Source organism: Thermobia domestica, chromosome 6, assembly GCF_964235325.1.
Source record: "Thermobia domestica chromosome 6, izTheDome1.hap1.1, whole genome shotgun sequence".
Lineage (NCBI taxonomy): Eukaryota > Metazoa > Arthropoda > Insecta > Zygentoma > Lepismatidae > Thermobia > Thermobia domestica.
This window is the reverse complement of record NC_137459.1, coordinates 91,103,410-91,175,498: the sequence shown is the minus strand read 5'-3', so window position 1 is coordinate 91,175,498 and position 72,089 is coordinate 91,103,410. Positions and strand designations below refer to the sequence as shown.

Below are 72,089 nucleotides of genomic sequence, written 5' to 3'. Positions count from 1 at the left end.
TGGTCCAGGCCCCAGATCAAGACGAAGCGTTTATTTTTAAATTTCGAACCAGGGGGGTCTCGGAGGGGACGTTTACTGGGACCGACCTGAGGACCAGACATGTTGACCGAGAGTTACCAAATTTTGGTCACGGATACCTTGGTCCAGGTCCCAGTCTAAGGCAAAGCGTTTTTGTCAAAATTGTAACCAGGGGGTCTCAGGGGCGCGTTTACCGAGACATGTAGTAAAAGTAATCCAAATTGATCGACATTAGTGTCAAATCCATAGTTTTCACGGTCGCTGAGATCAATGGTGACACTTCCATCAGCGATGACTTGCAAATTGAGCTACCACTGTACGTGGGCCGGGTGTCAGCGGGTGAGGAATACCGAGACATGTATAAATAGCCCATATTAATTGATACTAGTGTCAAATCCATAGTTTTCGCGGTCGGTGAAATGAATGGTGATACTTCCACAGGTGTTGACTTCCAAATACAGCCCCATGCTAAGAATGGGTATATTAAGCTAGTATTACAGTAAATGGACTGCTTGGATGCCAAGAACTAGTACAGATAAGTACCTTTCACTTCTGTGAATAGGTATTTTTTTAAAGGATTTTTGTAAACACTAAATTATAAAACAATGAACTACATACAGTAGTTATGGTTTTGGTTCCCAACATAAAAGAAATATGAATTGTTCATGAGATATTGAACTTTAACTTTCACTCCTGGAAAATTTCAATTTTGGAGTTAGGCCACTTGGCATCGAAGCAGTTCACTGTAAGATAAATACATTCCGCACATTAGTAACATAGTTGTTCAGGAGCCTTCGATTTCCATCCTCTCAAATGAAAGCTGAACGATTGCTTGGTACATGCTGACTATATAGGAGAAATAGTGTATTAAGTTTTCGAGCTTTGGTGCGTATCCGTATTTACACTCTGATATAACTTTAAGTTCACACTCAAATCGAGCTAATTGTTTAATACATTTCGAAAGCTTTTGTTTATTGCAGCTCATTAAGGAAAATCTATTTCGTAATCGTAACATTTATGTACTAAGAAACTATGAACGTAAAGTGGACTCGACCTAGCCTCGTGGCTGCTGTGACTCAGTGGCACAGCTTTTACCCTTGGTGTGTGAGGACTCTGATTCTGTGTGTGTGTGTGTGAACTCCGTGGCTAGTGTACGCGTCTTTGTCGTGGAAGACTCGGGTTCAATTCCCGGCGCGAGCTCATGTAGTTCGGATTCCACGTTAATCAGTAGATCTACACTTCATATATCCTCGCTGCTGAAAGAGACGGTAAAGTCAAAATCAACTCAACAATATATATGTGTGTGTGCTTATGTGAATTTCCTCGTGGCTGTATGGTTAATACATACACCTTGATCGCGGGAGACTCTGGTTCGATTTACGGTGGAAGCTCATGAAGTTGTTACCGGTATTCCACTTTAAACTGTAGATCCATGCCTCATATAACCATACATATAATATATATGCCTTTGATACACTTATTTTCCGACTTGAAAGCCATCGAAAATTTCCGAACACAGGGTCCCGTAGACCGAAAATGAGAAACATGGCTACAGAGTAAAACTGCCATAGAAATTTAAGCTTTTTAGGCTAACTTAATCCTTATATATAATGCAACTAGCTTGCCCAAGCTATAATGAAGGAAATGCTATCATTTGCAACACTCTGAGAATAGAAAATGTTCGCCAGGTATTACTATCCTCCCCTCTCCTGCAGAATGAAAACCCTGAAAAAAAGTCAATATTATATATATATACACAGTGGCGGATCTAAGGGGGGGCTATAGGGGCTATAGCCCCCCCTTGACGTTTGGGTATACACTGGATAAAATGGACTTCAATCCTGCTTTACACACTGGATAAAACGGAAAAATATGGTTTAGCCCCTCCCTTGATCATATCCTGGATCCGCCCCTGTATATATATAACTATTTTGTGTAATGTAACAAACAGTGGCGGATAGTATTCATGTTTTCTTGCAGAGGTCCTTACGAGGGTTCGCTTCCATCTTCCTCTCCCCAAGAACTAATAAATTAAAAAATTGCGATTACTTGTTAATCTTGTAAAATTGCGATTACTTGTCAATCTTGTACAAAGGACGCAATTAAAGTCCCAGTGTAACACCCCTTCACATTTAGATTTTTGCCCTGGAAGAAAACCAGTTATTATTGTTTCTTGATTTCTCAGTCTCACCTACATAAACATACGAATAGAATTAAAGGATAGGACATGTTTAGAGTGCTTGCACGTGACATCTAACTATATTTCTCATCAAATGTGTCACAGATGAAAATGTCCGTTTGTACTGCCTCTATTTTCTGGTACACATGTTTCATTTATGTTATGTTGCTAAAATTCGTTAGGAAACAAGTACAGACTGCGCCTGTGTGCCTGACAAAACGTAAATGTACTGGATAATTATTTCTTCACTTTCTTAAAAAAAAAAGTAACACATCTAATGTCGGCTAACAAAAGGAGGTAGCGGACCAAAGATAGCCGTTGTTTACCTAAGGTCGTTACACAGCAGGGGTTTCACTCAGTCAGAGAGAGAAAAAAATAATTTAAAGTTTCTACATTTGTTTTGAACTGCAATATACTTCTTCCTTTTATTTTAAGAACCATTTCCTTGTCATTTGTCTGCATCAGAAAAAAATGCAAAAAAATCACTAGAATGTGCCTATTTACCCAAAGTACGTACTAGATCACTAGTTCAATAGTAAAATCACTAAATCTAGTATTATACGAGATCATAAATGTGGCATCCCTGGGTTGGAGCGAAAGTAATGGTTGAAGTAAAAACTAGTCCGTATTTCTACTGCGTTCTGTTGTTGAATTCACAGAAATGTTCAAAAATAAATTCAAGAAGTAAAACACGATCCTACAAAAGACTGTCTACTTGCTCACTGGTTTTAGTATTGTGAACTGAAACTCAAGTCGCAGTCATGTTGAATACTTCTGTCCCTTTCTAGTAGTTTCTACTTTACAACTTGAGGTAGGATGAGGGTCGAGTCGGAAGCGGTATGTATTGTTTATACTACTTACAATGTTACCCCCCCCATAAAATATAAATTCACCCTTTCTCCCTTCCCTTTTTCGAATACAATGAACCGACTCTTTTGCTGAAGAAAGATGCTAAGAGAAAATTGAAACATCTGTGTCTAAACTTTCTTTGAAGCGCATTCTTTTGTATTTGTAGGGTTTTGCGAGTGTTTTCACGTCAATATGAAGAGATAGTTAGCCAAATCTTTTACCATGGACTCCTGCTGCGAACTGACCGTGGGTAAACATAAACACCCGATCTCGCTGTGCTCAATTTCTCTCGCACACGTGAAATGGGTGTTGTTGTTTCCAAAACAAATAGGAAGTTATCTTGTGCTTTTGCATTTCTGCACGCACACAGGTACCATTGCTATATTTTAATGATCAGAAGAAATATCAAAACCATCCAATATATATGATACGAAACAGCTAACAGAGGGAAGCAAAGATTATAGTATACCAAGTTTTCCGCGTGGTACCATTATGGAGAATAAATATTTGATAAAGTCACGTAGATGCGCTTAAACCTATTCCATCTGTCCTTATAATTTTTCTGGTCTCATCAATTTCTCAGGAAAATACGTACAACATATGTCCAAATTCCATATATACTATTTCTAAACTAATGAGTAAACTCATTAAGAACACCAACTGATATCAATAAACAGGAAAGAAAACAATACTTTATACTTCTATCATTTGGTACACATCTCTATGAAGCACATCTTGTTTCTTTTCGAAATAGCTCCTTCGTGTCACAGCTGTGGTTAGTTTTGTTTTGTGTTAGGATGAAAGAGAGAAATGCAACATTTGCTTCGCGGTGAAGTTATATATATATTATTAAGATGAGCGGTGATAAGCGAGGTTTAACAAAGAGTGCCTTTCGGATGCACAATTTAACGGGTAGTTGCAGTCCGTGTTGAGAATTGAACCAAAGCTATGTAAGACATGTCAATATTGAGCTCTTTTGTGGTAAAAGTGAACTTCAGAAACACACAAAAGACTTGAAACATCAAACTAATGTAAAGCAATTGAAAAATAGCCTACCTATCGCTGCATCTTTTCTGTGGCTAGGAACATGCAGTGTGTAGCAACAAGAATCGTGTTAAGGACTTTTTTTTTCGAACATAACATTCCCTTCCACACCATAAAAGACAATATAATGTTTGTTAAAAGAAAGTGCACATAATATTTTTAAATTTTGTTTGTGATCCTATCATGCATAATTATAAATAATGCCTTTCATACTACGAGAATGAGTTCAACTATACGTCATGGCCCCTCTAAAGCGGGGCCGCGGTGGCTCAGTGGTAGATCGTTCACCTCTGGTGCTTGGGGACCCTGGTTCGATCCCAGCTCGCACCAAGTGAACTTTGTGGTGGACAAACACCGTGTGCGTGGGTTTCCTCGGGGTTCTTCCGTTCCTCCCACTTTCTTCATTCCATGATTTCACTAATTTCTCATCATCACCCCTCTCCTTTAGCCTAACCGGCATAACCGTGGGACGTAAAACTCAAAGATTTCACTTCATTTTTTCCCTCGAAAGCGATATCTTTCAAAATTATTTATTGTTAGATATTGTAAATTTACGGTATCTATTTTAGTGGACGGGAAATTTTGCATCTAATCGGATAATTTCATGGCTTCTAACAGGAATTCGCAGTTGCGAAATTTGCATCACTGTCTTTTGAAAGGATGCCTAGAAAAAATACTACTAGAAAATAACTGAAAACACAAAATGGATTTGATAGCCAAATTCACGTCATCTTGGTTCGTCATCATTTTTCTTTAAATATTTGTATTTAGTATTAGATTAGAGTTTAGTGTCCCTTTCAGCATCAAGGCTATATGAGACGTGAACTTACAAATTAACGTGGGTTCAGAACCATAGGAGTTCCCATCGGAAATCGAACCTAGGTCTCCCGCACCAAAGACGCGTACGCTAATCATATGGACAAGGGTGTTCGATATTTAGTAATGTGTACATAAAGTTGTGAAATTGCGCTTGTATAATGGAATGCAATTCCTTCTACTGACATAAACCTTCAGAATACTTAGCTGGACAAAGTATCTTTAAAAAGAAAATGTCACTCTTTATGTTTCAGTTCCTGGTTCGACTGAAGGATGGAACAAATTGCAATGAGCGTTTTTGGATCCTACGTTGTGTAGTTGATTCATCATAAACTTGGTATTTGATACGGATATGAACTATTACACTTATTTGTTGTTTATTTCTAAATAAGTCCTAATACAATTTCATAAAGTTGTAATTCTTCTTTAGTTTATATCACTTTACACAATGACAAATCCAAAAGGTGCAGTACCAGTTTTTCACGTTTTTCAAAATGTTCCAAAACCCAAAGAATAATCTTTAATTTCTGATATTTTAGTCGTCACAAATTACAATTTTATAATGTAGTCAATGTAACGTCCCGTTCAGCAGCGAGGCTATGTGAGACGTGGACCTACTGATTAACGTGGAATCCGAACCACATGAACTCCCACCGGGAATCAAGCCCAGGTTTCCCACGCCAAAGGCAAGTATACTAACCATTAGCCACGAAGGAGCTCCACCATAATTTTAGTGGGCGATAAGAAATATTTCGCCAGTGCTTTTACAATAAATAAAATTTTATAAGTATTAAAGAATAGTGGTAAGAGATTTTATAATAGCTCTTTTATTTATGAGATATGAGTATTTAAAAAAAAACAACTAAAGAATAGGTTGGCGGAACCACAAAAGACTCGTAAAATAAACTTTCTTATAAATACATACGCACCTTACTCACCTTTTATAATTGCTATGCTTACGTTCTCCATAAAAACAGAAATTCTCTTTTAATGATACTTTACTCAAGATCATGAAGTGGGTTCAAATTTAATTAAAGGCAAAATACAATACAATAATCCACAAATATTGCCTCAAGTGAGTTTAAAGATTTCTAAACATTAGTGCGAAACCGGGCTCTGCCGTTGCGATCGATTTACAGGTCTTGAGACGAAAGTAAGAAGGGACTTACGCACACAGTAAGTAAAAACAATTAATATGCCTGTAACTTTCCCCCAAATGGGTGTATCTTAAAACTAACCTCACCATTATTTTTCTAATTAAATTCTAGCCCGAAATTATGTATCATATTACCCTATTCCTATTTTGAAAACTTGACCTTAATTCAAAATGGCAGATTTCAAGATGGCTGCCATCAAGGTCATATCTACCATACGACTTCCCCCAGGACTTATATGTATCCACATGGTTTTTCTTCACTTTTCTTCATTAACGCTCCGTTTACAAAGGGTAGTAAGGGACTTCTGTAGTAATCTCTAATAACCACATCACAACTCTTAAAAGGTATTTAAAAAAATAGAAAACATGCACCATGGCAAAAATTTGTCATCACAAGTAATGATGCATACATGCCTTCTATCAGCAAAAAAAGTTTCATTGAAATTGGAGCCGTACATTTGAGTGATGTCCCTTGTGGGATGTGATTGAACGTGACGTCAGAACACATCGCCCCCCTTCCCGGAATTTACGGGAATTAGGTGACCTGAGTGAGCACATGTGGTGCCAGCTCTCTCCAGCGACCTATCAAGGATCATTGCGTGTATGCCAAGACGTGTCGCCGTTTTTATCCATGCCAAAAGTCGACATACTGACAATTAGGTAGGTAGTCATGATGGTCTGGCTGATGTGTGCGTATATTTTAACTCGTACATTTTGTCTCGACTCGAATTTCGAGACGTCTCGACTCGAATTCGAGTCGAGTCGAGACAGAGACTGTCGAGTCGAGACACGAGTCGAGACAGAAACATATTTTCGAGTCGAGACACGAGTCGAGACAACATTTTCTCGAGACGAGTCGAGACAGGCTTAAATCTCGACTCGACTCGACTCGAATGCATCCCTAATCGCAATACTTTAAGCAATACCAAATATACAAAAAATAAAAACAAAAAATAAAAAAAATCATTTACAAGACTGGCGAGTAGCACCAAACATGTTTAAGTCATTTCAATACATCGAGTTGCGTCTAACTTTGTTGGTTTGGTCACAGTGTTCCAAGAAATAACATATTTATATACAAACTCAGTTTTCACGCTGGCAGCCACATTTGATTACAGATTATACTCCTTGATATTTTGTGGATATCTACTATTAACCATAAATGTTCGCTTCTCCAACACCATTGGTATGAGCTGGATATGCGTTCGATACATAGTGCGGCATTTTGAATTCAATATGTCGCGTTTTTGAACATTTTGCATATTTTAGTCATTTACTAATCAACATTAATTCCAAATTTGTTTTCCTAGCTTCAGCACTTTGGTATGCTTATCCTTTCGATATAGGATTTAAGCGGCCATCTTGGATTCAAGGTGACCATAGATTTTCAATTAAGCTTTTGTTTACATTTTGATCCACCGCAATTTTGGACAGGGCTGTCGTAGAAAGTTGAGACTTGTTCCATCTTTTTTCACTTAACAAGACCTTTCAAACGACGTCCTACCTCTCTTGCCATTTGGAACTTTTCAGTTGGACCCCACCTGTTACCGTATGAGGGCCCTGGTACAATACGTTTTCACTTAAATCGTTGTACTTTGAAAATAACGCCACACTTCCGTTCCTGTTTTCACATTTGTCTCACCGTTTCCGATTTATAGAGGTGACCATGGACTTTTGTTTACACTTTGACCCGTTTCCATTTTGCACAGGGCTGTTGTAGAGAGTCGAAACTTGCTGTATTTTCTTTCATTTTATGACAGCTTTCAAATTATGTGCCACTTAACCCCCCTTGCCATTTGAAAATTTTGACTTGGACCCCGTCTGGGACCCTGCGGGAGACCCTGGGACAAAGTGTTTTACCCCAAAAAGTTTATCGTTGAAAATGATGAGATACGTGTTGGCCGAGTTTTCCACTTACCCAACCGTTTCCGAACAAATGACTCGGTTCATACTATTATGCCAGATTTTTTTTTTTTTAGTTCTTCCATTACAAAATATGTTGTAACTCACGATAGCCCGCCGGTAGCACGTATAACTTTGGGATTCATCTAGTTAAGACATATCAAATGCAAACACAATTGTCTCGTTCGGATCTCAGTGGAGCCACTGCGTGACCCTTCCTTGTAAGTAAACTTATGTGTGCATACTTAGAAGACTATTTCGTGTGAGGTAATAGAAAAGAAAAGGCTGAAATTCTAAAGTAACAACATAAGTAACACACAATGAATTTCTGTCAATATTCCTCTTGTTCAGGTTCCAAAAACCCTGGACGCCAGGTAGTCAAGGCGATTGGAAATAGGAGTCTGGATCATAAATAAGTTAAATCAAAAATAAAATTATGAAGGCCCATGTATGAAATTGTATTATTTTGTTGCCTAAGTTTGAGAACCGGCGCCTAGGTCACAGAAAAAAATCTCGAGCACTTATCTTGTTTATGATGGCCTTTCGGTAGCCTAACCATATGTCTGCCTCTATTCGCTACAGCTTTATTCATCTTCAAACCACCGCAGGTGACCACAAAAGCATTTCCGTTGTAGATCTATAGTAAGAAAATAAAGCGCTATATAATACGATTCTTGTAGCATTAAGATAAAACTAGTTGTAGCAATGGTATGGGGTGACCAATTACTAGTATGCAGAATAATTGTAGAAAAAAAATGAAAGGTTGTAATAGGATATGAATATTTTTAAAGGAATTAAGAGCTTTTTGGTGCAGAAAGTGCTTATTTGTAGCCGTAGTATAATAACATGGAGATTCACGATAAATCTTCAAAATAAAGAAAAGCTGTATAATGGCCTAGATATTTTCACTCTGCGCATTAACTGATATAATGCTAGACTCGAATGTTTTTGGGATAATACAATAGTAAAGCAATACTGCTTAAGTATATAAATGTTAAAATATTTGTAACGATAGAACATTACAAATGGTCAATAATGTATTTCAAGCCAGCAAAATAGGTCTTATTAACACGTTACGTTTATATACAGTAAGTATATTACTTATTTTGCCATTTTTCCTTTCACTATTCTACAAAATTTATTTGTAGTTTGCAATAAGAATCTACAATATGAAAATATTCCCTGAAGCTTCCAATGTAACTCACAAAGTGCTACGGATCTGTGACGTCACGCCAAAACCGTTGTCCGTGTTTGCCGTGACGTAAGCAGCTCATTTTTCCATTGTTTGAAGCGTTGTATCTCCGTAACGAAGAAATATTTTTGCTAAGATTTTTGGTATGTGGTATATTGAAGACTAGTTCTACACGATGGTGCCTCTATATTACAACCTTTGATCAAAAATTAAATGTTCATTAACAAACTTTTGAACATTTAATTTACAAACATAATTTACAGGTGTAAAAATAATGTAACAGTATTGCACAAACCATGTACAACTCGATATTTATGTGCATTGTATAGTGCATACTTGAGCGGTTCTGGAAAACATATCAGTATGTCACATATTCTATCATTCGAGTCAACATTCCCATGCAATTAATTCAATGCAATGGCACACACCAAGGTAGCTGTTCCTCCCTTCTGCAGGTACATTCTCAAAATTAAAGTACCTACATACTCTTATGTGGTTCGACATCAACCCATTCCACCTAATAACTCGATTTCACCCGTAATGGTGCTTACCATTACATTTTCCCGAGCCTCTCAATTGTGTTTCTATTATTCGTTTTCCATTTTCTAATAGTATAATATATTAAAACAATTTAATTTAGTGTCCCAATAACATAAATTTTCGCTTGGATTTTTTTTACATAAATTATTATATTTGGTTTGCTTTTAGTAGAATTATGGTAAAAAAAAAAAAATTCAGATTAAACAGATGGTAGATAAAGTTGTCGAAACCGACGAATTATATAACACACTTCAATGAATATTTGAAACATTTCAATGTAAGTTTGGATATTTAATTGTAAACTTTATAACTGAAAAGGTAGATACCTTCCTCCACGCCAAAGAGAGTGTTTTGTAGATATGTCTTGTCTTTGTGAAAATTCTTATAAAACAAAAGGAAGATTTTGGATCGAACAACCCTGACAAAGGGATTTTTATTTTACATTGTATTATAACATTACCTACAATCATTATGTTGTAAGACTTTATTATGATACACCTTACTGCAATTCCCAAGGTGGTCCGAAGGCCAATAGAGTCCCTTAATTTGGTAGTAAGTAATTAGGGATGTCCCAGGGTCAAATCGAAACCAAGGGATAGGCTCGGGAGAATCTCAGGGTCCAGTCCCAGCCAAGACATCGGTGTGTGGTTTATCTCAGGGCCCAGCTGCAACCAAAAGAGGGTAAGGTAGTTCAAAGGTCCAGTGTAGGCAAGGGAACGTAGGTGAGATGACCAGTCCCAATGCAGACCAGGTTTTTTTTTTTTTTTTTTTTTTACAAAATGTTTAAAACAAATGATTACAACTTGTTTTAAACAATTGATTTGTTTAAAACAAATTTTTTATATGTTTTAAACATTTTGTTTTAAACATGTATTTTTAAGACTTGTTTTGAACATATGTTTATTTATTTATTTCATTTCTTTTTAAAGAAAAAAATAAACTGCCAGAGAAAGAAAATGGTCAAAAAGTGATCCAAATTCAGAAGACAATTTTCTTCTCATGTGAATGTTTTGGATTCTTGTGGCTACAACAGGTCAATATGGTGATCTACAATGTATGTTTTTCTCTTTTTCTCCCTTATTTTAAACGTTCATTGTATTGTTTAAATTCTTCTCAGTTAACTTGCGAGAAAGTGTCGTAGTCAAAGATTGTACTACTTGTAGAACAGATATTTAAATAAAATAAAATAAAATAATTATCATGGAAACAAATTTTTGGGTTGTATTTAGAAAACAAACAAAAGGGTATTTGCTAAATTGCGGTTCTGTAATTAAATAAATCGCAGGAATTCGTTTATACAGCACATGTTGGTTGTTAGTCTCCGTTCAACTTGGAATCGTTTAACATGAGTTTTACGAAAAAAAAAAGACATCATTTCGACCAAATTTATTAAAGTATCTCAAACTCCATCAGATAAGAAAACGACCATACGAGCTCGTTGCAAAACGTGTAAGAAAGTAATAATAGTTGGTTTAGGTCAAAGAGTGAAGACTTGTGAAAAATGCAATACTGTGAGAAAACTGAAAACCCAAACAAATGGTAAAAGTGTTGATCCGAAAATTGCTTCTGATTCTAACGTCAGTAATGTGGTTGAGATGAAAGTGGAAATTTTGTATCAACAATATATCTTTCATTATATTATGAAAATGTTATTTCGTCCCTCTTTCGCCCTCCGTTCTAAATTGTCTTAGAAACTTTACACCTTGGCATAGTATATATGTATTAATGGACTAGGCGATAAAGCGTAAGGTATGGCAGTCGCCCGCGTAACTAACCATTAAAGCGTGATGGTTGTTGTAATATCAGTGCCGAACGTCAAAGTCTGGGACAATTTGATCTCCATTTGTTTGTCAGTCTGTCTGTGTGCATCAGTGGCAGATCCAGGGGGGATCGGGGGATATATATAAATGAAACCCATCCCAGGGTTTGAACCTTTTAAATGTAGCTTTAAGTATCATTATTCCAACCCACCGCCCCCCTCAGAAGTCCGTCTGGATCCGCCCCTGGTATGTACCACGCTACAGGGCGAAATTTTCGGATTTTTAACATTAAATTGTGAGAATAGAGGCACGAGACATTGGAATTTGCTGTATAGATTTTGACTGCGATCCAACGTAAAATTTCAAAATTTGCGGTTCAGATCCCACTTTAAATAGAAACCCCTGTCTCATGTAGCCTTGCTACTGATGCAAGACTGTAATCAATCAAACTAAACAAACTAATTTTATGCGTTTCGAATAAACTTGGATTTCAGGATAAATTTGGCTCCAACTCAGGTTTTATAAAACATTTTTAGATATGGGACGGTCAGAGCACAAGGGATCCAAGCCAATTTTCAGAAAGGTTCACTTTTGCTCAGCAAACGTAATATCTTCGTAACCAAGGGTACGAAATAAATGAAACAGAAACTACGTGAGAGAGTGTGAGCTAGAGTTTCTTAGGACAACGGCTAGACAAGGGCGTTGATGAAATGGGGGAGGAGTGCTAACTTCCCCCTCCTTGCTCAAAAATTAAAGATATCAACATTCTGTACACTGCAGCATGGGAATGATTAGCAAGTCAAGCTCTGAATGTCATAGTCAATGATGCATAATTACGCTAAATAAATGCAGGGTGTGTCCAAAAGAATACAACAACGAATATATTCACAACCACGAATCCAAGATGAAAGAAAGAAAAACTACATGACAAGATGCAATCCAGAATTTTATTTGACTGCCGCTAGAGAGGGGCGTTCATTTAGAGGTCATCCGCCTCCTACCCTGAATTTTAAACTTTGGGGGCAGTAATGCAGATTTAGAAAACTTTTGCTGACCAAAGTCCAAGATAAAAAAAAATGAGATCCTTACACCGAATACATACGGATTTTGATAAGTTACAATCCGTTTCCACTGGCCGTAGGGAGCTATAGGTCTTTATTTCTCTCTTGTATATTTTTTTTTGGCTTTAGGATTCCAAAGGTGACTCTACTCTCGAGTTTCGGGCCTGCTTAAAATTCTGGAAATTGGGTCTAAGCAACTTCTCAGTATTAATCATGTGCATGTTCTCCGTATTTATTCGGTGAAATGACCTCAAACTTGTTCTGTTGGACTTTGCTTATCAAATATATATATATATATATATATATATATATATATATATATATATATATATATATATATAAATTGCCTTACTGTCCTCAAAATGTAAAATCAAGGGTGGGGATGGGAGTGATTGACCTCCTGTCACACTGACGCCCCTCTCTACCGGCTGTCATATGAAACTATTCCACGCCCTTTCGCATGGTTTTAGTTATATTTGTTTTGGACTCTTTATTGCGAAGAAATATTACATTTTGAAATAGAATTCATTTGCAGAGCAAAACTGAACCTTGTTGCAAATGGATTTGGATCCATTGTGCTCTGAACGCCTCGAATAATACCTTTCTTCAATAAATTATTGACCCAAGAAACAACCAATTGCATAGGCTTGCAGAAAATATTCTCAAGTTAGCACAACATGAGGTGTGCTTCAAACATTACTTTTCGAAAATTTATTATTTTAAAATTATTTTATTAGCATCAGTGTTCTGAAATAGTAATCAAATTTTGCAACTGAAATCTCACCCGCCTCCACGAAACGCGAGTTTAGCCCCTACAGGCATAACTAGAAAACTTTCAGAAGCAGAAACTCCGAAATGACTTGCCTTAGAAACTAAAATAATCGCACAACTGTATTTCTGGTAAAATTCTAGCCTTAAAGCATGTAACATGACTCCCTTTGCATTTGAAATTTCGAATACCAAGCAAAGGTGTTTTCCATGATCCTTGATAGCACCAGCTGATATGTCAGACCACTTTCAAGTTTCATAATTCTCCCTCAACCCGTTCTCAACACACAAGGATTGTGAGGACTTTTGTTTTGCCATGTGTATTGATGAATTGTGTAAAATCTCTAGTGTACGAATTAGATAATTTATATTAGGGGGGGTAAAATTAAGCCAACAGCACGTAGCGTCTGATGGTGCAAAATTCAAAATGAGTCTTACACACACACATGTACTTAAATATGACATGACATATGTAATAAATAAAAGATTTATTAATTCAATAAACCTACCGACAATAACTATGTATATATTGTCTGAGATGCACACACAATACCTAACCTTTCTGAACCTTTTTATATGTAGTACCCACTCGTGTGCCCATAGCTCTGTAAGGTTTATTTCCTTAATAATTCGGCCTATTTACTTCCCTAGTCGTTTGCGTCGAGCATTTGCATTTTAGTTTGCGGTAATCGGCATAGCACTTATATACATATATATATATATATATAATGTTGAATTTTTAGCCTTGCTTTGTTGTACGCAAAGTTTGTGGAAATATGGATCGAAATGTACATCTATATATAGCTATTCACTGAATTCTTTAAACAAAGAAAAACATTGGCACAGGCATATCGCTTCGAATCGAAGTACCTGAATAAGATGATTGTGATATACGAGCTCATTTCATATGGGTGTCCTAAAAATTTGTGTATTACAATGCAAAAAAATGCAGATACCCATTACAAATACTATGCCAATTACCACAAATTAAATGAAACTTTTGAGTTACGCAGACGCAAACTAAGGTATAAGGGCCATGAGCTACCAAAGAATACACTGGAAAATTAAATATAAGAAAAAAAAAATAATAAAACAAGATGATAATCGATACAAATGAACATGGTTGAATATGACATGTCAGGTCTTCGCCAAGTTGTTCTTGGACAAACGCTAAGAGTATTTATAAATCCATATATGACTGTAATGTGCATTCAAATTCAGGAACGACGACGGTCTGGAGGATACGAGGATACAGTTGGAAGTGACAACTGTAGTCATAATAACTCCAAGCTATAAACGTCACCAATACCTAGTGGCCCACTTGCCGGTAAATGTTGATTGTCGATGTAGCGACGCTTAAAAGGATTGCCGCTAGTGTGCCACTGGCGGCAGGGTTTCATCGAGTCGAAACAGATATCTAGAGTTGGGGTATTAAAGTTACTACCGCGTAGCAGCGATAACTTCATTTTGGTCTGCGCTCCTCCGATTCGACGTTTTGAATAGCGAAGGGGCCAACACGAACTATCGTCCGTCATGTGCATGCGGTTATTATTATCTAGTATATATATATATATATATATATATATATATATTCCTGATGAATTGTTCCTAAAGTGAGCTCCGGGGGTCAAGAGTAGAGTCTGCCTTTACACTATGAAGTGAAAAATCTTGAGATGAGTGCGTATAATTATATGAATTTAGGCAGCAAATGTCGCCGATCATTAGAAAGTGAATATGGGTAAACTATGAAATAAAGTAAATAGACGCGTATCATTTTGTTATAAAATCACATGGCGAAAACGTTTTATTTCATCTCAAACGGCTATCGTCGAATATAAACGGTTAAAGAAGCACTCTGATTGACTAAATTAAAAAAAAAAAAAATCTCAATGAATTATCCCTCTGCAAGCGAGGTTTTCTTCATCACCTCCGTGGCGAAGTCTGAATAATACGTGCCTAGTAATCGTAAGTTTGGTGATCAGCGCCCACTTCGGGGTCCTTTTTCTTAGCACTTTTTTTGAGTGCTTTATAGACTCACTTTAATGTAAACAAATCACACATATAGACGATTTAACACATTTTGGGAGAGTAATTTTGTGGTTCTTTGGAGTTACCTCGTATCTCTGCCACTGGTGGGTCACTGGTTGTATAATTGTCAACACGGAAGTGGAGCCACCGCAGATCGTCGCTGCAGGGCCACCAATTTTTGGCGAGAGGTCGCTAGTTGCCCTTCGGTGGTCCACTGACGCTAGCAACATGGGGGATATAGTTCAACTAAACAACAATGAAAATAGTGGGGAAATTAGAAATGACCAAACTGAATAGTTTGTAAAAATAGAAATGAAATTAAAAAATAAAAATTATTTGCTTGGGGTTTTGGGTTCGTTTTCCGGGTGTCACCATTGCTATCATGTGAACCACCGTTAAAGTCTCTCTCTTCTCTGAATTAACTGGTTTATGACTGATTTCACGGTTTGGAAAATCCTATCTCCCCGCGGTGTCCCAGGGCTTTAGGGAAATAAGATCCCCTAACCCGAGAGTAAACGAAAATGAATTTTATTCGCACCTGTATCCATGTATCCTATCCACATGCTGCAATGCTGAAAAAAAGAATATTGCTCTAATTTCTAGTTTGTAGGGACGAACTAGACTGATTTTCACTTCCCATGAAAATTGAATAATAATAATAATAATAATAATAATAATAATAATAATAATAATAATAATAATACAAGAAATAAACAAACATCTTGAATTTAAAATTTTGATTGAAAGATCATGAAAATCAGTTCAATTCAGTCCATGGTAGATAGAATTAGAAAATTGCCTATGTTGCCTTAATAGTTTGACCAGAAAAAAAAGTGCTACCGTTGAGGTTAGGGATGCAATTTGTTTCTGAAAGAAAAAGTTCACGAATTTTAGGTTAACAAAACAATAAAAGCTTTAATGAATAAAAACAAACAACAATGTTTAGATAAAAAAAAATCGAGTATGATCAAAATTAACGCTGCATTTGGAATATTGTGATAACAAGTGTGAAAAATAAGGCAGAAGGCCTTAGCACCAAAATTAATTTAAGTGAATTACATCTATTTTCTTTCTTGACCTCCAGCTTGAATGACTTATTACCAGTAACCTGACATACATAAACAAACTAGTGAGATCGATATACATAAACAGTCATATCTGAAATTTACGATTGATTATCCTTTCATAACGAGTACAATACAAGCTGGCTAATTTATGACCTTACATTTGAAAATACCTATTTACGTAACATTGGATAATAAAAGATTAGCGTTGATCAGCTGATACTTTATGACCAATTATATTCCTAAAATTATGAATTTAAGATTGGTAAAATGTGATGGAACCTGAATTTAATTACCTACGATATAAGTTAAGTAAAATTAATATATATTCCCGAATAAGTAGGAATATATTGAAATAGCAATAAATCGAAATAAGTTGAAATAGGTCGAAATAAGTTGGACTAAGTCATGACTTTGATTTAGAATTTAGTGAGAAATTTGAGAGAAAAGTAGAATGAGCTAAATAAAATGAATAAGCCTAAGCCTGACTTCTAATTGTTCTTAGTTATCACTGAGAATTGGAGATAATTACACCTGATATTAAAATTGATATCATCATAAGCAACAAGAATACCTCATACATAATATCAATGTGATTAATATAGTGATTTAACCATGCATAACACACATATATATACACATGTTAGCGAATATGGCAAAATATAAAGACACAAATATACACAGATAAATCATAGATATAAGCATGCATAAATACACAAAATACAATTTATACTAGAATATTCATAATAAATGCAAAGACGTCTTTGAAAGAAATTTGTAGACAAATGTACATATTTTTCATGATTTCTCTTATGTTGCAACAGTAACATACGCATGTATCCGTAGGTTGTCGTAATTAGTGTGGTCTATGCGCATAGACTTCTGATCGCTCTATTATTTTGAGGATCAGAATAACTCATCCAATGCAGCTTTGCTTAGCCTACTTCATGGTTATTACCAATACATACTTTTCATGATTGAATCTAACAGCTGTTTTCGTTCTTAATAACGGATTCCGGATCTCTAACAAAAATGACTAATCGTGAGATTATTCACGTTTTTCTGATTAGTAATTAACATTTAAGCTCTCTACGTCGAATACTTTCATTGAGACATGATACAGATTTTTATAAAGCTCCTATGACCATATTGATTGAAATGAATTTACTCAGTTACCAACTCCTTTGTAAATGACTCTACAGACATAATGCTTCCATACAATTTAAACAATACACTGATTACACTTTTAAAAAATATCAAGCTTGGTTTTTAATTATCTCACATTAAAAAGAGTGCCTGTCAATAGCTTAGACGCATTTTCACTGCATACAAATTTAAACATTCTAATTTGAATACTTACTAGTCATATATTATCAAGAATTGCACAATTCGAGCCACTAAAAAGTCTACATATATTTTGTTTACATCTAGTTTATCTCTTTTTATCCTTAATTATGTTTCATGAGTGACAAAAACAAAAAATGTAGGGATTAATATATCTTGAATGAGAATGATGCGGTCACTAATATCACATACTACATAAGTAAAATTGGCAAAGTGTCTCTACAGTTCAATGTAGGCTGACTTTAAGGTAAAAAAATATATATATATATATATATATAATCGTTGATAGCTCAAGTTCGAATTATAATGTCTATTCTCAATGCGATGGAATTATGTTTGGAAGTCTAAACTATTTCCGCTCTTTAATTTTCGTAGAGAGAACGTCTTGCATTCTTACTTAATGCTGAGAATTTTTCCGTTTTCTACCAATAAATAATTTAGATGGATCCTACCTTTCGTCGTCACCACTGCCTTGACCACACTCGTTGTTGCCACTGCGCTGACCACTTTTGTTGTTTCCACGTCGCTGACCACATATCACAGAGGTCGTGACGTCTCCTCTTTCCATGCCTGCGCGACGGATGTCTTGGGTCCTGAGTTCTGACTCCTGCTGAGCCTTCCTCCTAAACTGCCAGGGGCGACGCGCTTTGGTCTGTCCACGTCCATCGAAATAAGCACTACTCCGCTGATTCATCTCTCCAACAATGCACCTTTCTGCACTAAAAATTCCAATTATTACACTGCACCATCACTCTTTGTGTCGTGAGTGTTGTGTCTCACGGACTAATTATATTAAATGTTTTTATGAAGTGTTCATGACAATTCAAACTAATTTCGTATTGTTAGGGCTAGTCTAACTGCTGTTGGAAGGTGTGTAGGCAACGTTCAAGCTTGTTTTCACGTCTAGTTGGTAATCGTAGCGTCTTAGTGAAATCAGTTTATCAACGCGTGCCTTGCAAGATTTTTCATAAATGTATGTGTAAAAATTAGATCACTCACACAAAATGTCTGTAAACTTTTACTTAGTTGCGGAATGTTTAAAGTATTAGTTTGTTGCAGAAGATTTAAGTATAAATGCCTATACTTTAGTGTTGTTGAATAATCGCCCACCGGGCTACTTGTTAACCTAGCCTCGCATACTGTTTCTTAATTGACGTTTGACTTAGTGTAGTGTGTGTGTGTGTGTGTGTGTTCCGGGTAAAAGTTTTTGAACGCACTGCTTCTTGACTACGACTCACTGACTGACTGACTGACTGACTGACTTGGAATTTTTGAATTCTCAACTTCTCGATTGTTTAAGACACGCCTCTAACTGCGTTTTTGCTCCCCCTAATTTTTTTCATTGCTCAGATTATTTTGGTGTCCTCAATTTTTATTTTCTTGGTCTCCGCCTATTTACGGTGTTCGAGCGTACTTGATTTTTTTTTTTTTTAATTTCACATGTTATATAGAAAATTTTTATAGGGGTTGATTCGGCGCCTCGTAGTCTCGTGCGTGCTTTTGAACCAAGTTACAGACCTGTGTCAAAATTTTACCTAGGTTCTACGCGGCGTCATTCGGTCTAGGATGCGATTTTTACAAATTCATAGAGATTATTTTCCACTTTGATTTCTTTCAACTTGTGCAAACTTTACTGTGTTTCTTCCGTTTCGCAAAAAGATGCTAAAAACTGTTTTGTTTTCCTTCTTTTGAGCTCACGGAGGTCCTCTGTACGTGTGGTCTTTTTTTCTACGCGTGTGGCTTAGGCAGCGTGAGTATTAAGAGACAATAAAAGGGTCTTTCAAATGTCCTCGCCGCAACGACAGTTATACAAAATAAAATAAGAAAACATCTTACTCTCGGACAGTGAAGAAAATAAAGAATGTCCTTTGCTTTTTTAAACACACAAAAATAAAATGAAAATGATATTCACTAACGTTGTTCATAATTATATGGAAAATTGAATTAAAAGATTTATTTAATAATTGAATAAAAATGGTGATGATTCAACTGTCACAAGTTTACGTCGCTCATTTCGAAATACAGCTAGCAAATTAAACTTACAAGGAATGACAAAAATTAGTAAAATTTGGCATTATACTAAGCATAGTTTTGGAGGGACCGAGCATCCCCGGTAGGAATACTTCAGTTGATATTTTTGGGGTAAACAAAATGTGATTGAGGAGGAAAATCCTCCACATTTCCCCGGTAATTCGCACCCTGAAAATCTCTATAGTAGGTAGATTTTAAAACCTACCTTAAAAAGTTTATTACAACCAAGAAAGTACTTATGGGAGTCACTGGCAAGAGGGTGTAATAAAAGGGGGTCGTGATATGAAATAAGTTGAGAATTACTAATCTACACTAAAATATTCCGTACCCAACACAATGTAGTTTCAACGAGAATAAAATAAATAAAAAGATCGGTTGCAAGACAAAAAAAGTCTTAATAAGTACGTTATTACACGATTTTGAAATATGTTTAAAATCATGTTTTAAACTGTTTACAATGTTTAAAACATGTTTTTGTGTGTGTGTGTTTTAAAATATGTTTGAAACATTTTGAACACCTTTTTTCATGATTTAAACATATTTTTTTTCTCTTTTTTCTTAAAGAAAACTACTTTTTCCAACTCTGATGCAGACTGATGCCTTCGAAGGTGCTGCGTCGTCTTATATACCATATACCTCGTAGATCCTCGTGTTGATGATGACGTTTGTCCTTTTTCGAACTACATGTTGATTGATGACATCCGTCGTCGGCTGGGTGTTATTGTTTTGTTAATCACATGGAACGTAGTCATATGCAGAGGATATTGTAATATTTATTGATGAAACTCTGGAACTGACTAAAGGAATCATAAAGTAACAATGTCTATGCTCTAAAGATATCTCTTTCAATTAGTGTCTGATGAAGACAACGTTAAGTTGCCGAAACCGTTATATTGTAATTTAGTTTTTAGTAAATAAGTGTGTATAGTCTGGTCAGAAGTGTTTATTATTCCTTCATTTATGGAAAATAAATATTAAAGAAACTTGCATGGCTTCTGACCATACGAATATATACTCAATCATGCTTAACATAAAATCCGTCATTTTATCTGCTCTGAGTTGCTACAACTATTATTCACATAATAAATATATTGATACATAATCTCATCAACACAGTCGAAAAAAAAATAATGCACTTACTTCCAAACAATATGAGGAAAACATCCAAACGGGAACAATTTAATTAGGATAATTAAAAAGTTCCATAAATCAACTTCAATTTCCTCATAAGTGCAATTATATTGTGTTCAATCTTATATTCTTAGAAATAACATGAAAATAGAGAGCACTGAACAAAATAGCGGATTAAACTAAAACTGCTAATAATGTACACTATACAAAATACAAGCAAATTTCACTTAAGAGCTTTTTAGTAATATGATTCAGTTCCTCTTCTCAACTTGAAAACCACTTCCAACATCCCTAGTTGTTCTCCCTTGTTAGAACTTAGGAAACATCTCACACAGCATGAATCATTTACGCCTTGCTCTTTGTCTATCACAGTAGCACTCTGCTCCAATCAGCTGTTTTATTCCTCACCTAATGAAGTCGAGGTTGTTTCAAAGCTTACTTGCTGGGTCCTTCTATCAAATGTTCGAACTTTCAAAGATGTTTTTCTTTTCCTTTCTTTTTCACTCGATGCCTAATGAGAGAAAACGATTGTTTATTTATGAGAAATAATTATTAATGAAATTTCCGTGGCTTCTGATTCTAATTAATATGTAATTAATGCGTCTTTTTTTTTAAAAAAAAAAAACGTACCTTTTTCCTCTGTGTTGTTTTTCATCGTTATTCACAGAATACTGGGGCAGTAAGTGAGATCGATATACACTTCATCAACGCAAAATGACAAGAATCTATAGACTTAATCTCGTAGTAAAGTTGATGGTACTAACGTTTTAAAGCACTTTTGGTCTTATTTAATTAGCTTTTGATATTTTATAAGATGTAGTGCACACGCACTCAATATTCAGTTTTTAAATGAGTTTGAAAGAAGAAACGTATTTCCTTAGCCACGAAAAATATTACTTAATTTCCTAGTATTCCGCTTGACCATGCACATCTCTTTAAAATTCCATATAATATTACCCTTATTAGGAAATAAATCAAACGAATGGAAGTTTTCATTCAAATTATTAAATGTTCTAACATCCGGTTCTGAGATTCTAAAAAAATCATGTATCCTTTTTTGGAACTACATATGGAAAATTCAATAGATGTCAGGACACGCAAATCCAAAAGTATTTCCTAATATATGATTACTGAGTTTTTTAAGACTAAAACGTGTTTGAAAATTTCGAAAGGTACAAAAAAAAAAACGTCCTATATCACGTGAAAAAATTTCCCAGTCGTTTTCCTTTCCTTCCCATCCGTTATTATTGAACACACAAATACAGCTACTATTGCTACTTCTACTACTACTACTACTACTACTACTACTACTACTACTACTACTACTACTAGTAATAATAATAATAATAATAATAATAATAATAATAATAATAATAATAAAGTTGAAATGCATAAATCAAACAAAAATTATTGAAATATAATACATTCATATCATAAACTAGGTGAAGCAACTCAACAGAGTTTTCTGCACAATGGTGAACTAAAAGCAGTGGGAGATTTTCGGCAGGTATGGGCCTGTAAGACAAAAAACAAAAAAAAAGAAAGAAAAAAGAAAGAAAATACGCGTTTACATTTGAGAAGAGACCTTTGGCTATGAGCCTTTGAAAATTGATCTATATATCTGTCTAATATATATATATATATATATATATATATATATATATATAGATAGATAGATAGATAGATAGATAGATAGAGGGATGCATGTAGGGTAAGTATGCCTAATTTCGCAGTACCACGTAAACGTGAAGAATTACGAACTTGGGGAAGGTTGTGAAACTAGTTCTCCGTATGTATGAACAATTGACGGCGGGTACTCCTTTGGAATAATAATGTTGTCCTGCTCTGTCACATGCAGGGTCTCTCAGAAACTAGATGCAAGAGAAAGAAAAACAGTCGAATTTTTCGTACTCGTTGGTACTTGAAGTACAGATGCTTATTCACCAGATATTCGTAGTATAGATATTGGAGCATAGTATATCATGTATGTGTAAATGTGTAGGAGAAATCACAAGGAATGTAGTGGTATATGCAAAATGTCCCTAGGCACCTTATAAAGCTCAGCACAGTTCGGTACGGCTTTTTGTAGCCCCGGTACACGAGAAACAAATACAAAGAGACTTGGCTGTAACAAGTTCTCTAGGAGGCAACGTTGTCAAACGTAATGCATAGCGTGGATACCTTACTGCTCTATACGCTCGCTGTCATTTAGAATGATTATTACATTTAAGAGTTTTACTGGGGAAAAATAGAACTGTTAAGGAGGGGTAGGAGTGTACATTCAGGAATATGAATGTAGGGAATCTCTAAACTGAATAAATTGTAGTCGTAAATTGAATAGAACATTTCAAAAATGACAAAGAATATGTGAAATAGATCCACTGTCACCATAGATTGGATTGGTTCCATGAACTCTGCCAATGTTTAACCCGCAATGTGCCTGATTTCATGTGCTTTAGTTGCAGGAAGAAAGATGATTGGCTTTACTGTGCTTTGAACATTCGATTATCTTTCATTTGATTTGGCATGTTTACCAAAGCCAAGTTTATTTATAGCCTTACTGAAACACTCAATCTTCTTGGTGTTCTATTGTTTTATATTGTAGCAATTTCATCAAATTTAATGTTTTAGAATTGATTTCAGCAATAGCTTTTGTTTAGTTAAGATAATTTCATTTCTTGTGTTTTTACCATTTGATTTTCTAGCACTTGCTCTGCCATGCGGGTTAGATAATGTTTATCTACATAAGCCTGTTTTGTGTTTAGCCTTGCTAAAGCACTCAATTCTCTTAGTGTTGTATCATTTAGTATCACAGTTAGGCCCATCGTGTGTAATGTTTCTGAATTGGTTTCAGTAGTAGTTTTTTGTGGTTGTTGTTGTTTAGCTTGGCTAATTTACATGAAATGATTAACGTTGAGTTTACTTAATAATAATAAAATGTAGCTATGATAAAAAAATGGTGTGTTCACATGTGAAATTCAGATTCTATCAGTTTGTAACACTTATGCCAAATAGGCCTACAGAATAGTGAAATTAGTAACAAACAGGCACTACTGCGAAATTAAGCACCCTTAATTGCAAAATTAGGACACATAACTGCGAAATTGGGACCAATTGTATTTTGTACTTCAACGGAACATTACTAAATCTCTAAACGCAGCAAGAGAACAACAACATATGCATGTAGTCAGGTTAATATGCACCTCCAAAACATTGAAGTCAGCTGTTATTTGGTAATCATATATTTGGTAATGTATATGGAAATACACAATTTATAACGAACTTGGGCATACCTGCAATATATTAGAATCATGATGTGCACAACTATGAAACTGTAATGTGACTTAAGTTATGCATATATTTCTTATTTCACAGTTAAACTATTCGATGTCACTTCCTGACAGTATTACTCAACTTTCGAAGTATAACATGAGAGGTAGAGTAAGGGCGAAGAATAAAATATAGATACTTTTAAACTTTGAAATATTATCATGCGCGTACGGATACAATGATATTGTACTTCATATGTTAATGCAACAAATCGCATTACTTTTGATCTCCCCTTTTCTATATAGTTAAATAACCTTCGCGGAGCATACAGCAAATGGTGCTTCCGAAGATAACACCGTTTGGGGCAAAATAAGATTATAGGGGGAGCTTAAAAGGAACACTAAATGCATAGCAAAGTCCTCAAATAAATTTCATAGTGCATTAAGCTACATGATTTACTACTATGCTTCAAGCTGAGCACATATACATAAATTACTTATTCAATCAAAAAGTCACTTTTCTTAAAACCAGAACGCCTTTTCTCTGTTCTCTTAAACATTAGTAAGAACCAGTTATATACTTTCCGGTACTACTGTTTTCGACCCTCTTTAATGACCATCGTCTCGTAAAATATATTTTCTTAATGTTCTCTGCATCTTGGTAGTAGCAAGTTGTCCGTATTCAACAGGTAGACGAGATCATTAGCGTCAAATTCATTTCCCGTTTCTTTTATATGAAATTCGAAACTTTTTATTTTATTTTATTTTAAATATTCGATACCAGGCTAATTTGTATTGGATATCAAATGGGATATTGGATTCAGATTTTGAGGATATCAGAGGTAAACAAACTTACAACTGGATAAATATATGTGTGTGTGTGCATATGCGATTCAATGTTTCACGAACACAGTAACGTTAATAAATAATGTATATATATATATATATATATATATATAACATGCATGATCAACAAACCACAGAAATGCATAAAATACATACACCACATAGGTAGTGTTATATTTAGATCGATACATTTTTTGTTGTTACTATCATGATTTCTCTAATATTGCACTAGGCATCTTGTTAAAACAAATATTCATAATGGAGTTACTTATTGTCAGTGAGCACACAAAGTACAAATGAACTGCTTTAATTATTGCATAAGACAGGGTGGCGTGGAGAGCTGACTGACAGATTTCAAAGTAGAATATTGCGCAGTGGGTTTCCGGTAGGAAATTGAGAGAGCATAGGATGCAATTTTAAAATAACTCTGAAATAGTTACCAGAACATCGTTAGAGCGTTAAACGACTTTTTCTTTATTTTCACATTTATTAAGAAATGAAGTCAGTTGTTAAAATGCAACAATTGTTCAGACAATATTTCACTGTTAGTTGACATTAACCCAAAGGTCAATTATAATTGTTACCGTGTTCTCATAAAATTGCATCCTATCCAATTCCCATCTTTCACCCCAACCACTCCAATCTATCATGCTTACAACTTCAAAATGTGTCAAACGGCACTGTGCCACGCGGGAGGTTGCTTTCGTCGCACAAGCTCATATCGAAAGCCCAAACAATGATGCTTGAAAACTGAACAAAAAGGACTAACTGAATGCGCAGGAAACAAACGAACAATTGGGATCTAAGAAGGTAGGAGATGATATTGGATTATTAAAAATAGTCAGTAATGTCTCATAGAAAAAAAGAAAGAAAGTAAATATGTATAGCGCTTATTGATTTAGAGAAAAAAAAACATAATGAACTAGTAAGTTAGAAAGATTTGATGGTCATTCTAAAGAAGGTTGAGTTGGAATGGGATGATCGAAAGGGAAGTTTGATAGAAATTACACCTCTCACCGATGTTATTTAATATGTATCTAGAAGGGATAGTGATCAAGGATCTATGTAGGGGATAAAACAAATATTTGAGTAGAAAGCTAGATGACTAGGTGTATGCGAATTGAATTTGACATGGCTCTTGTTGGATGTCTGAATATGAAATTAACATACTAAATGTTTACCAGAAAACTTGAGAAAATCTTTAAGGAACATGTAGTACCACTAGATCACACATGAAACAACAATGTAAAACAAAATCAGGGGTAGGAATTCGGAAATACCTTTTTATGACAAAGAATATTGTATTTTCTGCTTTTTTTTATTAGAAGCATATATATATATATATATATCTTGTATGTGTGAAGTATTATAGTATGCAGTGCACGAACATTGATTTCATGCAAAGGGTAAGAAAAACAAATAGGTGTTTTCCAGTGTGGATATGGACGATAATTAAAAGAAAAAAATAACCAAGTCAATTAGGGAGTACTAGGGTGGTAGATTATAAAACAATTTTATTAGATAAAATTAATATTAATAAGAGGCATTAATTGGAAATAAGCTATGTTTTGGCGAACATCACTGAAAGAATGATTGAAGAAAGAAAAAAAAAAGGTCTGGGAAAAATATTAAAAAGAAAAGAGTCTGGAATTGAATGAGGGAATTAAAATTGATAATTGGTATGTCGGAACAAGGGACTAATGACTGGGAGGTGCAACTCAATTCGCGACAAGTGATCTAGCGTTAATACTTATGGCGATTATTTCTTACTTTATCTTTTTTGCTTCCTTATGTTTCGTTTCTTTTACTCGTTTCCATAATTTCCTACGCTATCCTCTGACATACTATTATGATATCTTTTGTTGGGTATATTTAAACTAAAAGATAAGCTGTACCGTTATTCAGTGGTAGAATGCTTACCTCGTACGCAAGAGCTACATGGTTCAATTCCAGACCAGGAGAATTTGTGGTGGACAACATGTGTTTGTTGGCTTTCTTAGTTTTCTCATGTTCCCTCCTGCATTGTCATTCCACAAATTTATTCACAATTATTCACATTGATTAACCATACATCTCCTTTAGCCTAAGATGTATAACCGTTAACAGTTAAATGGAATATTTAAACTTGGTTTTAAACTAAACTTTTTTTATATATATATATTACAACCTACAAAAAAAAAAAAAAAACTATAACAGGCTTGATGTGTCATACTCAACTGAATAGTCCTAACTTATGTATTTCTAGATTGTTGTTTTCTACATCTTAATGCAAATGGTTCCCCAATCGCTTTGCAATGTTTCTTTCTTTAACTTCTCTTACTTACTCATTCTTTTTACATTTCACCTTCCTTGTTGATTTCTGTCCTATTCTTATATTGTTTTCTTTTCATTTTAGTTCCCTTAATTGCTCTATCATGGATAGAAAGGCAAATTAGTGAAGACGTAATAAAGGAAGCTAATGAAGAACGATAGATCACGAAGACAATAGGAGAAAGAAGAAACATCATGCTTAACCATGTTATTCTGCACTCCGGTTGGATCACCGTGTTGATAGAGGGAAAGGCAGAAGGAAAGACCAAGAAGTGGCAGAGCAAGGATATAATATCTACATACAGTTACGAAGAAGAATCCTTATCAAAGTATAAAACAGCTCTCCCAAGGAAGAAAAAAAAAATAAAATTTGCATGCTATCCATCAGCTTTGATTGAGGTGAACAAGAAGAATAAGTGTATTATATAAAGGTAACCAAAAAAGTTCTGTCGCTTTGTCACCTATGACATATCTGGAAGATCAAAAATAGCCATCAGCATCGACGACCTTCTGCCAACGTTCTGGAAGGAGATGGACTCCATCGCGGTAGAGCTTGGTTTGCCGTGAAGCGAATAGGGTATCAAGTGCATTTTGCAACTCTACTAGGGATTTGAACTGATGTCCTGTAAGGTGATTGTACAAGGACTGGAACAGTTGATAATGTCGGACGGTGCAATGTCCGGGGAGTATGGTGCATGCAATAGTGTTTCCCATCCAAGGCGTAGAATGGTGTCCCGGGCCATCCAAGCCACATGAAGATTAGTGTTGTCCTGTAACAGGAAGGCCCCTTTGCTAATCAGAGTTTTGAGTTTTTTTCTTGAACATGGATTAATTGCTGATAGTACACATTTGCATTGATGCTCTGTCCAGCTGGTAGCAGTCTGCGGTGCACGATGCCGCGAACAGTCCACCAAACACACAGATGGACCTTATTCTGGTGCAGTGCTGATTTCGTCTGTTTTAGAACCGTTTCGTGGGATCCTAATCCATGATGACGGCGCCTTTGAGCTTCGTACAGGATCAATTTCTCATCACATGTCAACACCCTGTGCAGAAATGACTCCTTCCTCAGACGAGACAGCAAAGGAACACATGCGTCTGCTTGCGTTGTGTTCTGGTCCGGAGTCAAATCATGTGGTAACCATCGACCCAACTTGCAGTGCTTCCCAAGATGATGGAGCTTCTGCCGAATGTTTCTTCCACTCACACTGCATTGTAGCCTCAGTTCCTCACATGTCTGGACACTGTTCGCCTCAGTTGTTGAGTAAAGATCTTCATTTTATACATGTCTTCCGATACGTGGTACGTCTTTGGGTGTTTCGTCACTGTCCTTAAATTTCCTAAAGCACTGCTACACTGTCCGCGTAGTCACGACACCCTCACCAAATGCCTGACGTATCTTCCTCTCCGCTGCAGTGACGTTTAACTCCAGTTTGAACTTGTACAGCATACATGCCCTTATGGTGCTCTGTGGAGGTCCCAAGCTCACTATGTCCCTACGTAACTTCACGGTGTAACTGAATTGGCACAACCAGGTAGTGTGTCGGATATACTCACACCAACAACTGACCTTCGCCTATCTCCATTCGCATTCAACTCACGGTATGAGAGCCAATTGAGCACATACATCTAAAAAAAAGCGGCAAAACTTTATTGGCTACCCTTATACAAATAAACCGTGCAAGCAATGCGATATTTGGATTTAAACTACGGTCGGAAATAATAACAATTTGGTAGAGCAACAGCTTGGCAGTATGGGATATCGTTGATTCAATGTAGAAATCCCTTTGAGTTAACCAGTTGTATTTTCACAAACCACTTATTTCAATAATGATTATGAAAAACGTATTACTTTTTTATCCAGTCCTCCTGACTTTGTGAAAAAAAAGAAAGACATTAGTTTCTCTTTGTGTGATATTAGTTTTATTTGCTTCCTACTTCGCTATTTTTTTTTCATTTTACATGTTTTCATTTATCAACATAATGAAAACAACTACGTTCATAATTGGCAAGTTAAACCATGCATCCTTTCATTATCCTTTATCCTAGGCAGCTAACAGCTCCTCGGAGAGGATTTTAAAAAGCATGCATGCACAGAACAAAACGCAAACGGATTCAGCTTTGAAGATCTCTACCAATGAAGCACTGGATTATCTTCGACAATGATAATTCTATACGGTTGTACTAACAGCAGAGGTCAGTGAATCCATATTTTAATACTATATTTGTTTGCTTAGGTTACCAATTTAGTACCTTTGAAATGAATTTGCTTCGTTTCAATTCGAATGTAACATTTTAGTTTTATTCTTTAAAGTATCTGTTTGTCATGCTATATCTACACTCCAAATACACTTCAAAGTTCATGACAAGAAAATAGTTGCTATAATTGATTTATTTTATGTGCAAAATTTAAACATATTACTATACCCAATTTTGGAATGCATTATGTCTTAGAAAATACGACCATATATATGCAGGGTTAATAAACCACGTAAAACTAATTACTATCATACGATTGAAATTGCAATTTAATTGTAATCTGTCACCGCTTAAAAAAAAAGAAAGGAATACAAACTCTTGTCTTGCGTTCATTTGATTTTTTATTAAATAAATAAATAAATAAATAATAGATAATCATTCAGAAGGACAGCATGCGAACCGCTTACTGCAGAAAGCAAACATTCATATTTCGTAAAGTTTGCAGGAGAGGCAAAACAACTGAAGAAAAATACCTTTGCGATATTTACACCATAACAACTATTTTTTTTTCCTTTAACGATAGAGGTATGCGTGATTAAGATATGATTGCAAAATTTGTGTATGATGTAATGGAACAGAGGGGGACCATTATCGTCACAGAAAAGGGAATGTGTAAATGTTGGACATGTTTGCTTTCCGCAGTAAGCAAATCATATTTGTACGCAATTGATAAAACTAATGGAGTTTTTACAAAACTTGCCATGGTTATAAATCTTGGCCACGTTAATGTGCATATGAAATATGGTGTCAGGTATTCGGTTCTCGAGTTATGAGTTATAATATTTTGGGTTTATAGTTAGTCAAACTTTCGAAAAAAAATCTAATTGGTTTTTAGAAACAAAGATACGCAAACCAAACGTGTTGAACGTTATGTGCAACTGCAATAAAGTAAATGATGCGGCAGCTGATTAGTTATGTTGTAAATGCAGTGCTTACTTATAATAAATATTTCCTTAAAGAGTCAATGAAGGACTTTTTCTTTAACAACAGCAAACAAATTTGATAGTTGAAGTAGTAAGTAGTTTGAATGCCATTTGAAGAAAGTTACTTAGAAATGAGAGAGAGATTGTTTTCTACTGGAATATGTAGGACCATATTTAAAATAGTTTTATCAATTCTTTGGAAATTTTGTTTTAACAGTGTTTGAAATGTCTACATATATAAATACAACGCGAGGTTCTTAATTTAGATATGTGGGTGTTCCATTAGAAAACTTGGCCTTATATAGTCTACGCTGTCTAAACTACTATGCTCTAAACTATTTTTTTTCTGTTGCTTTATTCAGTTCAAAATTGAGCCGTTCATCAAAGGTGTTTAAGTGAAGCTCATTACTTCTCTATTTAGTTTCCTTTTGTTCATTGGTTCTCTTTCTTTCCTAAATCCTTAAGAAAAAAATCATTTTCTCTCCTTCTGCTTTTATACATGCTTTTTTTCTTTCCATTTCTAAACATTCATTGTTACTTTTCAAATATAGTCTTCTTTTTTTTTCTTTCTAAGCTTTCTTTAAAACAGAACAAACCTAGGAAACTTCATTTAAACAATTCTAGTCGTCCACTTTTCTAAACAGACAGTTTTGTATTCATGTGGTAGTCACCTCACGTTTTTGTATGTTGCTATGAAAGGTCGCCGCATTGAGACAAGTCTTTATCTTGAAGTTTTTAGAAAGAGTTCAAAACCCCAAAGAGAAAGAATGGGAGAGAAAAAAATCTGTCACTGTGATATAATGCCCTGCTTGATGTCTCGGGTATGAATGAATGAGACAGTTAGTAGATATGACTATACTTTAAATATTCTTTCTCATACTTAGGTGGGAGAAAAGTGAAATAAAAAAGAAGCAAACTATATAATGTGTTGAACCTAATAAAGTTATTCTTTTTTACTTTCTTTCTTTTTTATTACGAATAGAGCATTTGTCATTTTTAATCTTTGTTGTGGATTAAAAATATATATATATAATTTTGAGCTCCTTCGTGGCTAAGCGCTTAGCGTACGCATCTTTGACGTGGGATCCCCGCGTTCGATTCCCGGCGGGAGCTAATACGGTTCGAATTCCACGTTAATCAGTAGGTCTCATCTCATATAGTCTCGCTGCTGAAAGGGACGTTAAGCTCAACTCAACTGAACACAATAAATATAGTTTTAAATTCCTCAATATTTCAAGTTGCAACATATATATTAACTTGATGAACGTGTATAAATGAAATATATATATATATATATATATATATATATATATATATATATATATATATATATATATATATATATATCAAATTCGGTATGTTCTTACATGTAAAATAGTGAAATAATTCCCAGAGGGTCGCATCGTAAGACGAAAATGAAATCAACTGCAATCTTTGAGTTTAACGTCCCACTATTATTGATATATTGATTTTGAATTGAATTGAATTGAATTGAATTTCTCTTTATTTCAGCGGGCGAGGTTCAGCCGGAGGCTGCTCTGCCACCTAACCCTTGTCATAATTACAAAGAAAAGAAAGGAAAAAAATAAAGACACAAATAAGATACAAGATACAAATAACAACATAAAATGATACATTCAATAATACTAATGATAAATAAAACACTTATCATATGATTTATTGACATATAACACAACAAGCGCAGACCTAATTACAGTGTTATATAATATATACATTATACAGACTACATGAATTAATAGAACTATTGGTATTAATTACAATCGGCTTACAGAATTAATAGACTTCTTAAAACTATCTATGCCAATTGCCAGTACATCAAGGTTGAAATTTTCTTTAACTAACATGCTATAGGTTGCGCTAACTCTCCATATAGGAGATCTGCTTAAGATGTTTGTTTTCTCTGTCGTACAAGATATATACGCACTCTACAGTGTGTGAATGATGACCTTGTGTGTGGTGCAAAAGTGTGCAACTTGCAGGTAGTGCAAAAGTGTATTTATGTTACAGTTATCTGTTCTGTTCTATGTTAGAAATATATTTTATACTTCAAAGGACAACTATAGTAAGTCGAAATCAATTTTGCTCTTTTGTTATCTGTGTACCGTGAGTCGACAAATTTATAATATATTAGTGGATATAGAAGTTGAACTTGTACAAGGGTGCTTGTACCAATGTTGTCAGTTAGTTACTCATCACGTTACAAATCTCAACTGGACATGATGAAGCTAACAACTTAACAACACGATGAAAATGCTAAATTTTAAGCACTGTTTTATGAAGTGTGCGTTACGTGATAAATACAAAAGCGCCTATGTTAGAACTGCATTTATAAGGCAATTTTTTCCCATACTGTTATTTCTTCTTTACTGTAAATTTAGTCATCTATGTTCTATGGTATTTTATTTTATATTTATCGGTAGAAAAGGCAGTCATCATGCCATGTGTGTCAGTGTAGCCTTTCGGTTTCGTCAGAGCTCAATTACTGCTTTAATGGTGTTTTTTACATACATTTCAATTATAATCTTTGTATTTGAATATGGGTAGTACAAACATAAACAATGTGGGGTTTCAGATCCTTACTCAATCTGCTGCTTCGTCAAATTTTAAGATTATGCATGCAAATGTCCGTTCTCTTTTTCCTAAAATTGACGAAGTACGGCTACTTGCTGTCTCCACAAAATGTTCCATTTTGATTATATCGGAAACATGGTTGGACGATTCTATAAGTACAAGGCAAATTGAGATTCCAGGATATTCAGTCATTCGCAGTGACAAAGGGAGGGGTGGAGGCATGCTGATTTACTACTTAAAACATATTAAAGTGAAAGTTGTTGACTTTCAATCTAACGATGTTTATCAAGATATAGAAATATTAAATCTTGTTGTTAATGTAAACCACTTGTCAATTGGTATTACTGCTGTATATAGATCTCCCAGCATACCATATAGGGAATTGTCAGCGATCGAAGATGCCGTATTGGAACTATATCCACAAGTCGACCAAATATTCGTTGTTGGTGATTTCAATTGCGATCAACTCTGTCCAGATAAACAAGAAACTATTTACTTGAAATCTATTATTAACATATTAGGTTTCACACAGTTAATAAATGAACCCACGAGAGTCACTGAAACTACCGAATCTTTGCTAGATTTAATTATTACTGACAACCCGGAACAGGTACACTCGTTTGGAGTTAGTCCACCCATTGGAACATCAGACCACAGCGTAATTCACGTCACTCTCAAGCTTCATACAATATCCAAAACTCCCAGTAGAGTAATTCAGTGTCGTACTTACGCTTCATTTAATACCGAATCGTTTTATCATGATGCACAAAATTACAACTGGGATGATATTATTCAAATGAAAACAATATATAATAAAGTTGAATTTTTACAAAACTCTATACTTGACATTTTTGATAACCATGCACCGCTCAAAACGAAAAGGCTATCGAAGAACACTCTTCCCTTTATTTCAAGTAACACAAAACTTTTAATGAAGTTGCGTGACCGTGCTTACAGAAAATATAAAAGAACGAAGAATCAGTTGCATTGGGAGGATTACAGACGTTTGCGTAACTTCACAACTACTATTGTGCGACAAGAAAAGACTGCGTATTTTTCTGATCGTATGATATCTACTAATGATGTACGTAACATTTGGAAAACTTTGCGTGATCTTGGTGTAGGTAAAAGCAATTCATGCTTGATTCTTCCAGATGATGTAAATGACATTGAAGCTATAAATTCACATTTCACAAGTGTCTATAAAATGTCTGAGACAAGCACTGAAGTACTTGATCAACAAACGCATTGGCTATCATCGCGTAAACTAAATAGCAATATTGAAACGTTTAAGTTTCACACTGTAAACGAAACAGAAGTTAAAACTGCAATACACAGTATTAAATCCAACACATATGCATTTGATGGAATAACAGGAAAAATGCTTCGACTGTCTGTTCCGTTTATTTTAACTCCACTTACTCACATAGTAAATTACTCATTAACTCAAGGTTGTTTTCCAGAACTGTGGAAGCGAGCGAAGGTGGTTCCACTGCCCAAGCAGACAGTTGTACAGTCGCTTGATGAGCTTCGTCCCATCAGTATACTTCCAATTATCTCCAAAGTACTAGAAAAGGTAGCATTTCAGCAATTAACAACTTTTATCAATAAAAATGAAATATTGCCTGTTACTCAATCCGGCTTCCGTAAAGAATATAGCACAACCACAGCCCTTTTAGAAATTACAGATTCAATTTTGAATTCAATAGAAAATTCAATGGTAACAGTTTTGGTCTTGTTGGATCTTTCGAAGGCTTTTGATCTAGTAAATCATGAACTCCTACTGGCCAAAATGAAATATTACAACTTCTCGGAATCAGTTATTAAATGGTTCCACAGTTATCTCTCTTGTATACAGCAACAAGTAATATTAAGAGGAGAAAAGACTCAGGTATCTACCCCATCCCTGATAAAGGCAGGAGTTCCGCAAGGTTCAATATTAGGTCCCCTATTATTTTCACTCTTTTCAGCAGATCTTTCTACAGTCATAAAACATTCATCAGTTCACTTCTATGCGGATGATACCCAGATCTTCATCAGTAGTACGCCTGGAAATATTATGGACTCAATAGAGTTACTTAATGCGGATCTTTCAGCTGTTAGCAACTGGTGCCTTAAGAATGGTCTTTTACTTAATCCATTAAAATGTGTTTTCACTGTATTGGGAACATCACATCAGTTGAGCAAAATCAACCCTGATGACCTAAAAGTAACTGTAGTGAATTCCAGTATTCCATTTTCTCCCTTTGTAAAAGATCTAGGCTTAATAATAGACCAAGGGCTTAGCTGGAATAAACACATTTCTGAACAGTGTATTAAAGCTAAGCGCATCTTACGACAGCTTTATAAATTGAAAGGCTATTTATCGCAAGAAACAAGACTATATCTTGTTAACACTCTGATTTTGCCTCTGTTCGATTACTGTGATTCAATATATGGTAGCTCTCTCTCCACTCAAAATACTAGAGCAATTCAGAAAATACAGAATTACTCTATACGCTTCTCTCTCAATTACAGGAAGTCTCAGCATATTCTGCCGGTACTTAATGAAAACAATATCCTAACCATGTCCCGAAGACGATATCTCCGATACTGTTGTTTACTATACAAAATAAATTCACATAAAGCACCACCTTACTTGCATCATAAATTAACATGCAGATCAGAAATTCACCGCTACAATACCCGAGGAAGTAATAAGCTGAATATGCCCCGGCATTCTTTAAAAATAACAGAGAAGACATTTTCAATCTCGGCAGTAAGAATCTGGAACTCCCTACCAAAGTTAATCACTGACAAACCGTATAATTTATTTAAATCATCACTCCAAACATTATTATTTAGAGATCAGAGACAAAGCATTGGCACACATGACAGGTTTACTACAGTTTGAAATTGGACTGAAATTGGTATGAAATTGGACTAGCAGTATGAGTATAGTTTTTTTTTTTTTCATTTACATTTACTGAGTGTTTTATTTATTATTAGTATTATTGATTGTATCATGTTATGTTGTTATTTGTATCTTGTATCTTATTTGTGTCTTTATTTTTTTTTCTTTCTTTTCTTTGTAATGATGACAAGGGTTAGGTGGCAGAGCAGCCTCCGGCTGAACCTCGGCCGCTGAAATAAAGAGAAATTCAATTCAATTCAATTCAATTCAATATATATATATATATATATATATATATATATATATATATCGAATCAGTGCGCAATTTAGTGGATGATACTTGGATACATATTTGTTCGTTAAGATCAGGTCAGTCATTTTGCCATGAAAGAGTTTATATAAAAACTATAAATCAATCTTTCTTCTCCTGAGTTCTAAAGTTTCAAATTTAGAATTTTCAACTAGCTTAATGTAGCTTTCAAATTTCGGGTAGAATTGTGTTTTCTTAAGTGTAAGAAGCTTTAAAAATTTATTTTTAGTACGCTTATTTTTAGTATTTCTGTATATTAGGGTTCCATATAGTACTACATTATGCTAATTTCGACCTGATGTATGCATAATACAGCACAATTAAAGTTTGGTCATTTTGGAAATCTTTATTGACTCCATAAATATACCCAAGATTTTTGTAGGCTTATTTGCAAATAGTTTCAATATGCTGAATAAGGGATAATTTTGAATCAAAAATAACTCCCAAATTCCTTATAAAATCGATCTTTTTTCAGTTTTTCCCCTAATAATGAATAATCGCATTGAATATATTTTTATTTTCTAGTAAACGTTCTGGATTTACGAACATTTAACTTAAATTTATTGTTTTTACATCAAGTTTCAATATTTTGTAAGTCACTCTGAAGTTCTAAACAGTCCTGAATTGTTTTAATTGTGTTGAATATTTTAAGGTCATCAGCAAAGTGTAGATTTCTAGAAAATTGAAAGCACTCAGGAATACCATATATCGCCAAAATTAAAAGTAAAGGTCCCAGATCCGAGCCTTGAGGGACTCCAGATGTTGCGTGAAAGATTTGAGATTTGTGATTTCGATACAGTGCAGTTTGTTTACGATTTTGAAGATAGGAAGCAAACAATTGCAGAGTTGACTTCGAGAAATTAAAGGATGATAGTTTGTTTAAGAGAATGTCATGGTCAATGACGTCAAATGCTTTAGAAAAGTCGGCATTTATGACATCTATTTGTCCTTGCTTGTCAAGTTCCTTCGAAATATAATCTGTTATTAGTGCTAGATTTGATGCAGTAGATCTACCCTTCAGAAATCCATGTTGACTGACAGACAATGCAGGTTTAACATGATCCGTTTTTCGTTTATGCAACATATATTCATACACCTTGGCAAACGCAGATAAAATAGAAATTGGTCGGAATTTTTCAATGTTACTAGCTATGTTCGTTTTGGGTATAAGACACACAACTGACTCCTTCCATTTTTCAGGAAAGGTACATTTTTTATAGATAAATTAAATATAATATCCAGAGGTTGTAAAATATATATCTGAACACCCTTTCACAATGTTCACTCATGTTCAAAATTATTGTCGCATATCTATAATTGTCTTCTTGTAAGAATATAATTTGATAATGATTTTGCAGGGTATTTTTAATACTGATACTATGTGTATAATCGGGAAATTTATATTTGTGATAAATTTCATAAAACAAGAATTATAAATACGAAAATTAGAATGAGTAAAACAAAATGTTGCTAAATTGAAAAGAAAGTTTTCTTTTTGTTTATTGTTCTTATTTACTGCTTTTTGACACGAAATTTGCAACATACATATCTTTACCAATTATACATATACTAACATTAGAACAAGTACCGGGCGAATTCGTTATCAAATTATATTCATACAACAATATATTTAGAGACATGCTCGATACGTCATATTCCGCTTTTAAGGAGCCATAGACTGAACTAAAATGTTGCCCGAATAATTTAGCTATGTCCCTATCATCAGTAAGGTCGTGACCATTGTACTGTATGCAATTAGAAGACAAGTAACGCGATTTATTTTTAATGAAGGACCATAACAATTTCGGATCATTTTTTAATTTATATTCTGTACTGCTTAAAAAAAATATTTATAAGCAACAGTTATTTCTGCTTTAATTTCCCTACGCAGTTGACGGAATTGCTCTTCATGGTACTTAGTGTTGCCTACACTGAGACGACTTCCTTTTTACGATGATACGTTTTACGTTTAATTTTATTAATAATATTCGGGGTAAACCATGTAGGGTAGATTTCATTAGTTGCTCTTTTATGGGGAAAGGAATAATCGAATATTTGATACAGTACTTCATAAAATAGATCCACAGCTTGATTGATATTCTTAATATTCTGCAAAATCCCCCAGTCCGTAGCTAATACGTTTCGGTAAAGTTTTTCAAAATCTGCTTTCCTAAAATTATAACCTAATGTGTTAGGCACTGTTTTAAGTTCGGTTGAATACAATGCTGTAAACTGAATAAGAAGGGGAGGATGATGTCTATCTTCTGTTACAAGTGGATCACATTCTCTTTGAACTGTTACTTTTGAGATGTTTGTAAAAACAAGATCTAAGGTTCGGCCATTGCTATTAGTAATGTTATTGATTGAAATCAAATTAAAGGGGTACATAAAGTTTTCAAGACTTTTACATTTAGCTGATGACGTCATTAAATCGAAATTTGAACTAGTTATTTGTCGTAGATTCAGATCCCCTACACAAAGAATTGTCCAACCCACAGGACAATTTGATTCTACACATTCAAAAAAGAGAAGAAGAAAAAAAGAAAAAAAAGAACTGTTCGTATATATGAAGTAGGCTCTATGTAAACAGTATAAATATACATGGTAATTAAGTTCAAAACCAGTTTGACAATTACACTTTCAAAGTTAGTTTCCCAGCTATTTAAATTTTTGAATATTATATTTTCTAAGCGCAGCATGCAATGCGCCCCCACCCGTTGCCATTTTTGTATTGCTCAGTATTTCTATCTTGCCTCCAGATCACATACCTATCATCAAATAATTCTGAGTCAGAATGATTTATCGTTAATGAAGTTTCTGTCAAGCTAATAAAGTCATAAGATTTAGATAAAACAGCATTATGAAAACAACAGGTTTTAGTTCGCAGACCGTTTACATTTTGGAAGTACAAAAAAATGTTTGGTTTTGATGTTTTGATTTTGACGGGTCGTTGATTCTACCAGAAGAACAGTTACTTACTGGAAATGTTGTCTTCTGTTGTTTCTAATGGCCATTGCATCCAGACCTATGTGATTCATCTCTGGTCGGTGCACAGTTGAGGATGCGGTTTTATCCTGCCATTTATTTTGGCGCTTGAACTGCACCCTTAGTGCGAAGATTCTGTTTTTTCCCTGCCCCGCCTTACGCTGCCTTCCTTTTGTACCTTTTAGGCTAAGGGATATGATCAAAGTAAGTGAGTGATTAGTGAAGAATTCGTGTAATGAGAAAGTAGACGGGTGAACGGGAGCATCCCGAGAAAACCTATGGACACTCTATTGTTCACCACAAACTTACTTGGCCATGGATCGAACCAGAAATCTCACGCCCCAGATGTAAATGCTCTACCACTGAGCCACCGTGCCTCCTAGCGTAAGACGAGTGGGCCAAGAAGATGAAAGAGGCAAATAGCACCTGACAACTCGTTACACTGAAAATTCTTCTAAAAGGCAAAAATTTGAGCTTCAATTCAATGAATTTCATTATGTTTCTAGTTGTTTCTATTATCTAAAGAAGCACGTGTGCCCGTTTATATCGAAACTAGCTCTATAATACAAACGCAATTTTCCATTTCTATCCAAATGCGGATCAGAAGTTCATCCGACTACTACCAAATAAATACCTGAGAAGTGAGGATGTAAAGACAGCTGGAACGTCTTGTTGAATATACATGACGTCTTTTATGGGCTGAGATTACGGAAATACTGACTCTTATATTCACATCACCAATGTAGGAGACACGGTGGCTCAGTGGTAGAGTGTTTACCTCTGGTGAGTAGGGACCTTGATCGATCCCCGGCCAAGAAAATTTGTGTTGGACAACATAGTGCCCGTGGGTTTTTCTCGGGTATTTCCGTTCCCTCCCACATTTTCATTCTACCAATTTATTATTGGTAGAATGACAATGTGAGAGACAGTTATGATTCTGATGATTGAGTGAACAAAAATGGGTTGAAATAGAAGAACCCCGAGAATATTTATGTACACGGCGTATATTTATCATTAAGTTCTTTTGGCGCAAGATCAACACAGGGACGAAAGCTCTACCAAATATTTTAAATATTAAGTGATTAGCTAATCCTTTCTTAATTAATCTGTTTACTAATTATCATAGTTTTCATAGTTTTTTTTTTTACCATTGACTTTAGCAACAGGGACTTTGAACAAAGTAACCTCGAGGACAATTAAAAACCCGATCTTGAGAGGGACTCAAACCCTCAATGGATTGTGCCTCGTGATCCGAAGCCTATCGCCCAAGACCGCTTTGGAACTGGTTATCACTGATTCACCTTACAGAGTGGCACAAACTAAAAAAAAAAAAAAAAAATGTTTGAGTTTTACGTCCCACGGTTATGCCGATTAGAAAAACTTAAAACAAGAAAGGAAAATGAATTAAATCAAATGTTTATTTTCTCCCTCGGACAAATTAGCTGGCAACGTGTGTTGATTACTAGTTAAGGCCATTAAAACTCTGATATCAGAAAGCTATGATGATAGCAAGATCCTGGAGAATCGCTGTGGTGTGAACAAGTGGAGGACTATTTTGAAATGTTTAATAAAGGGTCTTTCCTAGGAAGATAGTGAAATCGGCCCTTGATCCAAATTGTGTCGCTATTGACCCAAAAGGTTACCCTTGACCTAAAACTACCTAAAAAGATGACTCCCTCCCCTTTCCGAATTATCGTATCATACATGCTCAATATTGAATATTTTTTTAAAAAAATTTGGTGGGGGTGGTCGAAAAATTTTGAAAGTTTCGCAGATTGTAGTTACAATCTAGGTGTAAATGTGCATTTTATTAAAAAATCATCGATGCATATTTTCTTTATTTTTTGCGTGTTAAAAATTTCAAAAAAAAAAAAAAAAAACGTAGATTTTTTGTGGGGGGACACGTCGCTGATTTTTTTGGGTTAAAAATTTGTTATATTGTTAGGTACAACATATTTTCTTTTTTAGGGGCCTGAAAGTGATGGTAAGATTGTCAAAAAGAAATAAAACTTAAAACAAACGTGTTTTTCGCACAGTTTTTCCACCATTTTAGGGCCGTCAAGGTGAGGGCCTCTTCAAACAATAATTTGTCAAAGTTCACGATTTTCCTTTCTCTTGCGTCCCTTCTGCTTCTGTCGTTCTTCGGCTGCTTTGATTGTGCCCCTTTCGGAATAGAATCACCAAATATATCTCCGTAACGGTGCTTCCACTTCAACCGACTCTTGCACAACGAAGTTACACAGCTCGCGGTAGAGAGCGCGACCGGCAGAGAGCGCCACTGTGTGCGGCCAGTGAAGCAGGCACTGATTGCTTGGATTGCTGATTGCTAATACGAGGAGCCGACGCGAGGTGTGTGTAACTTCGTTGTGCAAGAGTCAGTTGAAATGGGCGCATTATTACGGAGATATATTTGGTGTTTCTATTCCAAAATTGACAGAATCGAATGAGCCGAAGAACGACAGAAGCGGAAGGGACGCAAAACAAAGGAAAATTTAAAACTTTGACAAAGGATTGTTTGAAGAGGCTCCCACGTTGAGGGCCCTAAAATGGTGGAAACTCTGTGAAAAAACACGTTTGTTTTCAGTTTTATTTCTTTTTGACAATCTTGCCATCACTTTCAGGTCCCGAAAAAAATATATGTTGTACCTGAGGGTATAACACATTTTTAATCAAAAAAATCACGTGTCCCTCCCCCAAAAAATCTACATTTTTTCTGAAATTTTCAACACCTAAAAAAATAAAGAAAATACGTATGATGGTTTTGAAAAAAATGCACATTTACAGCTAGATTGTATCTACAATCTGTGAAACTTTCAAAATTTTTCAACTACCCCAGCCAAAATTTAGAAAAAAAAAAATATTCAATTTTCAGCATGTATGATACAATAATGCGGTAAGGGGAGGGTGTAGGGGATCATTTTTTTTAGGTAGTTTCAGTTCAAGGTTAAACTTTTTGTGTCAATAGCGACCCAATTTGGATCAAGGGCCGATTTCACTATCTTACTAGGAAAGACCCTTGAATATAATAATAATAATAATAATAATAATAATAATAATAATAATAATAATAATAATAATAATAATAATTATTATTATTATTATTATTATTATTATTATTATTATTATTATTATTATTATTATTATTATTTCTATTATTTTCTTGAATTGAGTATGAGTAGAACTGTTTTAGTCTGGTCAACGTATAATGTTAGAAGTGATATTTAAAAAAAAAAAAAAAAAAAAAACACATTTATAATCAAAAATACGAAAGAACAGATTTTTTTTCTTTTAATGATGACAATAAGTTGCATGCTTTCCATTCACTCTACTTTCTTTCTTCCTTATACAAGATTTATAAATGAAGATTAAAGTTACAATATATTGGTGCAAATAAGAAAATAGTGTTTTAACCAACAAACAACAAACATGTTTTAATCTCAAGACTTGTAAAAAATTATAATCATTGTTTGTCTTAAAACTGTATTTAATTTGTCTATTTGTCTTGACTTAGAAATGATTTTAAGTACACACACACACACACACACACACACATATATATATATATATATATATATATATATATATATATATATATATATATATATATATATACAAGGGTGAGCTGATATGTTCTCCGCCCGACCCAGAAGGACTTGAGCTGCAGGCATGAAAGTGTGAGGCTATTCAACGTAGTCCCCTCGAAGGTCAACACACTTGGAAATTCGATGCTGCAACTCCAACCCCTCCAAAAAAAAAAAAAAAAAATACTCAAGGTCTGCAAAAAACTGTTCCGCAGCTGTTATCACCTCTTCACCACTGAAATTTCTGTCCTTTCAATGCTGTTTTGAGTTTTGGAAACAGATTATAATCATAAGGGGCAAGATCTGGTGAGTAAGGTGGGTAGTCAATGCACTGAAGCCCTAGGTCCCTCAAAAAATCCATTGTTCTGCCAGCCTTGTGGACAGAAGCATTGTCCTGCAAGAACAAGACACCTCGTGTCAACTTTCCCCCAGCGCTTTTCTTTAATAGCGTCCTTTTCCTTAGCGAGCAGGCTGCAGTAATACTCTGCAGTTATGGTTTGGCCCTTTGGAAGGTAGTCTGAGAGCAAAACACTATCCTTATCCCAGAATATTGAGGCAAGCACTTTCGCTGCGGACTTTAGTGCTTTCAATTTTTTGGGCCTTGGAGATCCTGAGTTGCGCCACTCGCATGACTGCTGTTTGGTTTCCGGATTAAAGTAATGCAACCACGTTTCATCCTAGGTAACAAGCCAATTCAAAAAATCGTCCTTGGAGTTCGCAAAATGCCGTAAAATCACCTGCGATTATCTCACACATTCGCGTTTCTGATCCGCGTTCAAACATTTCGAAATCCATTTCGCAGAAAGCTTGCGCATGTCCAACTGATCATGTATTATTGACCCAACACGTTCTTTGTATGTGTGCGCTTTGTCAGCTATCTTCTAAAGCGAAATTCGTCTGTTGCTCAAAATCAGGTCATGAATCTGGTCCACTTTTTCCGGAGTTGACACAGACACTGGCCTGCCACACCTGTCACCATCTTCTGTTGAAAATTCACCATGCTTGAAGTTCGCACACCATTTCTTCACAGTGGAGTATGAAGGGCACTGTCCACCCAATGTGTCTAGCATTCAACCATGGATTTCCTTGGGCGACTTCTGTTGCAGGAAGAAGAACTTCATTGCACCTCGCAACTCCTCTTTGGTGAATTTGACATCTGTCTCCGCCCTGGTTCATTCAATTACCTGTAAAATAAAAACCGTTCATGGGAGAATCGTGAAATTTGGTACTTAAGCATGTAAAATATCAACATTTCACATGTTTGTGACTCTTAATCTCTTGAACCGACCGACCGATCTTGATCAAATCTTCAACCTAGATGCGGCTCCGCCTGGGAGTGTTTTTAGCTATTTTCCTTGACGGAGCACCTTAGGGGAGGGGTGGAGGGGACATAGAAAAACTAAATAAAACTTATAACTCTTGGACCACCCGACCGATCTTGATCAACTTTCCAATATGGATGAGATTCGGGACTGGGGTGATTTTTATTATTTCACTTTGACGGAACAACGTAGGGAAGGGGTTGGAGGGGAAGATATACAAAAATCAATAAATATAAAAATAAAAGTGGCTATGTTTGTGAATTAATTACCTTTGAACTACCCGACCGATCTCAAACAAATTTTTAACATATATGAAGTTCAAACCTGGAAAGTTCTTTATTATTTCATTTTGACAGTAGATCTTAGGAGAGGGAGAGGAGAGTAGGGGAAATATATGAAAATGAATAAAACTTAATAACTCTTGAACCACCCGAGCATTTCAATCAAATTTCCAACATTGATGACGTTCGGGCTTGGGATATTTTTCATCATTTAACTTTGTGCAACGTAGGAGAGGGGGAGAATAAGGCGGAGATATATGTAGAAAATAAACATGAAAGTGAATGTCTGTTTGTCTTCACTCTTGGACCACCTGACCGATTTCGACTAAATTTTCAACATAGATGAGGTTCGGGTCTGAGATGGTACTCTTCTATTCACTTTGACGATAGAACTTAAGGAAGGAGGTTGGAGGGGGAGATATATACAAATAAATAAAAATTATTGAACCACCGAACCGATCTCGATCAAATTTTCAACCTAGATGAAGTTCGAACATGAAATGATTTTTGCCATATCACTTTGACGATGTAACTTAAAACAGAGGAAATTCATTTACAAATGATCGAAAATGACCAATATTAGTATCGAAAATATTGTTTTAAGGTCACTGAAATGAAAAGTGACACTTCTGATGCTATTTAAATCCAAATTTAGCCCTGCAAAAATGTTGGAAGGGGATCTACCTATCTATCTATCTATCTATCTATCTATCTATCTATCTATATATATATATATATATATATATATATATATATATATATATATATATATATATATATATATATATATATATAGACTGCCCGGGAGAAAGAGTATAAGTCAAAAAACACAGTTTTTCAGGAGGCGATTTTTTTTATTTTACTGAAATACGTTACAGTTTTGCCGAACACTGTCGTAACGGAACATTATTGCTAGCAAGTAGAATGTTGAGAAAGGATGAATCTTTCACTAATATCAAACGGTCTTTGAAATATTTGACTTATACTATTTTAACCAGCGTTTTGATGTGGACTTATTCTATTATGCACTATTTTACATTACGTGATACACATGTAATATTCGTCATATAAACGAAATTCAACTTTTATTCTTCGTCAAAATGTACTTTTAAAAAGGTTCCTGGTTGTGCACATATTAATAATAAATATTGAAATATACGTTTAGAATAGTGATGTTTCCTTTTAATGGCTAGGAGTATTCTATTCCAAAAGAAAGTTATTTTCCTTGGGAGTAGAATATTTCTTGCCACTAAACAGAAACACCATTACTCTACATGTATTATTTCAATTCATTTTATAAAATTGCTTACACTTAGATTTCTCAAATGTTTACAATAACTGTATTTCACGAAAATTAAATGAAGATGCATAATAAACATACAATGTTTATATTAAGCATTTCTTTGTAAATGAACATCAATATCTGAACTTCATGTTCATTCATTGTTCTCAAAATAAAATTCGTACACGTGACACTGCAATCTATTTTCACTCATTTTCTTCATGCTCTTCTATGTCTGGATATACTTCTGGGATATCTGATATTTTCAGTCCTTGTTAGAAGGCGTGGAATGTTTCAGGTGTCAGTGGAAGAAGAGCCAAAAGGTCCTTCTTTTCCCTTGTGATATGTAATGTGGTAATGTAGCATTTTGGAGGCATCAAAGCAGCTTGGGAACATCCTCTCCGGCTGAAATCGATGGTCCTGAAAGGTTCGTTTTCATCTAGTGTGTTTTTATAGTACAGTTTTCCAAGTTGCTTGTCATATCGGAACCATTTTGCACTATGCCAACTAAATTGAGCACCGTCTTCATCTTTTTTGCGAAGAACAAAACAGTTTTGTAGAGATCACCGAAGTCGATGAAATCACTGTATTTGAGTTCTGTAACATTGAAATTGGTCTTTTTGCCTACTGAACGCACCAATTGATACCAATCATGAGGGTGGGAAATTGGTATGTTTAGTCTCTTCTTCTGTTTCTCTATCAACCCATGGTCGACGTCGCATTCCATGTGGCTGTGACCGCTAACCAAAAATTTAGGTCAATGCATTCAAGGTGTTCGTTGTCTTGCATAACAACAAAAAACACAGCAGCTACATGCGATTTTTTGTTTTGGCCGGCGCAAGTATCTGAATATAACACAACATGTTTCACATCATGAGGAAGATACATCAGTTCTTTGTATATGTATGTGGCGATCTGGTTTCCCCCCCGAGCACCCTCAGTTTCGTTCCACATGTAACAGTTCACACTTCCAGTACTCGTTTCGTGCGTTGTAAACTGACGTTTGTAAAATGCCACGGGCGTATTCAGATAAGGGGTTGGTAAACATTGTTCAAGGTCGAAAGTGTAGCATCTCATTGACGAAGTCTGTTTCGCTATTTCTTTGTCCTTGTCCTTTGCACGGTATGCAAGTTCAGCTTCTAAATGATGTTGATTCTATTCTTCCTGAGCAATGTTCACTTCTTCATCCACAGCGATAGACTTTCGTATATGTAAAACATCACACTTGTTGCAGGTATCAACTTTAGGCTGCTTAAATTTCAGATTCATCTTATGAAATTCTCTTTCCTATATGTTACGAGATACCGGATTCAAATATTGCTCGGTGTAAAGCTTGTACATAATCTATAAATTCAAATGTAGTGGCAAAAACAAACGACAGCTTCTACGTCTTGTGTAATGCGATTCATATGCTGGGAATGGAGAGATATGGCGCTTTACTTCATCAAGTTTTTCGTCGGAGTGTTTGTTTCTCGGCGCACTGTGGCCTCCTTTATCGTCTGATGCGGTTCCAGAAACAGATGTGGTTCCATCGGCAATAGCCCATGTAACAAACATTTGAGTTTCATCCAATGTTAACATAAAACAACTTCTCCACACACGTACGCGTTTACCGTCAATTTTGAAATGGAAAGTGTTTGTCTTTGTTCTGCTTTTGGCTTCAAAAAGTTTAATGTGCAAGCATACTTGAGGAATTCCGAACCATGATTGGAAAAAGGGGATCAGATAAGGGTGTAGCCAGAAAAAATAAAAAGGGTGTTCTCTAAAAATGAAACTTACACAGGTGTTTCGCGAGGTCGATTGTTCGAAACTTTTATAAAGCAACTATGGAAGAAAACCGCCCATTAAAATCGACTTTAATAATAATGTCTTCATTTTTCCACATTTTTAACTTTTACGTGGGGTTTCACTCCTTCCCCTTGTCCGATTTTCTTTTGTATCAATAAACAATCTCTGGAAGTTCCATTCAAATTGGTTCACTCGTTCGGCAGTTGTTATGACACCTCTCTCTGTCACACACACACTGTAAACACAAATGACCCGAGTTCAATCTTAGGCACTCGCTTCAATCGTTCAAATATAGAAACAGTCAATAATAAGGTTACTCGCAATGCTGCCAACCCATTTTCATCTTCCTGGAATTTTAACACACTAAACCAAACAAAAACACCTTTGTTTAATGCATTAAAAGTACTAGATTCATCTCTACGTATACTACCGTAATCATACGATATTGGCTGGAAAGTATTATTCAGGACGAGATTGAATTTTGTCCAATCCATTTAACCTCATACGCGTTCGGATGGCTCAGACAAACAAAATCCTTAATAACTTTATTCTAATGGTTCTGATTTAAGTACGTAGTTGTTAGCCTAAAACACAGCTAAAACTAGTTACGAAGCGAATCCAGTGCAAGGGATTCTTAAAACTTATTTGTCTGTGCCTTGGTAACGCAACCTAAATCTTATTGCACACCAGTTACGAGAGTACTCTTGATTTTACTAATTCTACAATTCTTTAGGAAACATCATAAATTCAAAAACAAATGTTTATGAAAGTTTGAACAGAATTTTAAAATAATAATATATTATTTTATGTTGTATACCGGATCTCCAAATTGGTATGCTTGGGTCTATCATTTAGATATACAAAAGTGCTTTAAAAGTGCCCTCCAACATCCTAACCACTATGAACATAAAATAATACAGCACATTATACTTCTTACTATTTGTACCGATATTTGGTTGCGATGCTTTCACCAATTCTAAGATTTTCTTCGCCCTGAAATCCATTCCTTTTAGCCTCTAGTAGTTACCTTTTACCAAAACAAAACAAACAAAAAAAGAAGAAAACTGCAATACGGAAGGGGAAAAGGCGGGAAGTAAAGCACACTGCTTGTCGATTGTTAAACACCGTTGCAATACCTTCACCAATGTGAATAAAACAAATGCGATTAGAAAAAAACTGCATTAGACAAAACTGAATAGGCTTCAAAACGCATATTATTGATTCGATTAAGCAGCCGTGATTTAAGATTTAAGTAGCATTATTAAACATGTGAGATTAGAATCTATTATCTGATAATAAACAAAATTAAAATATGACTTATACTCTTTCAACACACATAACTTCTTTGGCTTTATAGTATATGTTGACTTATACTATTAAGTCACAAGTTTATATGTTGGTCAAAACAATATAAGTAAACATATACTCTTCTTCCCTACAAGGCGTAAGTATGAATGACTTATACTAACAGTCCCAAAACGCGATTATTCAGTTCACGTTTAGAATTGACGTATACCGTGTGAACAGCAGCTGGAGCATGACTCATAGATCTCAAATTTTGACTTATCTCATTTTGGCCAATTTGTGACTTATACTCTTTTTCCTGGGCAGTCTATATATATATATATATATATATATATATACTTCCGATGCCGTGACCCGCAACATGGGGAGGAGAGGGGATATATAAAAGTCATGGAAAATGACCAATATGAACGAGCGCTTTAATAATCGTAAGAAGCGACTGATTAACGAAACATATTATTATTTTGTCTTAATTTATAACTTTTCTTAATATATATAATTTAGCTTTTAAGTATTTCCTAATTGAAACTCTTATAGGGTAAAAGCGTTATGTTACATTTTTTTTCTGAAACGTTGAATTCTGGCGGTTCATGCATGTGTTATATGTCAGTCATGCTACATAACACATCATGTAGTGAGTCCTCGTCCCAGTGAAGAAATTTAGGAACGATGAAAAGTGTATGTTAACAGACGTTGTTTGAAAATCACTTTTCCCGAAATATACAATTTCTTACATACCACATTTATCCTCTAATTGCTTAAATTCCCTCATCTGTTGTTTAACTGGCGTAATATTTTCCGTCGTTTTCTGATCTTATTTTGTTTTATAGTTTTAAAATTATATCACTGAATTATAAGATCATTTGTCTTTTTTCCTTGTTTTTAGTTGTTTTCAACACGTTTATTATTATTATTATTATTATTATTATTATTATTATTATTATTATTATTATTATTATTATTATTATTATTATTATTATTATTATTATTATTATCCATCTTATTGAAGTTTCAACTTCTGTGAGGATAATATTGCTTACTGTTTCACACCGAGATTTCCGAGTTGCTATAAGGGTAGAAGTTTGAGTCAGCAATTTCATTTCAAAGTTCCTGGCAGTTGTGCATATCGCTAAACTGGCCCAGCAATTTCTCGTATTCAAATGTAAATTTGCTCAAAGCTTCCCCTTCCTAAAACTGGGTCTCCGTGACAAGGAAAACGAAGGAGAGAGAGAGAGAGAGGTGGGGAAAGTTGAGAAAAGGAAAGATAGAGATCTTGAGAAGAGAGAAATTTACAAGATCTCATACAGAGGAAGGTAGTTTGTTTTTATTTTCTTTATTTTGTTTCTTTCTTTCTTTCTTTCTTTCTTTCTTTCTTTCTTTCTTTCTTTCTTTCTTTCTTTGTTTCATTTTACTCCTCCTTTAGGTTACAAAATTTTAGCAAGCAATATTGATATATTTTCCATTTACGTCTTCCACAAGCGGACATTTTAATAATATTACTTTACACAAGGCACTCATATATTTCTATATTATGTACTCAGAAAACTAACTATTTCGTTTTAACTGCTTGTAAGCCTGCTGTCTAAAGTTTTCAATCACTAAAATTATTAATATCACCCTAATGAGCCCTATAACATAACGTATGTCCGTTACTCCACAGGATACGTCTTGAACGAAAGCATCTTTTAAAATTATTTTTTTAAACTACATAATATTATTATGTGGTTTAATGTTTTAATAATATTACTTTACAGATGGCCCTCATATATTATGTACGCAGAAAACTAGCTACTTCGTTTTTACTGCTCCTAAGCCTGCTGTCTAAAGTTTTCACCCACAAAAATTATTAAGATCACGCTAATGAGCCCTATAACATAACGTTTGCCCGTTGCTGCACAGGATACGTCTTGAACGAAAACATTTATTTCGTTTTTTTCACGATAGATATCTAGACCTATAGTAGACAATTTGTAGGTTTCGCATACTCCCCTTTAATTACTGTCTTTAGCATAGTTTATTAATATTGGATTTTATTAGGTTCGGGAGATGTTGTATATTATCGTAGGGTATATCCAACTTAGATTTCAGGATAGAGATGGTCTGGATTTTAATTGAAGGTACTACTTCAGACTATGGACGAAATTAATTTCCCATTCATATACAAATTATATTTATGCATTAGGAAACACATACAATTTGGTCCATAGTAATGTATATAATGATAGAATGACTGTGGTTTTTGTAATTCTAGATATATAAAAAAAAAAGTTTCGATATGGCAACACTCTGTGGTCTGAGAGTGGGGATAATAGTCACTGGAGTTAGAATCGTTATTGTTTACTAGACAGTGCGAGAGTCGCTGAACGAAATGTTTCCAAACCGCCGGATCGATCCACGTGGGTCTATGGAATGGCCAGCTAGATCTCCTGATTTAACACCACCTGACTTTCTTCTTATGGGATGTTTTAACGGGCAAAGTGTATCAGCATTACATAACAATTTGATCGAACTACGGAAAGCTACAAGAGAAGAGCTCCGCAGGCTATCAGTACGAGTCGGTCAAGCTGCTTCTGACAACGTTGCTCTTCGTCTTGAGACCGATTTGGATGTTGCGTTGTTGGGCCATGTCATGGGAAACAGAAATTAAAATTATTGTAAGGAAAAGTATGAGTGTGATGTGTTTATGCTCAATTTTATATTCAAGTTATGTTGCTAGTTTCTTTGTCTTAGTCTTTGAAATATATACGTAAATATTAGGGATGGACACAAAGTTCCGGTTCCGGCGGAACCGGTTCCGCGAGGAACCAGTTATTAAAGATCCGGTTTTAAGAACCGGTTTCTGACCTGGATCCGAAAACCAGTTCCAGAACCGAATCTTGGGAACCGGTTCAAGACATGGGTCCGAAACCCCCAAAGACCCGTAAAGGAGGCACACAGTTCACCTTCAAAATTGCAAAGAGGACAATGCGCTTGTGTCCTCCCCGCCCAGACACGCTTGTGCCCCCAGGAAAAGAAATTGGTCCACCAGTAGATGTTTAGCAAAATGAGTTGGTCAGTTTGCCTGTTTAGCCAATGAGTTTGTCAGTTAGCCAGTTTATTTATCCAAATGAAACAAGCGGCCGCCGCCTGGGCGCCTGCCTGTCGCTTCCACCATTTCATCTAGTACACTGTCCACAGCCTGCCAGCAGGTCGGGTTTAGCGTAGGGATAGTCACAAATTTCGGTTCCAGCGGAACCGGTTCCGCGAGGAACCAGTTTTTAAAGATCCGGTTTTCCGAACCGGTTCCTGACCTGGATCCGAAAACCAGTTCCAGAACCGGAGCTTGGGAACCGGTTCCAGATCTGGAACCGAAGAACCGGTTCCAGACCTGTATCCGAAGAACCGATTCCAGTACTGGATCAGAAAAAACGGTTCCAGACCTGGATCCGAAAAAACGGTTCCGGAACCGGATCTTCTAGAACCGGATCCGTTCAGACCCGAAAACCGGTTTCACCAGGAACCAGTTCTGGCCATCCCTAGTAAATATGGGCCATCCTGTATAGATATGTATATACGTACATGACATCAAAATTTTAACCCACACTTTAAATATGTGGACTTTGAGAACGACCACTCCCAATGTGTGATGATTTTTTAAAAAAATGAAACAATAAGTATGAAACTATGTACAAAACTGCAGTAAGTAGCCTTCCCTGGTGGTCTAGTAACTAACTTTGGAGCCTTTGGTGCATGTGGTCCCGGATTCGATAACCGCTAAGAGACCATTTGAAACACTACAGCGATTCCTATTACATCTTAAACTGTATTAGTACGTCTTGGATAGCTTCGATGCTGAAATGAGACGCACAACTACACGACTTAGCAAATAAGTACACGTATTTTTATCATTAAGGCGTATCTGTAACGTTGCCTGGAAACAACTGATTTGAATTTATTCTGCAATATTCTATGAAAATTATATTTCATGTTACTAAAGTGGTTATATGTCCACTGCAAAAGTGAGCGAGCAAATCAGATACGTGTGCTAATTGAGATGTCTGAAGCCAGAGTTTACTACCTACATTTTACTGCTGTGGAAAATTAGATTTTATAGAAACAATGAACACTTGACACGAATTACTGCCATTAGGACAGGGGCCTCACATTACCGTTGCGTAAGTTTCTGCACTTTTTGTGACATAAGGTTTAGCGTGAAATATCTGTAACTGCTAATATATTAACGGGTAACGACAATTTTAACGGTAGCTATCTATATTTTATACACATCTATACAGGATATTGATTTTTTTTTTAATTTTGCAAAACGATTGTATCTGCTGTTTATAATAAAGTAAATCCATTAACATCTTAACGGTTGATGGTGGTATTCACTGTGGTTACCCCGCATATCACATATAAGAAAGCATGAGTTTTATTATTATTATTATTATTATTATTATTATTATTATTATTATTATTATTATTATTATTATTATTATTATTATTATTTTACGATATACAGGCAGAACAATTATTATGTTCTAGTTCATTAATGCATTCAGTCAATTAGTGTCGTAACAGATAACGGTGGAAACATATAGCCCATATATTTAAGTGTTGCGTGATCATATTTACTGTATTTGCAAGAGTTTATTTGTTTTACTGTTTTACGTGGATATGAAATAATAACTCATGGACAAAAATAATCAAATCTACTTTGGATGGTTCATCAATGCTTGTAGGACCAACTCTAGGCTATTTACCGACTCGTGCAATGACACAATTTGTCTCCCCCTTCTCCGGAAAGAACAAATCTTAAAAGCCACGATTTTAAGTATGCTACGTTATCATGAACAACGAACGAGAGGGAAGTACCACTCGCACTCAGAAATGCCCAAACACTGCAAATACAATATTGTTGTGTCTATTATTACTTTAAATAATAGTATATTATGTTAGTGAAAGATAAAGCAAACACACCAGCAGAGAAAAAATGGTAATCCTTTTTATAGAATTCAAAATCGAGCTTCAATCTCAATAAATCAGTTCACAATTCTAGTACAACCAGGAGTAATAGTGAGGGGGAACGCGGGGAGACGTCGTCCCCCACTTCCAGAACATATATGTGGCGTCCCCCCGCTTTCTAAAAAAATGCAATGGGCAAAGATAGCACGGGGGACGGCTTGATTTCATGCGTCCGCCTATCTTTTAAGATTTATTTTTACCACTGAGTACAACTAGCTCTTTTATTTCTTCTTTTTCCTCCTACGCATGTTAAAAAAGATAAATAAGACTTGTTTGTGACAAAGGAAAAACTAGTTTTCATATCAAAACTGTGATAACTAACTAAATGGAACTGGTGTTCGCTATTGGTCGAAAATTGAGTTCTTGTACAGATTGACAACAATATCAAGTAATGCATACAGGGATTTGTTTCGCCATTTGCTTTAGCACAATCAAAGTAACCTTAAACTAATGCGACCTAAACATGAATTATGAATGTAGCGTTCTAATAGAAGATCATCTTAGTAAATTTAACTATCATCATCATGAAGTCTGTTTCCAACAAGAAATATTTATTTTAAATAATATAGTTATGAACGATTTTTCCACCCCTCGACACTTTCCCGTGCAAAGACACATGTTGCACATATGATAGAGCCTGTCCTGAATGCTTGTGATTATTTGAGCTGTTTGAAAACAAACTGAACCAACTACATTTTCACCGATCTCTGACTTTAAGAACGAAATACAAGTATTTCACGCCGAATCATATGCCAAAAGAAATTAAGTGTAGCAACGGACACAACGGTCATGTGAAGCTCTTATATGCAAATACCTGTAGCAACAGTTCATATCAAGATACCACTATTTCCATAAAGGCTAATTTCCCACAACCGAACATGTTAACTTTGGCTTTAAACAGCTCAGTAGACTTCCAAACATGTGCATTCGTCTTGAAAATCGAACGTGCCTCTTTTCCGGTAAAAGCAAATGCGTTGCCCATTCAGGAATTATTAATTATTACCTGCAAAAATACAGGAAAATTGGCCAGGTAGAAAGTGGAAAACTATCATTTTTGTCAATAAATTTTCGTAGTCAAACTGTTTAAGATCTTAACAACCTATCACGGTTATCATAACTCCGCTAGTACTATACAGACTACTTCCATCTTCAGCAATACAGTAATTCTGATGCTTCTACAGTATTTCCAACTGAGAGCTCCAGTATTATCTGTTTCTTACATTTTGATATATTGTTTGCTATTCTACCGTGTAACGTGGGTTCCTGTCACGACGGCATGGCGCGTCCTCAGGTTGCGGATCGAGGAGAAGGCCTCTAGATATAGAGGTTAGCTGCGAATATACTGAATAAGCAGTCGCGGACAGACGACTAGGAGTGGTCCTCCAGCTTGGGGGTTTGGGTAAGGCTAACACCCTCATCCTGTAAAAAAAGGTACTTGTTCAGAAACATTCACAAAAGCCTCGGACAAGGACTGATAACTTGGCACGACATCAGCAAAAGAAAATGGACATGAGATTTGGAACATGGAATATTAGAAGTCTTTATAGGGCAGGCGCGTTAAAATCTGTAACGAGTGAGTTAGAGAAATACAGGATGGACTTAGTAGGAGTTCAGGAAGTTAGGTGGGAAGGAAAGGGATCTGAGAATTCCGGAAATTTTACGTTCTTTTACGGGGAAGGAAATAAAAATCACCAGTTAGGAACAGGGTTTTTCGTTCACAAACGAATATTACCAGCAATTAAACGGGTTGAATTTGTTACTGACAGACTTTCTTTTATTACTCTTAAGGGACGGTGGTGTGATATTATTGTTTTAAATGTACATGCTCCAACTGAAGATAAGGGTGACGATATAAAAGATAGTTTTTACGAAGAAGTGGAACGGATATTTGACCAACTTCCGCGATACCATATGAAGATTCTATTAGGGGATTTCAATGCGAAGGTAGGACGAGAGGATATTTTCAAACCGATCATAGGGAACGAAAGTTTGCATAAGGAAAGTAATGACAACGGTGTTAGACTCGTGAACTTTGCAACATCCAAAAATCTAATCGTGAAGAGTACAAAATTCCCACATCGCGACGTTCATAAATACACTTGGACATCACCAGGGGCGGAAAAACACATAATCAAATTGATCACGTTTTAGTAGATAGAAGAAGACAATCTAGCATAATTGACGTCCGGTCGTTTAGAGGGGCTGATTGTGACACTGATCACTACCTGGTAGCAGCGATAATACGGGAGAGATTATCGTTGAATAAAGGTAATACTCAATGTCCGAAAACGGAGAGATTTAATTTAAAGAAATTAGAAGAGAGCCAGGTAAGAGAGGAATACCAGATTGAAGTTTCGAATAGATTCTCGGTTTTAGAAGACTCGGAGTGCACTAGTGTTGAGGATACTTGGATTGAAATTAGAGATAGCATTAAAAGTTCAGCAATAGAAAAACTGGGACACGCGGAAATACGTAGGAACAAACCATGGTTCGACCAAGAATGCATTAAACTAGTAGAGAAGAGAAAACAGGCAAAATTACGGTGGCTACAAAATCCGAATGAAATAACTACACAAAATTTCGCAGATATCAGGCGGGAAACTTCCAAAACTTTTAGAACAAAGAAACGGGATTTTTTGAAAGCTAAAATTAAGGAACTTGAAGATAATAGTAAAAATAAAAATATTCGGGACATGTATAAGGGGATCAGCGAATTTAAGAAAGGCTATCAACCTCGTGCTTATATATTAAAGAAATCTGACGGAACAGTTCTCACTGATACGGGTAGCCTCTTAAATAGATGGAAAGATTTCTTTGACGATTTGCTGAACACGCAGCCAAAAACTAATGTGCGTGGAGAAAAGGAGATACACACCGCAGAACCGTATATTCCAGAACCCAATCGAATAGAAGTGGAAGCCGCTATAAAGAAATTAAAGAAACACAAATCTCCGGGTGTAGATGAAATTCCGGCTGAGTTAATTTTAGCTGGAGGCGAAAAATTGTGGAACAAGATACACAAACTCATTCTCCTTATCTGGAACAAGGAAGAATTGCCACAAGAGTGGAAAGAGTCAATCATTGTTCCAATTCACAAGAAAGGCGACAAAACTGACTGTAATAATTATCGAGGCATTTCTCTTCTGTCAACATCCTATAAAATCCTTTCAAATATTCTGTTAGCAAGATTGACCCCATACGCAGATGAAATTATTGGAGATTATCAGTGCGGATTTAGACGAAATCGATCGACTATCGACCAAATATTTACCATTCGCCAAATACTCGAAAAGAAGTGGGAATACAATACCCCGGTACATCAACTATTTATTGATTTTAGAAAGGCTTACGACTCGGTTAGGAGAGAAACATTATACAACGTTCTTACAGAGCTTGGAATACCGAGAAAGCTAATTAGATTAATTAAGATATGTTTAAGTGAATCCCAAAGTAAAGTCCGGGTAGGAAAATTCTTGTCCACGAGCTTCCACGTCGAAAATGGCCTGAAACAAGGAGATGCGTTGTCGCCATTATTATTTAACTTTGTGCTGGAATACGCCATAAGGGAAATCAAAGATAGCAACCAGGGCCTAGAGTTGAACGGTATTCACCAGGTTATGGCATATGCTGATGATGTAAATTTAATAGGGGATGATAGGAGAACAGTAGAAATAAATGCAGAGATCTTATTAAACGCTTGCAGGGACATGGGTTTAGAAGTAAATGCAGAGAAAACTAAATACATGGAAGTGCGTCGGGACCGTAATACGGCAAATTGTGGAGGCGTTAAAATATTAAATAATACTTTTGATAAAGTGGATACTTTCAAATATTTAGGATCAATATTAACAGACGAAAATCATATTCACGAAGAAATTAAATGTCGTCTAAAAGCAGGGAATTCGTGTTACTATTCGGTTCAAAATCTCTTGTCGTCGCGAATTCTGTCGAGGAATTTGAAGCTTAAAATATATAAAACGATAATCATGCCTGTTGTTCTGTAGGGTTGCGAAACATGGTCGCTTACTCTGAGGGAAGGACATAGACTGAAAGTATTTGAGAACAGGATCCTGAGAAGAATATTCGGACCCAAGAGGAACGAGAATGGGGAATGGCGGAAGCTTCATAACGAGGAACTACATAGTTTATACGGTTTACCCAACATTATTAGGGTCGTCAAGTCTAGGAGGCTTAGGTGGGCAGGTCATGTAGCTAGAATGGAAGAAAGTAGAAACGCTTTCAAAGTCCTGACTGGTAGACCCATAGGAAAACGACCATTAGGAAGACCTAGGCGCAGATGGGAGGATAATATTAAGATGGATCTCGCAGAGATAGGAATACAAAGTAGAAACTGGATCCAATTAGCTAAGGATAGAAGTCAGTGGAGAGCTTTTGTGAACGCGGCACTGAACCTCCGGGTTCCATAGGCCATAGAGTTAGTTAGTTAGTTAGTTAGTTTGCTATTCTACAAGTAGGAGTTAGAGAATGTCGGGATATTTAAATGAAGGCTTTCAAGAAGTATTAAACACCAAACGTTTTGAAAATAAATTCTATTAAACTTCTTTTGATGGATTCATAAGTGTGATTGATACTTCCTGTTCGTAGGAACCGGAACACGAAACATTTATAAATACATATACATTATCATCTTTTATCCTTTGAATTCAAGTAGAAATACCCTATTTGTTCCCCTTCTTCTTACGTTCCTGTTTCCTTTCTTTTTCTCTATATCCTCATTTTAACTCCTGAGCGAGTATACCAGACCGAAGTCTGGAAGTAGATGCTATGAATTCTAATAGGACAGGATCGGTTCTTCGTATAGAAGCATGCTCCTTGCAGACCGTCAGCTATCCGAGAAACAACATCCTTCTACTTTGACTTACCCCCATCCAATTCTTCTCCACCCATCCATCTAGAACTGCATCAAGCGCCTGAGTTCGCTCGCTGTGTCCTGCAAACAAAACGGTTCTTATTTTGTGAAACAGTAAGATCTACTTGGGATTTTTGCCACGTTTTCACAACGCAGCTCTGTCTTGAAAAGAAAATAGATAAAGCATCCTTTGTGACTCTTCAACAAAAGGATATATCAAGTAGCTTTAGTGGGGTAAAACAGAATTTCTGCTGTATTCCGTTGAGGCATAGTGCAAGGTGAAGAAACATTCTACATCTACTTTAATCGTAAGTTTAAGCTAAGAACACCTATTTAACAAGTGACTCGTTTCTTTTCTTTTCCTTTATCTTTCTTTTTTTTTTTAAAGTGAGTAAATAGCGGAAAAGATTTCAATAACTATTTCGTCAAATTTCAGAAGACTTCAGTATTTAGATTTGCTAGAAGGTCGAAAATAAATGAAAACAACTGTATAAACTCTTTCTCATTTAGTGTATATTGATATATAGGTGTACTTCCACGTATCTACGAGGTACACACCAAAAAGTGCGTACCGTTTTGTTCTAATTCCCAAGAAGAAGAAAATACCGGGAAACAAATCCGTGTCTATTTCTTAACAAATTATCCCTCTTTATTGATACACAGTTACCATCGCTCCGTACATTTTGTGTAGCATTGGTATAATCATCTTTGGAGATATATTTCAGATACGGGAAAATAACAATCCCCTGGGATTATCTGCTGCAAAAATGGCGTTCACGAAGAAAATTCTTGAGGTCTGGGAACAACTAGAAATAATTCGGGGCTAAGTCTGATGAGTAGTATGGATGTGGAAGAAATTCAATATCATGGCCAAGCAAGAGTAAGGTCACAACATTAGCACGGTGTGACGGTGCACTACCCACGTGGAGATGTTTTTTTATTTTTATTTGTCGTTTGTGATTATTTCTCAGTCAATTTTAACAAAATTTTGTGTCTGAAAGTATACAAAAGTACTGATCCATAATTGTATGACCTTTCGGAACAGGATTGTAGAATATCACTTCCTGGGAATCCAAAAATATAACTTAAATCATCTCCTCATTGGATGCCACCATGCCTTTTTCTTTTGGTTTTATTTTGGCGTGGCGAAACTATGTGTTTGCACTAAATCAATGACTTTTTTTTTATGTTCTGAGGTAGAATAATTGAATTTGTAATTCATCCATTGTCACAACGCTTTACAAGAAATGGTGTTCCTCTTTTTTGAACCGTGCCAAATTTTCAACACTTGATCTAATCATTACTTCTTTTTGATTGTAATTAAGATTTCGTGGAACCCAACGAGAAGAAATTTTCCTTAGGTCCAGTTCGTTTGTAATTATTCGTTCAACTGTTTCCGTTGTTAGACCCAGTGTATCACAAATATCCTGCATGATGATGACACACCTATCTTCAATTATTAATATTTAAAAACAGGCAATGTTAGCGTCATTTTTTTTTCTTTTTTGCCTCTATACCTCTGCTAATCTTTCACATTCATTAACCTGTTTTGAATTCACGCGCCCACCTCCTAAAAGCGTTTACCGCAAGAGTACTACAACCACACACACCTTCCAATTAGCTGTGGATATTGGCTGTACAATGTGCAGCTGTAGTGAGAAATTTCACAATTATTCGTTATTTTTAACCAAAAATTTCATGTCCTAAGCAGTGACGACGCGTAATTCCACAAGTACGGTAGGCCCGATTAATTAATAACACAAATAACATTTAATGTATCATAAAATGTTCAAAATATAGTCAGAATTCTATTTTCCTTATTAAGTTAAACAAAAAGGTACTGTACCAAATCTATTTATTTTAAAGAACTTTCTTAGCTGTATTTCTAACACTGTTTAGAGATAAATTTATGTGCATGTTTACATAGTAGTTTGTTGTTGCTGTTTAATTAGACTGGATATTTATAGAAGTAAAAGTAGAGGGAAATCAGCCTATATTATTATTATTATTATTATTATTATTATTATTATTATTATTATTATTATTATTATTATTATTATTATTATTACTCAACAAATATTTGCAAGAGGAAAACACGCAATATATATTAATGGAATATTCTCATTTAGCTCCACTACAAATATTTTGAAGTGCAGTTATATTTTCTTCTGTGTGGGATTTGCAGGGGGATTAGGGGACTTTCCTCCTCACTTGCTGTTTTCATTTCCTGCATATTTGGAAATGGAGAGAGAGAAGAAGAAAGCGCATTTTTACAGTTAGGTGACGAATTTTTGGGTAAGCGCTTGTTACTTGCATCTCTCACTTTAAAGTTAATGCAATACTCCATTTAATTAATGCATCACATGATAATGACTTCACTAGAAATGTTCAGAAAGAACTTCATTTGAATCAACGCAAGACATTTAATATTGTATTCTTTGCAGTGACATGTTCAGGGGATGGCTTCCGGGATTAAGCACTCACCGAAATTTTATCGCAACTTTTTATTGGTTTATATATATTACAGAATTTCCACATTTCCAGGGATAAAGTTAGCAAAGCCACTCCCGAAACAAACAATGCCCACCGAAACAAAATCCTAAATACCCCACTGATTCTATGAAATGGAAAATTCAACGAAAATTACACACAAATATTACTATTTTATCATGTACGGAAGCGTTTGGTAAAATTATACATATACTAATGTATCAGACGTATATTCTACAAGCTATTATAGACCAGGTCCCATGTAAGAAAAGAAAACAGCTACTCTGAATATCTCCTGAGAGTTTATATCTAAATTAAGCAAGTTATTACTAATAGAAATGCATAATTCTACACAGAAACTTCTTACTCTGTGTTAAGGAAATCGTTTTATAACATATTAGCATTAAAAGCTGCCTTGAACGTTAAAACTAAACTCCCAGAGGCGTTTCGCGCCTTCCCAACATTGCGTGCAATCCGCAGCGATAATAGCTTCGCTCCCTGGATAGCATGGCCCGTAAGCCTGCCTAGTAAGCTGGTGAGGCTCAGACGAAAGGGTCTCCAAGTGTTTCCAACCCACTATTTTGTTATACAAAAAACGGAATGTTGAACTACCGACTTTATTTTATAAATAACCAAAGATAAAGAAATATACGGTAGAAAATAAGGTAGACCCGGCCTCAGAGCCTCATAGTACGCTTCGCCACTGGTTCGAAGGCAGTATCAGAAAAATGTTTTACTCATTCAGACACCGTGACTCAACTGCTGCCATCAAGTTAAAAAAAATGCTTATAGGAAGGTTGGAGTTATCCGACGCCGCACTTGTTTTCCTGAAATGTTAAAAAGAAAATGTTGATTAACAAAACGGCACGTACTTTTGGTGTGCACTCCGTACAAAAAAAAAAAAAAGTATTTCTTGCAGAAAATTCAATATTATGCTTTATTTATGACTACAAATCGAATTGTTAGTTCTTGCACTTAAAATATGATAATAAATATTCCTTGTTCATAATGAAATTAGATAACACAATTGGAAAAATTATAAGTCATGTTTACTAAAAATCAATAATTGTAGTATTATGAGCAAAGAGTAACTTTCTAAAAGCAAGAATACATATTTTCTTCACCAAGCATTTTTTTTTCCTTTACCTATGACCGTTGAAGAATCACCAAATCTTGCTGTGTTCTTTCCAAGAAAAACTAGCAGTAATATATAGTATATTAACATATTTTGAGTGTCATATTGAATTTATGGTAAAAGGAATTCAATTTCAACCACGTCATGAGGTATATCAATATTTTTTATGTGCTTTCATATACGAGTTTATGTGTTAATACATTGATAATTTAGTAATGTTAATTAATATTAAGGATAAGAATATCATCGAAAAATAAACATGATCTTTTGAGATGCCTGCTAGAGTTAGAAGCATTTTTCCAGCGGTTCTCAAAACGGCCATACCACAAGCGCTCAAAATACATTGCGGTGGTGTCACATTGCGTGAAACAGCTTTTGGTATTAATTGACTGACTTTTCATTACAAAAGCGCCATCAACTCGTACTAAAATACAATATTACATGTTCTTGTATGCTTACTCCAAATATAATAAATATTGCACATTTGAGAGTGAAAAATCATTTGTGTGTGTGTGTGTGGAAAGAGAACACAATGAAAATAAAAACTATAGGCCTAACATATTCTACGAGGGATATTTGCCGCATTGCGCTTGTTAGGTACAAGTTATGCTCATTTTAAACGTAGAGGTTAGTACATATATTACATTTTATGTTTTTGATTTCACATTGTTGTCGCTATGGATAGCTCAGAAAATACAGAAGCGGATCCAGGGGGGATATAAGGACTAAAGCCCCCCTTGACTCTCAGGTATACTGGATAAAGCGGCAAACTATGGTTTAGCCCCTCCCTTGATCATATCCTGGATCCGCCAATATATATATATATATATATATATATATATATATATATATATATATATAAGTTAACGGCTGTATGTTATATTAGTATTCAGTATAATTATTTCAAATTGAACAACAATGATAACTGCACTTAAGTGTAATTAAAAAAGCATGTGTTAAACTTGTATAAATCTGGTGCATACACCAATCACAGTATCTTCTCCACAAAACATATTTTTAGCAGCATTTATATTGTGGTGGTAGCCTGTGTTGCTCACATTTCATATTTGGTGCGATAGTAAAAATTAATCCTAAAAATTTACTCTGCGTAATTATTTACTACTTAGAAATAAAAAAAAAACACTTATTTTAAATAGAAGCATATTTATTTTAGTGATATATTCTATTGATATATTTTAAAATGAATGAGTATTCAATTCAATTACAATTTAATTGAATAAATGACGAGCAAGGCAAAATAGTCTCAAAAATGAGTAATTAACTAAGTACTAATTTGTGTTCTCTAGAACAGTAGTATCCAACCTTTTTTGACTTATGCTATACCGTCTTTTTATTAAAAGTTATATAAAAAAATAACAGTCTAAGAACATAAGTTTCTATAAAATAGTGACTATTTGTAGTGTATTCTAGTAGTGACTGTATGCATAGTTTCTACCCAAAGAGGTCAGGAGAATGAGGTGAGGATAATTATGTACGAAGGAAGGAATTCATTCAGAGGAATTCATTGAATGATATGTTTAAGTCATCGGATAAATTTATTATTTGCTTTGTACGATTTCTTACAGTTACTGTATGTATACCCAGTGTCAACATCCTAATTTCAAATAAATACATTAATTGTGTTATAATTAGCGTTCATTGTACTTCTTCTTATTTGCTTCTTCTGCAAAAAAAAGAAAAAAAAACTAATCCTTTATCTACATTTGTCACAAATCAATAAATTGCAACGAAGTGTCAGATTTTGTGCGTTAGTGGATTGTACTTCTCGAAACATCACATTTGGGAAATAGTATTAAAGTTGGATGTTGTAAATATGTTATTGTAAATCACTTTAATATATGATGATGATTATAATGATTATTATTATTATTATTATTAATATTATTATTATTAGTATTATTATTATTAATGTTATTAAGATATCCACATATTAAGTTTATAACATTTAATACCGAAGTCCTTAAATCTTGAACTCTAACTTATTCTTACACTTAACTTATTCCTTTTTTTTATTATTGTACTTTAAACATGTTGTGATCAGATGTTATATTTCTTGAAGTATGTTAAGGTCTATGTGCGTCTAAAACTTATATCCGTTTGCTATTGTCATTGATTCTTCCTTCAGATCTAAATAAAATTTGACACAGGCGTGGTCAAAGAAGAGTCCTTTATTCTTAATAGTCCATAAAAACCAGTTTAGAGCAAGAAAAGTCTTCAAACTTTGTTTTATTACTTTTATAAACTCCATAAAACTTTTTCCTTCAATTCGTTCTTACACTAGCTTTCGACAGAGCATGATATTTACGAGTTTTAGCAATGGCAGGGAAGAGCTGTGAAGAACAGATTAAAAGCGAGAAATTGGAAAAATTTCTGACACCTTCCGTAGGTTGAATTGAAAATTTATTACAAAACATCTTCCCATAAATTAAACACGTTCCTCATGAAGAATGTGTCTCCTACCAGTGTTGTATATAAGGTATTTTGTGTATATATCAGACATTATATCTTCGACTTTAAATAGGTTTTCTTTTTGTAGTTTAGTGAACTCATTCATAATATAATAGAAGTGGAACGCATATTACGTAGAAGTCATTATATCGAACTATATTTTGATATTAACTACAATGTGAAAGGGACAAATGTTACTGAGATTTAGGGGGGAAATATATCTGAACCAGAATTCATCAAGTGTCGCTCATTGAACTATACGTGTATAGAAGGAGATGAAGTCTATGGAAGTTCGGAGGAAAGAAGGGGTATTACGACGACAGTAGAAAACAAGAATGGAAATGTAGTCACCAAAACACGTGACGTCCTAGAAAGATGGATATAGCAAATTGAGCTATATATGAGAACAGATTTAGGCTTTGTGACGTATATGTTGAAATATAAAATAAAGTACAAGAGGATGATAAAGGGTTCAGTGTTTTCAGGGATGGATTTGAAAAGGCTATAATCGAGACTATGAATTAAAACGCATGGGAGGCAGGGGAAAGAAAGAATTGTTCCGATTCTGCAACGAAATATATGGAGCAGGAGAATGGTCAAAAGATTTCCTGAATGTGAACATGATATTGATGCTAAGGAATTTAACCCAGAGAGATGAGACATTTATAGAAGTATTACTCTCATATCTCATGCAGCAAAAACAAATTTAAAAAAAATGCTTCGAATACTGAACACAAGGTTGTGCGAAAGAAAAAAAAAGTGAAAAAAAGTTGAGGAGGAAAACTTCGCTTTCAGGAGAGGAAAGGGCACAAGAGATGCAATTGGATTATTAAAAGGAGTCAATAACAAGTTTATAAAACAAGCGAAAGATATGTATTTTTTACTTAGCAAAGATTTTTGACAGCACGAATTGGCAATTGTTGCTAGGAATTCTAAATATGGCTTGGTTAGATTGAAAAAAAAAATGAAGATTCATAAGAAATTTATATGTGAACCACCAAGTAAGTGTTAGAATAAAATAGGAAATGGCAGATAAAAATGCAATTGTCTGGGGAGTTCGACTCTTGGCAGGTCACTTGTTGCAACTCGGAAGTTTCGATATACGATGGTCCTCATCTAATCTCTTCGCTTAGACGTAGCAATTTTCTGTTTTTATACCTTCCTTCAACTACAGTCTCCTTTACCCCCTCCCTCTCTTTTCTTCCACCACATTCTCTAGCATGTCCCTCAGAAAGTTCCTCCTCAGCCAATGTCCCGACCAGTTCCTTTTCCTTCTCTTAATTACATCTAAAATTATTTTCTCCCCTACTGCTACTATTTCTAACACCTTCTCATTCGTTTTCCGTCCAACCCAGCTAACTCTCCCCTTTTATCGAAAGCCTCCAATATTTTTTTTTTCATCGCTTCTGCGTTATGTCAATGTTCCTGTTCTATAGAGTACATATTGGAATCAGTAAAATAAAGTCTCAATATTTAATTGGAAGTTTGTTCAATTCAAATATTAGCTAATCTTGGTTGAAAATAAAATAAAAAAAAATAAATTCTGACGCCTTTAGAGTGCAAAAACAATTTAGCAACTTATGCTATTTCAGGAATATGTGCCGTTTTGACTTTCTTTCATGCTTTTCCCCAATTTGGGAATCAGTAGGGTATTGAATCTGTTAAACATATATATATATATATACATATATATATATATATATATATATATATATATATATATATATATATATATATATATATTACAAAACGTTGTAATTTATCTTATAAGTAGAGAAGCGTGGGAAACCATTTTTTTTTTAAAAAAGGTTATCACCTATGTTGCATACTATCATCACACTTACACGAAAGTAAACTATATTTCATTTAGAAACATATGTACATTGTATTTTCGTTACTATTGGCACATTGTAGAATTTATCCATAGTAAAATTTACGTACGAAAGCCATAAGATTTCTTAAAAGCAAGATTTGCAAGACTCTTGCAGCAAGACCAAGACCAAGACCAAGACCAAAGGTTCCAGTGCAAGACTGCATGTGCAAGACCAAGACCAAGACCACCCAGGTCTTGATCTTGGTCTTACATTTGCTCATCACTACTCGTAGACGCCAAATTTTTTTTTCTATACAAGTTGTTTCTTTTTCAATAATACTTCCAATAAAATTGAAATTGATTCTACTTTTCATTTGAAATTTTGTAGTTGACACCCCGTGGAAATATTTACGCTACGCCAGTGGATACGAAAGTATCACGGTTTGATTCTCCATATAAAATTTGGTCATTCATTTTTTTTTTTTTGTTTTGTTTTAAGTATCTACGTGCACTACGAGCCGAGAAAAATGCCTGGGACGTGTGGTCTGATACACCCAGTATATAAGCATTTTTTTTATTAAAAAAATTAATTGCATCGTAATACAAGTAAAGGTTTACAATTTACTGTAAATTGTTCACCTTTATTACGTACCTCCTCACACGACTCTAATTTTACATTCTCATACTAAAAGTCATATCTCGTAATGCGCAAAAAACAAACTACTTTTTCCATTGTATATATATATATATATATATATATATATATATATATATATATATATATATATATATATATATATATATATATATATATATATATATATATATATATATACACGTGTGTGTGTGTGTGCGAATATATGTATGTATATTAGAAAGTTTCAATTTGTTTAAATAAATAAATAAGCTATCCGCAGTACTTGTAGCTTTACACATTTTTTAGGAACATAAAGCAAATAAATAAAAATCCTGACAATTTCAATATTGAGTGTTAAGTAATTACAAATATAAAGTGTGTTTGTTAAAAGTAAAAGTTATGACACGTGATATTCTAAAACAAAAATATGTACCTAAAAAAATAAAATAAATCTCAATACCGACAATGCTAAAATATATATTTACTTTATTTTAATCAACAGATTTCCATTAATATTTTCCACTATTGGTGATTTACGAACATAATATGCAGTCTAGATTTAAATAATTGTGATTCATTTTAAAGATAATATCACGAAGATGAATTCAACTTAGCAGCTGTACAAAATATTTTGCATTAGTGTATTGTGACAGTTGCCTCATAATCATTTTCGTATTTAATTTTAAAAAAATTCATTTGATTTTATTATGCGTGTGATTAAAACAACTTTAGTGAATGTCATTTTAAATTTTGTGCGTAAAAAAGCAAAGGGAGCTGAAAAAATAGTTTTTATTTTCTTTCCCTTTCCAAACGTAAGGATTTGTTTTTACTTTTTTTTTTTTACTTGTATACCTCTTGATGCGGCAAGGAAGAAAGGCCAAATTTATTTTGTTCCTTATAACAATGCTTAAGCCAAACGTGTAGCCACACGACCTCATACACACAGAAAGGGCCGTTCAAGAACCCAAGTAAATAAACAGAAGGGCTTTTCAGCGTCTTTTTGTGAAAGAGGAGAAAAATAGTGAAGTCTACTCAAATTAAATATAATCGAAGTGGAAAATAATTCCTGCGAATTTGTTATACGCACATCTCAGTCAAGATGTTTCCATGTAAAAAGTTAGATAAGATTTTTGCACATATTTGTAAGTTGGTCCAATAGCCCGAACCAGACGAGACGACTCAAGATGAAATTTCATTATTTATATATATATATATATATATATATATATATATATATATATATATATAAACGACTTGTGCAACTTAAAGAAATCGTGTACCTTGGAAAAACGACGCTCGAGCACCGCAAATGGGCAGACACAAATAATACAAAATTTTAGGACGGAACGAATAGTTCGACGAATGAGAGAAAAAGGAGGAAATTAAAAACACAGTTAGAAGCATGTCCCAAAAGTTCGGAAAGTTGAGAATTCAAAATTTCGGTCAGTCGTAAATAGTAATCGGTAATGAGTCGAAAACTATGGATACAGCACTAATATCAGTCGTTTTCGATCGTGCATCGTCAAAGTGAGATGGTAAAAAAAAAAAAAAAAAAAAAAAAATTCTAGATCCGAACCTCATCTATGTTGAAAGTTTCGTCAAGATCGATCGCGTAGTTTAAGAGTTATTAAATCACAATTATAGCCACTTTAATTCTTATTTATGTAAATAAATTGTCATTCCAAATACTGCCGTAATTCTCGTAATAATCTGCATTTTAATTTAAGAATACCCATGCATTGTCAGAAATCGGTTGAAATTTCACAGTTAGTTCAAAACTATTAAAATAAGTATTCGATATGTTGCCAATATATTTCAAAATAGGTAATATGTTTGCTTTACTAGCATTTCTTAGGTAAGCTTATGTTTCTGGATATTGAAATTTGGAGAAAGGTCTTACAAGTACTGAGAAATACAAAATCCCCTGATAGTCCCTTGTGACACCTAAAGATATTTTCCTAGGCCGCAACTTCAAGCCATTGAAACTTTAAAACGTTTCCGGATTATATATATATATATATATATATATATATATATATATATATATATATATATATATATATATATATATATATATATATATATATATATATATATATATATATATAAGTACAAAAACTATAAGAAATTTGCCCCAATCGGATTTTGTTATCTTCAGATATCACTGATCCGTCTTCATTAGGGATGATGGAAGATGGGAAAACTTCTCTCTCGGAATCCTCAGCGTTCTGTCTGTCTTGGAGGACTTCGTTGCAGACCAGGAACTAAGCGAAATTTTTGTGTCGTTAGACGTAGGGCTGCTGTCGATAACTTATTGCGGGTCGATCAGTGTCTTTTGGAAGAAGCTTCGAGGCAAGCAGTGATTGATGGCAAGGGTGTTAAGAACTGATAAGAACATGTCTGAAGAAAAGAAAGAACGAATGGAAAAGAGAGAGAGAGAGATTTCTTAGTTTTTTTGAGGGGAAATGGGAAGGGAAACATAGTTTGTCGTTCTTCTTTGAGAGAGAAAGATGCAGTTTTCCTGTGAAGAGAAGATAACGAGCTTGAAAACTGGGTGTTAATTCCGCAAGAAATGTTTCTAGCGAATTGGCTCATTTCAACTAATACAACGTATGATAAATGTGTAATTTACTCTTACAAATACACAAAAAGTAATCTTTACCTATTGCTTTTGTTCTAAGTAGAATTTTGAGCGTACAGAATATTACCATATTTCTCGCATCGTATTCTAATTTCACCCCAAAAAATAATTTGTAAATAATAGGCTATCATCCTGATAAAGTTTTAAAATAATTTTATGAATTTTTCGAGGATACGTTTCACATGGACATACCTACGTAGCACTCTTGACTTTTGCTATCAATACTTTATTTATCTGTTTATTGTCATATTACTTATTTCCTTTATTAATTTATTTGCTTAAATTTCACATTTACTTGAAATAATAATGGATAGGCGCCGAAGATGCCTTTATTAACCACAGTTCCAAGAGGAAATTGCAACTTATGCGTGCAACTCCACAAATCTTGGTTAAACTGAATTTACTGAACCCACTGTGAGTGTCTTCTGCCTTAAATCTAGCATCTATAACTTGACAGTTAACTATTATCTACTTGGTATTAGTAGGAATATTTTGCATAGGGCCTATACATTTGAATTGCAACTAGTGAATTTATATATTTGCCTATAATTTCGTATTATTGCTCCCACAGTAATATTTCGGAGGTAAATGCAGTACCCTGCCGTGTACTGAGAAAAGAATTGTAGGTGGCGTACTTGAAAAGGTAGGTTACATGCGTAATTCCTGTAGTTTCTGGACTTCGTGCAGCAAGCGTATAACTGAAAACGCATGTTTTATAATATTTTCCTTAGAAGTGTTCTACCTATACGTACTTTCCGTATGAAACAATATCTGCGGACATGATAGCACATATAAAGAGATGTATATAACATATTACTGAGAAATGTAACATAAGTATATTCATGCGATAAACATAAACCTGTTAGATGTTAGACACCCTGCAAAGGCATGATGTAACATCAAAGCACATTGCGGATGTAGCATATGAATAACGTATGGTCCATAGTGTTTTCTGTAGTAAGCAATAGATTCCGTATATATGTATAGTATACCGCTGTCCAGAGAAGGGACTTTTCTCGGTGTGGGGGGAGTGGGGCATCGGCCTCGGGCGCCAAAGTAAGAGGCGCAAATTTAGGAGGAAAAAGCAAAGAAGGAAAGAAAAAAAGATAGAGGAAAAATAATTGAAATATTTTAGAGCAACAGTAGTATTCTTCAGTCTGATATTGAACTTGACCAGGTTAGATTTATACCTTTTGCGTCCCTAGAAGCTTGCTAAAGGCGCCTCACTCGTCTATTTACATCCGCATACCTTGAGAGGGGGAACATATCTCATTTCTATCAGTGATGAAGATTTTGATGCCCGCAATTTAATCACTTCTACTACATAGAGGCAGAGGCATAAATGTATTAATTTAACTAGTTTTGTCAACATATCACCACAAACTAGTATACAAAGTATTTCAAAACAACACCGACAACCTTTGGGAGGTGATTCCTGACACCAAGATAAGACAAAAAGTATAGACTTGTAACGGTGTTCGAGTCCTAGTTCGGGGGCGGAATTTGTAATGCTGGGGGAATCAAATTTGTGACAAGATAAATTTGATTTCCCGTCTTGGTTCTGAAATTATTTGAATAATTTCGTAAAAATTATGTTCGGGTTCGCCAAATACTATTTATGAATATGCAAATTGTTTTTGCATATTTACTCGCCGCCCTGGCAAGTTATAACATGCCTAATAAGCAGAAAGCTGAAGGTACATGCGTTGATCCATGAAAGCCTGATTTACACCGCACGAGGCTCGAATTTTATAATCCTATTTTCCCCATACGGTACTCCAGAGTGCTAGGAAAATAGGTGCGTAGTTAATTAGAACATATTTCAAAAGATAGTCACGTGCTGCATAGCTGAAATAAAATCACTATTGTAGTTTTATTGGGAAACAGCTGTACTGACCGTCACTTCGATAAGCAAATAAAATTGTTGCATAAGTTAATTTAGTTATGAGACTAAAAGAATTTATGTAAATGTAAAACATAAAATTTACTATAAATACTATTAACTTTATCTGTGAGGGTCAGCTAAGCTAGGTTCCCAATTGTTTCGAAATAATATACGAAAATTCTCTAATTGGCCTAGAATAGGTTGGGAAATCTGAATTGTTTTTGAAATGACACTTTAACAAAATTTAAGTAACAGTGATAAATTTTTAATTATCCAAACTTGCAATAAAATTTAAATTGAACAACAATAAAAAAAT

General features: G+C 34.9%; 1 protein-coding gene across 1 annotated transcript; it reads left to right on the top strand.

Annotated features, from left to right (window-relative positions):
- Window positions 1–33,047: 33,047 nt before the first annotated feature.
- LOC145687237 (uncharacterized) lies at window positions 33,048–51,476 on the top strand. Its single transcript, XM_081760710.1, has 2 exons — window positions 33,048–35,291; window positions 51,174–51,476. Exons 1-2 carry the CDS (start codon window positions 33,048–33,050, stop codon window positions 51,474–51,476), a joined length of 2,547 nt encoding a protein of 848 aa, XP_081616836.1.
- Window positions 51,477–72,089: the final 20,613 nt, after the last annotated feature.

Bases quoted from the DNA above. Each gene is read 5' to 3' on its own strand.
- LOC145687237 (XM_081760710.1), top strand. From the start codon at position 33,048: ATGGGTAGTACAAACATAAACAATGTGGGGTTTCAGATCCTTACTCAA. The intron at 35,292-51,173 runs GTAACTGTAGTG...ATTGTTTACTAG, and splicing joins TCAACCCTGATGACCTAAAA to ACAGTGCGAGAGTCGCTGAA.